General features: G+C 40.1%; 3 pseudogenes; 2 read left to right on the top strand and 1 right to left on the bottom strand.

Annotated features, from left to right (window-relative positions):
* The first annotated feature begins 37,431 nt into the window (after positions 1-37,431).
* LOC124106637 (ADP-ribosylation factor-like protein 5A) lies at positions 37,432-39,161 on the top strand (annotated as a pseudogene).
* A 6,584-nt stretch (positions 39,162-45,745) lies between these two features.
* LOC124106625 (carnosine N-methyltransferase-like) lies at positions 45,746-46,474 on the top strand (annotated as a pseudogene).
* A 20,855-nt stretch (positions 46,475-67,329) lies between these two features.
* On the bottom strand, positions 67,330-69,208 carry LOC124106624 (protein phosphatase 1 regulatory subunit 26-like; annotated as a pseudogene).
* Between the last annotated feature and the right edge of the window lie 2,881 nt (positions 69,209-72,089).

Genomic DNA, 72,089 nt, shown 5'->3' with positions numbered 1-72,089 from the left:
ATTGGTGAGGCCAATTTGGAAAGCAGTATGGAGATTCCTGGGAAAGCTTGGAATGGATCCACCATTTGACCCAGCTATCTCCCTTCTCGGACTATTCCCTGAGGATCTTGAAAGAGCGTACTATAGGGATACTGCCACATCAATGATCATAGCAGCACAATTCACAATAGCTACACTGTGGAACCAACCTAGATGCCCTTCAATAGATGAATGGATAAAAAAAAATGTGGCATCTATACACAATGGAGTATTACGCAGCACTAAAAAATGACAAAATCATAGAATTTGCAGGGAAATGGATGGCATTAGAGCAGATTATGCTAAGCGAAGCTAGCCAATCCTTAAAAAACAAATGCCAAATGTCTTCTTTGATATAAAGAGAGCAACTAAGAACAGAACAGGGAGGAAGAGCATGAGGAAAAGATTAACATTAAACAAAGATGAGTGGGGGGAGAGAAAGGGAGAGAGAAGGGAAAGCATATGGAAATGGTAGGAGACCCTCAATGTTACACAAAATTACATATAAGAGTTTGTGAGGGGAAATGGGGGGGGGGGAAACAAGGGAGAGAATTTAACAACAGCAGATGAGGTAGAGAGCGAAGATGGGAGGGGAGGGGAGGGGGGATAGTAGGGGATAGGAAAAGTAGCAAAATACAACAGTCACTAATATGCCATTATGTAAAAATGTGAGTGTGTAACCGATGTGATTCTTCAATTTGTATTTGGGGTAAAAATGGGAGTTCATAATCCAATTGAGTCAAATGTATGAAAGATGATATATCATGAGCTTTGTAATGTTTTGAACAACCAATTAAAAAAGAGTCCCTATAAAAGAGTTTAGTATAGATAAACTTCCTCTTTTCATGTTGCCCTGTTCTACTTAGCCACTGGCTGTAAAAAATCAGCACTCGTAAGCTAGACACGCCCTTACTAATTTTTCACAAAATATGTGAACAAGGCCTCTGGCCTTGAGCTGGGGCTTCACAGAGATGGCTACATTTCTAAGATAAAGAAGTTACCAACTGGGCTCCATGGTAACAGCTGGCAGGGAGAAAAAAAAGGGAAGAAAAAGCTCTCCCCCTCCCAGGTGTCCTTGAAAACTTAACTTGCCCAGAACAGAGGAAAAAAACAGAAACAAAAACTGCTTTTTATAAACTTCTGCAGACTGTGAACTTCTGAGCCCCTTCCCTTACATGTTGGGTACAAAATTCTGAAACTACCTAAACTTGGGGTTCAGGGGATTAATTGATTACAACAGAAGCAATGCCCTCTGAATCCGGTTGCAACCAAATGGGACTATTTCCCTGTCTTCGGTACTATCTTAGGTGCCTTGCCTTGTCCGTCCCTACAACAGTATAATTCTATATACTTAAACATTGTTTATGTTTTCATAAAATGGTCAACAGATGTAATTAATTATGTAATGGTGCAGATGTTTCCCAGAGTGCTCTATCATGACGCAGGTTCATTTGAAGATCAAATAAGGGGGCATACAACCCGGTTCCGCCGGGAACCTGTATCCCTCACTTTAGCCATCCTATTAGGAATAGGAGTTGCTGCAGGGGTGGACACAAGAACCACTGCCCTGGTCCATGGGACACAACAAATGACCCAATTAGAAGCAGCAATAGACCAAAACTTAAAGATATTAGAAACCTCCATCACAGCTTTGCAGGAATCTTTAACCTCTCTCTCTGAAGTTGTTTTACAGAACAGGTGAGGGTTGGACCTCCTCTTCATGAGAGAAGAAAGCCTTTGTGCTGCATTGAGGGAAAAATGTTGTTTTTATGCAGACCATACTGGAGTTGTAAAAAAAATCTATGAGTAAATTAAAAAGACGCCTTGAAGAGCATCAACGAGAGAGAGAGACCCCAAAAGGGTGGTTTAAGTCTTTGTTCACACAGTCCCCCTGGTTAACTACGCTTTTATCAGCCCTGGCCAGTCCATTAATAATCCTCATATTATTGCTAACTGCAAGACCCTGTTTGCTCAACCGTGTAGTTTCCTTTCTCCAAGCTCAAATTGGACAAGTCAAACTTATGGTAATCAGACAACAATATACCCCACTAGCAGACATAGAATGTGACACCCCCCAATGATCACTTTTATGATTAAAAGTAACCAGAAGAAGAAGTGGGGAATGAAAGGTTAATAATCTTGAGAACTGTTTGCTAATAGTGTTCCCAGAATGTGCTGTCCCCAACTGCCAAACTGCAGAATGTATTCCCTTACCCGGTTGCACACAAACCGCCCACTCGCCCTGACCCATCAATGAACTTCCCTCCCTGCCCTCTCCAAGGAAAATATATAAGCTCTGCTTAAACTGTTCTCGGGGCTCTTTGCTCTATTCAAGTGAGCTCTGAGCCCCAGCATGCTGGACCCCCAATAAACCCCTTGCTGTTGCATGAGACAGTCTCTTGGTGGTCTCTTCCTCCGATGCTTGCCCTACCTTTACACTTTCTCTTCTGTGTTTTGTTTCCTCCTGGTTTAAAATAAACTCCCAAATATAGGCAACTTAAAGAAAATTGTTTCAGTGTTCCCTGGACCGGTCACTGTGTTCTCCTGTAAAAGAGTGGGGAGAAGTTCCTCCTTGAACATGTTTCTAACCTCCAGTCTTCATCTAATTCCCAAGCCCTGGGACTAGGAGGAAAATCTGAATGTGCTTGTATTCAAGAGGCCTAACTATAGAAAGTCAGGGAGACTGTGGCTGCCTCTTGGAGGAATAGGATGACACAGACATCCCTACTGGATACAGTGGCAGAATGTGAACTGGAAAGGAGCTCTTGGGATGCTAGATATATTTCCCATTGCAGAGGTGAAGTGATGGAGGCCAAGAGACAGGAGTGCAGACAAGAGGAAGAATGGAGAGCTTTGACTTTGGCTCTAAAACACCAGAAGCAGGAGCAATTCAAGTTCTCACTTTGACTTTAACTCTGCCTTTCCTTTTTCTAAGGCCACATCATCACCATCAAGGCCATGGTCCACAGAGAAGATATAGAAACTGATGCAGAGGAGGAGGAGGAGGAGAAAAGTACCAGAAATATGTACATAATTGATTTCCTATTTGTTCTCTTATTTATCCTTTCTTGTGTAAAGCCTCTGTAGCTTTTCCATGTTTCATCTTTCCCACATTTATGACTTTTCTAAATGTGCTTTACTCATCCAGATCTTTGAGGTCCTTGTACCTTCAATTTCTGTTAAATTTCTCTGCACTAACATTCTTAAGCTTGCCCTGGTTTTGCCCACAGGTCACACCACTGAATCATGCTGCACAATACTGCATGGCCATGCACTGAGCTTGAGTGTAGGGGGCTTCAGAAATATTGAGTTGTTGCCTGATGCATGAGACATAAACAATCTGGCTCTGTTCTAGCAACCAATGAATACCTGGGTTCTTCTGCTTTTGCTGGCTATGAGCATGAATGAATTTACCCTTCCTTTCCTAGGTCAAGATTACACAATTGGAGAGTAGTTCCCATAACATGAATTGTTTCCAGGGGGCCTCTCCCAGTTTAAAATGTGGGCTCAATGCAGCAAAAGTGATAAAGAAGTTTAGGAAGTGGAAATTTGAGTGTGGAAAAAATGGGAGGGAGAGCAGAGGTAAAAATCCACATATTCTCCACTGCTTCCTTAAGTTTCTTTGTTGCACTTTATGCAATCCATCAGAAGCAATTAGAGCACTGAAGTGGCCCCAGTTGCATGTGACCATGGCCATGCAAGAGGAGGTAAAATTTGTTTAAAATCAGTGCACAGAGCTTTCTGAGGATGGATCTAAAGAGGGTAGGACTGGAAGAGCAGGATCCTTGCTCCACCCTGTGTCATCATATGTGCTGCTCCTCAGGGTCCCAGATGTGTGCTACTCAGCCTTTACTCCTAAATGTCCTTGAGAACCCTTCCCATTGTCTTATGTTCACTCTCTAGGGGAGCAGCTTCAGAAGGTTCTGAAGGTAAATATCCATGGGAATTTGCTCCTGAGGTCATTCATAGACATTCTCTGCCCACAGACAACACCCTCAGCTGAGGGCAGCATATCAGCCTCAGTGCTCCCTGCCCAGAACCCAAGAGAGATCAGGGCCCAAATTCATCTTGCATTTCCTGAGAATAATTGTGGTCCTGGACACTCTCTGTAGCCAGCAATTTTTCCCAAGTGACCTTTTATTAACTTGATTCTGTGTTATAGATGCTGTAAAACAGCTGGGAGAGAAGTAATTTTGGCCATGGAACACAGGAGAGATGATACCTGTAATGAACAGCACCTGCAATTAGCTAGCAAAACTTGGAGTAGGAGCTGTTTTTATGGTTCCAAAGACATAACAGTCTATTATGTATAGAATTTACAGATTTACATGTTCTTTGTTTAATAATTTTAATATTAGTACTTCTTGTTAAATTTTTATATAAAATTATATTTCCTTTGTAAGAGTTGCTTTTTCAACTCATTCTGTAATATAAAACACATTAAAAAGAGGTAGATGTTCCTGAGGTAGATCTCAATGAATTACCCTGGTGTGACCCCCATAACCATCAGTACTCTCCTCCCATACCCCTCAGTTTGCTTTTTAGGTTGTTTTTCAGGTTGGTATTATAACATTCACTAAATTAACGATGTGGGTGAATACATACAATAAAGAAATGAATAATTAAATTACAAGCTAAGTTAAATCCCAGTTAAGTTTCATAATGCTTAATTAATTGATCCATTCATTAGCTAACTAAATCTCAAGTCAAGACACCCAATATAAGAAAGGGCTAGGAAACAATTGGCAATTTTCATTTTTGAAAATTGTGGTTTTACATTTTTATATCCTTTTCTCAAGAAGAATTTTTTGTAATATATCACATACTGCCAGGGTCCTACCCTAGGGGGGTCCAGGGAGTCCTGAAGGATGAGTGGCGTCAGAGAAAAGATGAGACAGGAGTCATTCCATTGGAGCAATCTCCAGAGAGAAAGCTCTAATGCAGCTTTCTCTGGGTCATCTTTTATTACAATTTTTCTCATCATTAGAAATTCAAAATACGTCATTGATTATACAATTTATACAAAAAGACTTTAGCTTTTCATGAGGGATTTCTCAGGTATAATTTGATGGTATGCACAAAATTCTTTTTCTACCAAGGAAAAGTGCCACTGAGGAAAATGCTCACTATACTCATTTGACAATGGTTGTTGTCATATGTGAATGTCATCTTGCATCATTCTCACAGGTAATAGATGTGTAGTTGTAATTTCACCACAAAAGAAATTGTATGAGTCACCTATAATGAATACTGTCATAGTTTCATGCATGAATTTGAATTAAAAGGAACAGAACAACACTTATATCTTAGACAAAGAAGGGTCAGATTACCTCAGCATTATAATTGGGTTGGTCTCCTCCCAAATCCATTGATGCCACTTGCATGATGACTCGATTGCAATCTAGGGAAATATAGTGTCACTGTCAGTACCTTGGTTTGCTGATGAATTACTCCAGGAGCTTCCTTATTGTGGACTTGGGTCTAGAATGTATGGAGATGGGTTTTTTTAACACTCACAGGCTCCATTGCTGCTGGAATATGATTGTTTCTAAATGGCAAATTTGCTGTCAGGAGCATACCAGGAAACAAAAATTTTAAATAGAGAATAAATAGAAGGAACTACAATGAGAAATGAAGTATTCTACTGTTACACTAGTATGTTTCAGCATTCCTTTATAACACTTGACAGATCCATCAGGAAGAAAAGAAAAAGTATACTCCTGAATCAACGATCTCTGTTATGGGTCAAATTACTTCCACCCAAATACATGTTTAACACCAGTACCTCCAAATTTTACCAGGTTAGAAATCAGAGTCATTGTGATCTCAGCAATTAAAAGTATCCCCTTGGAGCAGGGTGGACCCATTCTCCAAATAGGGCATCTGTTCTCATAAGAAGATGGGGCACATTCATGATGGACTAATGCCATGTGATGATGGAAGCAGAAAATAAAATGCTGCAGTTGAAAACCAAGGAGAACTAGGATGGCCACCAAACCAGTAGAAGTTAAAAAATGGGCAGGAAAAACTCTTCCCTAAAGTTTTCAGAAGGGAGCATGGTCCTGCTAACAGGTCAATGTGGGATTTCTAGGGAATAGAGCTATAAGATAGTATAGTTACATTACTTCGACCTAAGAAAGCTGGTACTTAGATATGCCAACCCTAGGAATTTACCAACACCATTATCATTTGCATTGATCTAATTGGCATTTGTACAAATACTTCATACATCTGCGAGAGAATAAAATTTGTTTTCAAGTTCACGTGAGTTATTCATCAAGATAGAGTATATTTTGGCCTTAAACATTCCTTGGTGTCTTGAGATACTGTGCAAATTTGCTGTCAGGAAAAGGGAAGTTGGAAGATTGGAGGAAGGATGCACACACAGCAGTTCTTCACTGGCAGACTTAGAAGACAAGAAGACTGCTTCTCAGTGAGGGGGGAAATAAAAGAACTCACCAAAACTTAATAGTGAATGGAAAAAATCATAGAGGCATATAGAGTCAGAAACTTAAGTAAAAAAATAATGCATTATAAAATGGAAGCAAATTTAAGGTAGAGAGAACCTTTATTTCTTGCAGCTCCACAACCTGTAATGCAAACAGTGTGAATAGTCTTTCCTCTCAGGTGGGCAAAAGAGGGGTTTCACTAAAACTCAATAGTGGACACTCAGGGAGTCTTAGAGAATCCAAAACTTGGGTACATTAAACAAAGCCAAAAAAAAAAAGAAAGAAAGAAAGTACATGGGATCCAAGCTGGTGGTGGCAGAAGCAGCATCAGCTGGTGTGGCTGTATGCTGGACCAGTAGTCAATGATGGGTAAAATCCAATTGCAATGGTACCAACCTAAGACAGGAGGCTGACGCCTTGAGGTCAGCTCATCCGATAACGGGTGCTATTGGACAACCTAAGGCAGGCACGGTCCCTAAGCCACATGTTTGCTGTTTAAACAGAGAGGGGGAGATGTTGAGAGCCACAGCTGAAGGGGCCCCAGCAAACTTCCAGCTGCCAGCAAACTTCCAGCTGCCAGCAAACTTCCAGCTGCCAGCTGATGATTGGCTCACAGCAGCCCCAGCAAACTTCTAGCTGCCAACTGATTGGCTCCTCTGCGGTGATGCTCATTTGGGCTGTTTCCCCGCCCTTTCAGACCAGGGAGCTGCTCATTGGGGGACTTTTTTTGGCTCTGCCCACTTGACCAAGCCCATCAGCCTCAAGAGCAGGAGGAGTGGGGGAGGTTGAGAGGCTTGTGGGAAGCCTGTGGTAGCGGTTGGGCTCTGAAGGTTTTTCCTGAGGAGCTGTGTGGCTTGGCACGTGTGGTTCTAAAAATAATGTTTGTTTCTTTTGACAAGTGGCTCCTGAATTGTGCCCAGCCAGACTGCGGCATTTCCTCCCCCTGTTTATTTATTCACTTTAACAGCACACATGATATTGGCATTAGGAATGGTTCATTTTTCTAAATTTAGAAAAACATTTTTGATAACCAGGTCAATAAAACAAGCAAATATATGAATTGAGTGATAAAACAATATCACAAAATACTTAAATCTAAGGAGAGAAGATTTAGGGTCAGAGATTAAAAAAATCAAGAGAAAAATATATTCAGTAAACGTTAACTGCCCTTTGAAGAAACAGCCTTGAAAATATCACTGACAACATACCTTCCCCACAGCAGTTTAGATTTCCCATGGCCAACCAGGAACTCAAAACCTCACTGCTCTTCTTCAACTCTGATACCAACTCACTCACTAAATCAACTGAGTGGAAATAGAAGGTAAGATATGCAGCCTACATTACCATGGTGACTGGTCAACATGGAACTTTCATTGTGAGCACATGCCACATTCTGTAAAGCTACTGTTCTCTTAATAAGTGTATTTTCATGTCCAAGTGTGTGGTTTCAGTGTGTTTATTGCTTCAAAAACTGAAACCTAGACCCACAAATTAATATTCTCTGTTTATGAAAATATGTTAAATCAGGAAAAAAGATCTTGCTCTTCAAATAATTTCACTGATCTTATAATCATGGGTGAAAGGGAGGCATAGCTATAATTTTGAGAATCAAAATCGATTCAATTTCTGGTTTGCAATGCCAAACCTACAGATGTCTCAATCTTTCTGAATCTCCAGACATTTGTAGATAGAAAAATTTAAAACTTCTTTTTGATTCAGAATGAAAATATACACAAAGCATTGTATTTTAATAATTGGAGAGATTTTCCGGTAGGATTTCAAGATTACATCCCCCTTATTTGAAATTTGAAAAAAAAAATTCTCTATTTAGTAGGTTTTAATCCACTCATTTGAATTAATGTTCCTCTTACATGACTCCTGCTGATGAATCCATTCTTTTGCTTATCGCCTGACCCTGTCATCTCATACCACAAGAAGTCATGCTTGAAGATGCTCATGATGAGGTCTAAACAAACAAGATATGCAATCCCTCCACATTGTAAAAGCTATCTATTGCCGCAGTCTGGCTGGACACAAATAACGGAGCCGCCACGAAGCACTTGTAGGTTCAAACAGCAACTCTTTATTCCCGAACTCTCACCGGCACTCCACACATGCTCCCAGGGAACACCCTCACCCTCCACCGGGCTCAGCATGCATGCTCTCTCTGAACCCCGCAGAACTCAATGGGAACTCCAAAGTAGAGGGCCCCTGAGGCAGCAAGAGCCACCCTATTGCCGGACAGCAAAGGTCTATATACAACTGAATACACAGCTTAACTTAACCATCATCATCTCAATGGCTCGCTGGCATCACCTCTCAACCACTCCCTTCTGGCAAAATGCAATGCATCACCCCAACTGGCTGTGGCCCTCAACAATCTATGCTAAGCCCAAGGCCAACATCATTCTAAGTGAGAAAAACAGAAAGCATTTTTTAAATAATGAAACTCAAGCAAGACAGGGATGTCCTCTTTCATCACTTCTATTCAACATAGTCCTTAATCTCTAGTCAGAGCAATCAGACAGATGAAAGAAATTAAAGGGATATGAATAGGAAAAGAACTCAAATTATCACTATTTGCTTATGACATACTTGTATGTTTAGAAGATCCAAAAAATTCCCCCAGAAAACATCTAGAAATAATACATGAATTCAGCAAATTAGGATATAAAATCATGAACATGAAACAGATGCATTTCTATAAATAAACAATGAATCAATAGCAAGAGAATTTAGGAAAGCCTCCCCATTCACTCTAGCCTCAACACAAAACAAAACACAACAAACAAACAAACAATAGCAACAACAACAACAAAACCCTTAGGAATCAATCTAACAAAACAGGTGAAAGACCTCTACAATGAAAATTAAACAGTACCAAAGAAAGTAATTGAAAAAGATCTTAGAAGATGGAAAGATTTCTCATGCTCTTGGATAGGCAGAATTAATATAGCCAAAATGGTCATACTACCAAAACTTTTACAAAGATTTAATGCAATTCCTATTAAAATCCCAATGACATTCTTTTTTTACTAAAAGTACCAGGCTAAGGCTAATGCTCTCCCACATGGGGTCTTTCCTCTGGGGCCTCTACTGACCCTCTTTCTGGCTTTGGCTTATGCTTTCCCTCAGGGAAATCATTCCCTGGGGGACCTTCAGGACCTTCTTTTTGCTTGGGGATTTTTCTATCTCCCAGGTTGAATCTACTTAGGAGGTTCTCAGGATATTTATCCTGGCCCCAGCAACTCAGGCAACTCTGGTCACACCGACAACTCTGGACATATTGAGGAGCCATTCCCTTCTGGCACCCCACTGGAGCCCACAAGCCTGGTGGATAGATCATTACAGGAGGCACCTGGGGTGCAACTGCTGCCACTGCTCTGGCTGTTGCTCCTGCTGATCCTGATTTCATTATTACAAGGGCTTGTAGAGGTGTTGAGTATGGGAATCCCACTGGGATTGGCACTGGATGGAGCACAGACATTTGCACATGGGGTTGCATTGCCTGGGACCAAGGACTTGGGTGTCCTGGCACACAAACCAAAGGTGCTGGGGTTGGCATCTAGGCCTCCAAATGTGGCATGTACTGTGCTCCAAGCACCAACACCTCTGCCTGCTCCTCTTCTTCCAGGAACCATACCACAGCACCATGCTGTTGGGCTCCCATAACAGGTACAACATTTGGGGGCAATGGATCTGCCAATACTGACCTCTCAGCCTCTACTAGCCTCCCACATAGCACTTTACACCCATCCATCACCCGATGCAAGGCAACCTGAGTGAAGCAAAGCTGAGTGGTAGCATCATCATGCTCCTCACGCAGCCGCTGCAGCTCAGAGGCCCAAGCCCAGCAAGCCACCTCACACTTCTCCACATGATCCTGCAGCTGACAGAACCAATGCCCCTGCTGCTCCCACTGCCTGGCCACCACTGGCACGCCCAAGGCCAGGGCGCTCCAGGTGCACACCCTCTTGAGGTCCTGAGGCACCAGGGAGTCCACCACCACAGTGAGAAGCTGGTCCTCTACCTTGTTCCATGGATGAGAGCAAAAGGCCATGTAGAACTCCTGGCCACCACTGTTCAGGAGAACTTTATTATTAAGGAATCGGACCACCTCCTTGTGGAGAAAGCCACTGGCATGCTCGCCAATTCCACTGCTGTTGCTGCTGCGGCCTTTATTTCTTGATCTCATGAAAGCAAGGTGGATGTCCTCCCCCTGTTTATTTATTCACTTTTCTATTAAAATATTTATTCATTTTAATTTGTTATATATGATGCTGGAATTCATTTCACATTAGATGTAGAGAGCACCATTTTTCAAGTCTCTGGTTGTACACAAAGTTATTTTCACACCATTCATGTCTTTATATATATATATATATATATATATATATATATATATATATATATATACACTTAGGGTAATGATGTCTAACTTATTTCACCATCATTAGTACCCCCATGCCCTCTCCATTCCCCTCCCTTCCCTGTGCTCTATTTAAAGTTCCTCCATTACTCCCATGCCCCTGCTATCATTATGAGTCAGCATCCTCATATCAAAAGAAGCATTTGGCCTTTGGTATTTTGGGATTGGCTTACTTCACTTAGCGTTATATTCTCCTATTCCATCCATTTCTTTGTAAATGCTATTATTTTATTCTCTTTTAGTTCTGAGTAATATTCCATTGTGTATATATACCAAAGTTTCTCTATGTATTCATCTATTGAAGGGCTTCTGGTTTGGTTCCACAATTTAGCTATTGTAAATTGTGCTACTATAAACATTGATGTGTCTTTGTCCCTGTAGTGTGCTGTTTTTCAGTCCTTTATGTCTAAGCCAAGGAGTGGGATAGCATGGTCAAATGGCAGTTATGTTGCAAGTTTCCAAGAAATCTCCATACTGACTTCCAGATTGACTACACCAAAATACAGTCTCACAAGCAATGTATGAGTGTGCCTTTTTCCCCACATCCTGGCCAACTCTTATTGTTGTCTGTAATCTTGATGGCTGCCATTCTGACTGGAGTGAGATGGAATCTTAGAGTACTTTTGATTTGCATTACATCTCTACCAATGAATGACAGTCTTCATAGAACTAGAAAAAGGAACCACACAATTCATTTGGAAAAATAAAAGTCCTAGAATAGCTAAAGCAATCCTCAGCAAGAAGAATGAAGCAGGAAGCATCACAATACCAGACCTTAATCTATACTCTGGAGCATTAGTAACAAAAACAGCATGGTAATGGTACCAAAGGACACATATGGAACAATAATACAAAATATAAGACACAGAGACAAACACACATAGATATGCTTATCTCATAGTAGACAATGGTGCCAAAAATATACATTGGAGAAAACACAGGCTCTTCAATACATGATGCTGGGAAAACTGGAAATCCATATGTAGCAAAATGACATTCAAACTCTATCCCTCACCTACACAAAAATCAACTGAAAGTGGATCACAGACTGATAGTAGAACAGAGACCATGCACCCAATAGAAGAAAAAGTTGGCCCAAATCTTCCTGTCATTGGCTCAGGACCTGACTTCCTGAACAAGATCTCTAAAGTGCAAGAAGTAAAATCAAGAATCAATAGACACTAAAAAACTTCTCAGCAAAGGAAACAAGCAATAACATGATGAGAGATTCTACAGAATTGGAAAGACCTCAGATAGAGCACTAATCTCCAGGATATATGAAGAACTTAAAAACTTGGACACCAAAAAGCCAAATAACGCAACCAATAAATGGGCTAAGGAACTGAACAGACACTTCACTGAAGAAGAAATACAACCAATCAACACACATTGGAAAAAATGTTCATCATCTCTAACAATGAAAGAAATGCAAATCAAAACTACTATAAGATGTCATCTCACTCCAGAATGGCAATGTATCAAAAATACAGGCAATAACAAGTGTCATGAAGGATGTGGAAAAAAGTTACCTTCATATATTTCTGGTGGGACTGCAAATTGGTCCAGCCACTATGTGAAACAGTATGAAGATTCCTCAGAAAACTTGGACTAGAAGCACCCAGATATCCCATTCCTCAGTTTATACCCAATGGACTTAAAATCAGCATACCAGAGTGTTGCAGCCACATCAATGTTTATAGTGGCTCAATTCACAATACCTAAACTATGGAACCAACCTAGATGCCCTTCAGCAGATGAATGGAAAAAGAAAATGTGGTACATATACACTATAGAATATTATTCAGCCTAAAAGAAGAATTAAATATGGCAATTGCAGGTAAATATATGGAACTCGAGAATATCATGCTAAGTGAAATAAGCCAATCCCAAAAATCCAAAAGCTAAAAGGTTTCTCTGATAAGCAGTTGCTGATCCATAATGGGGCTGAGAGGATCAGGGAGAATCAGAAAGGCACTTTGGTTTGTATTGAGGGGACTGAGGGGAGAAGTGGAGCCATGTGGATGGAAGAATAGTAGAATGAGACAAACATTATTACCCTATATACATGTATGATTACACTATTGGAGTGACTCTGCCACATGTACTGCCAGAGGAAGAAGATGTGCTTAATTTGTGTACAATCTGTCAAAATGCACTCTACTGTTAAAAAAAGAAAAGAAAGTAAGAAAAGGGGGGAAAACACAATGTTTATAGGATAAATAATTTATTTGGATTCTCAAGGTTTCCCATGTCGCAATCCATAAACAATTGACTCCATTCCTTCGGTTTTGAGGCAAGGGTGAACATCATGGCAGAAGAGTGTGGTGGAAGAAATCAGTTCAAGACATGGTCAGGGGGAACTGGGGAGTTAAGCTGTTCTGGAACCTATTGTTTGAGCCTCTAGGGAGCATTCTCTGGAGGGCCACTGAAGCAGGTGGCAATGACAGGGCCACTCGCCTCTGTGCACCCCACCTCCCCATGGTTGTGTCTACTGGTGTCCTCCTTGTCCTGCAGGCCTAGCATGGAGCATGAGGTGTTGAAGTATCTGAAAAGAAACCTGCTGGTTGTTGCTTGGATGAAGAAGCTGAGTTGTGAGGGTGATTCTGACAAACACTGGCTTCACCACCTGGAGATTTAGCTCCACAGCATAGGGACCTGGGCCCCATGGGCAGTGCTGCCTCTGCTAACACCAAAGAAGCTGTTGACACAAAGAGCTGAATGATCTGCATAGGAATCAAACCTGTCCTCTGCTTTTGCTTGTACCAGTGCCCAGCATATTCATTGGCATGGCTGTCTCCAGAGCTGATGATTGTGGCCATCTGTCCCAAAGCAACTGACAACAAGGCCAGCTGTGTCAGCTCAACGAGAGTCACAGAGCCTGTAAGAGAGGAGACAAGAGGGTGCCTGAGGATAAAGGTCCCATTCCAATATTCCATCCTGAGGCTCTGCCTGGGCTAAGTCAGGGTATGGGGTGGGTACAGTTGAGGGGTGAAACTAGGAACAGGAGTAAGCATGTCACCTGTGCAGAGCATGATGGGAGCAGGATGGGGATAAATTTCCCAGAGCTCAAACACCTAATGTCCAGAGCATACCTGGTCTCCTTGAATCATCTTATGCTCTCTCAGGATTCTGGAAGCATTTGGTGATTTTGCAAACTTGCTCCTCTCTTGGAGCAGCTGACTTAGGAGTTCTGGGGAGCCTTCTTGAAAGCATAGTGGTTCAAGAGAACACAAATGGGGAGGGTTAGGAAAAGATTAACATTAAACAGAGACATGAGGTGGGAGGGAAAGGTAGAGAAAAGGGAAATTGCATGTAAATGGAAGGAGACCCTCATTGTTATACAAAATTAAATATAAGAGGTTGTGAGGGGAATGGGAAAAAAACAAGGAGAGAAATGAATTACAGTAGATGGGGTAGATAGAGAAGATGGGAGGGGAGGGGAGGGGGATAGTAGAGGATAGGAAAGGTAGTAGAATACAACAGTTACTAATATGGCAGTATGTAAAAATGCAGATGTGTAACCGATGTGATTCTGCAATCTGTATTTGGGGTAAAAATGGGAGTTCATAACCCACTTGAATCTAGTGTATGAAATATGATATGTCAATAGTTTTGTAATGTTTTGAACAACCAATAAAAAAAACAAAAACAAAAACAAATGGGGAGGGTTGAAGCATCAACTTACTCCATATGCTCTGCTTTTGGGGGCATACAATCAGCCTTAGTCTCCAGGGACCCAGATCAGAGGCACTTTCCAGGAATTGACCCATGACCACTCCCCTGACCCTACTGGGCTATCATATGCCCTATGCCCAGCTCAGTAAGGCTGTTGACTTTCCTGGAGCCTTCCCTGGATGAAGCTGGGCAGCTGAGACCACTGATAAAATCTAACTCAGCAGAAGACCAACCTTGTCCTCCTACACTGGGTCACCCAATTAACTTGTGTCCACTGATTGCAATTTTGTTGCAATGTGACACTATTATATTTCATTCATTTGTGAAGTAAGTTAATAAATGGCATTCTATTTATTAAGCAATCTCCTGATTTAGTTGATTCTTCACATTATCTAGTGTAATTTCTTAGGTGGCATTTGTTCCCCTCTTTAAGAGCCTCCTTCCCACAGTAGACTGTCAAAGGGCACTGGGAATTCTTTTTTTTTTTCTTCTCTCATTGCTTCAGTGTTGTACATAATATAGTCCAAGTGCCAGAAACTGTACTTGCCTGAGGAAAGCATTGAGTCCCCATGTTTTTTGTGAATTTTGTCAGCATTGAGGTTGCACAGAGCTGAGCTCTTGAGGAGAGTATTCAGGCATCCCTCTAATTAGAGGGATAATGTCATGAAACCAAAGAAGCCTTATGATCAGAGTATAACCAGAGGCAGATGAGCATCCATGTCACTCTATAGGCTGACAACAATCACTTTGACTAAGCAAGGAAACACATGTGGCCTCAGCAAGGGTATATATGTGGTGAATACAAGCAGTTTTCTGCTTCCCAAAAGTTCATCCCACTGCCTGTAGGGGCACTGCCCCAATCAAACCCTAGGTGGCTCAGGTCCTGTGAGGGTGGCCAGATCTGTGCCTTTGGCTTCTCAGAACCTACCAGCAGAAATACTCCAGATTTAATCAGCTAAAGTGGCCTGTTTGTGATCATTTTGTGTGTGTGCTTGTGATGCTTGATTTATTCATTTTATAAAAAAGTTCTTATGTACAAAACAAGCAGATTTATGTTTCTAAGAGTTAAAAGGACTCTTTGAAAATTAAATAAAAGGATTAAATGGAACTGTTTTTTTTTTCTCATAAGCACTTAAGTGAGTGAATGTGCCACAAGGAAGCTATCACATGCACATTGGGATACTCAAGACCACAGCTTCACCCAGCAGAGATCTGCACTTGAGCACAGAATTGGGTTCCTGTTTATATCCAGGGGTGCAGGAGGTGTACAAGACTCATATCCATGTTAGAATACCAACAACATCCTCTGGCTGCAAAGTAGACTCTGCCTCACAGCTGAACCAGAGTTGCAGAACTTGAGCTGACTGGAGGACATCAGTGCCAGCACAGCCTGGCCCCACAGTGGTCATGGGTACCTTGGTACCACAGGAAAGAATGTGAGGAAACCAATACAGTAATACTTGGCCATGATTCAGGGGACCAGAAACCATGGGCTATTACCAGCATCCTTATGCCCCAGGAGGCAGGCTACAGGAGGCATTGACAGCACTGGCTCTGCCAATGGTCATATTCCTGACTGGGCTGCAGCTCCTGGATGGCAGGTATGGAGATATGCAAGGCTGTCCCAGCACTAAACTCTGGCCAAGTCATCTAGGGACAAACCACCTAATTGCTTTGCTTTTTCACTTGTGTGCTCAAATCAAGAACAGGAGAGTTAAAACAGAAAGCATCCCTTCTAAAAACTGGAACAAGACAGGGATGCCCTCTTTCATCAATTCAATTCAACATAGTTGATAAAACTCGATGAAGAGCAATCAGAGAGATAAAAGAAATTAAAGGGATACACAAAGGAAAAAAACTCAAACTATCACTATTTGTTGATGATATGCTTCTATATGTAGAAGATCCAAAAAATTCCCCCAGAAAACTTTTAGAACTAATAAATGAATACAGCAAAGTAGCAGGACATAAAATCTATACCCATAAATCAAATTCATTTCTCTACAGAAGTGATGAATCCACTGGATAAAATAGTAGGAAAACCACCCATTCACAATAGCCTCAAAAAATTAGTTGGGAATCAATCTATCAAAAGAGGTGAAAGATTATTCAATGAAAATTACAGAATACTAAAGGAAGACATTGAAGAAGATTTTAGTATATGGAAAGATCTCTCATGCTCTTAGATAGGTAGAATATATATATATATATATATATATAGTATTAATATAGTAAAAATGTCCATACAACCAAAACTGTTACACAGATTTAATGCTATTCCTATAAAAATCTCAATGAAATTCTCCAAAGAAATAGAAAAAGCAAACACGAATTCATTTGGAAAAATAAGAGGCCTAGAAAAGATAAACCAATCCTCAGCAACAGAAGTGAAGCAAGAGGCATCACAAGATCAGACCTTAAACTATACTACAGAGCAACAGCAACAAAAACAGCATGGTGTGGTAACAAAAGGGACATGTCGAGCAATGATACAAAATAGAAGATACAGAGACAAAGCCACATAAATATGGTTGTTTCATATTAGACAAAGATGTGAAAAAATACATTGGAGAAAAGATACCCTCTTCAACAAATGGTGTTGGACATACTGGAAATCCATATGTAGCAAAATGAAATTCAACCTCTACCTCTCTGCACAAAAATTCACAAAATCAACGCTGCACAAAAATCAACTCAAAGTGGATCAAAGAGAGTAGATCAGAGACTCTATACCCAGAAGAAGAAAAAATAGGCCCAAATATTTTTAACAATGGTTTGGGACCTAATTTCCTGAATAAGACTCTTAAAGTGCAAAAAGTAAATTCAAGAATCAATAAATGGGATACATTGACACTAAGTAAATTCTTCTCAGCAAAGGAAACAATCAATAACATGAATGGAGAGCCTATAAAATGGAAAGAAATCTTTAGCACATGCACCTCGGATAGAGCACTGATCTTCAGGATATATAAAGAACTCAAGAAACTTAACACCAAAAAAACAAATGACCCAATCAATAAATGGGCTAAGGAAGTGCACAAACACTTCTCAAAAGAAGAGATACAATTGATGAACAAACATATGAAAAAATGTTTATCATCTCTACCAGTTAAAGAAATGCAAATTAAATCTACTCTAAGATTTCATCACACTCCAATAAGAATAGCAATTATGAAGAATACAATCAATAGCAAGTGTTGGTGTGTATGTTGTGAAAATTTTACACTCATACATTGCTAGTGGGACTGAAAATTGGTGCAACCACTATGGAAAGCATTATGGAGATTCCTCAAAAAACTTGGACTGGAACCACCATTTAACCCAGCTATCCCACTCCTGAGTTTATACCCAAAAGACTTAAAATCAGCATGCTACAGTGACACAGCTACATGAATGTTTATAGCAACTCAATTCACAAAAGCTGAAGTATGAAAACAACCTAGAAGCCTTTCAACAGATGAAAGGATAAAGAAAACATTATACACACACACACACACACACACACACAATGGAATATGTACTCATCCATAAAGAAGAATGACATCATGGCGTTTTCAGGTAAATGGATGAAACTAGAGAATATCATGCTAAGTGTAATAATTCAATCCCCCCAAAACAAAAGCTGAATGTTTTCTCTGACAAGGCCATGCTGATCCATAGTGAGGTAGGGAGGATAGGAAAGAATGATGGAACTTTCATTTGTGTAGTGGGGAGGGTGGGGATGGGTGGGTATGTGGTGACGGGAAGAACAGCAGAATGAGACAGACATAATTACCTTATATATGTGTATAATTACACTCTTGGAGTGACTCTGCCACATATACAGCCAGAGGAATAAGAAGTAGTGCTTATTATGTGTACAATGTGTCAAAATGCATACTACTTTTAAAAAACAAAATAACAAAAAAAGATAGTAAAAGAAAAAAAGAACAATTAGAAGAAGAAAAATGTGTTTGGTGCTCATGGTTTCAGTCTATAAATATCTGACTCCATTCCTTTGATCTTGAGGCAAGAGAGAACATCATGGGGGAAGAGTGTGGTGAAAGTGATGAAGAGGATGGTACCAATTCAAAAGCTTCTGCATAACAGAGGAAACAATTAGGAATGTTAAAGAGAACCGACAGAATGTGAGGAAATTTTTACTAGCTACTCTTCTGATGGGATTAAGATATATAATATACAAAAAGCCCCAAAAACTTTATAGCAAAAAAATTAAAAACTCAAATAGTAAATGAGCAAATGAATTAAACACACTCTTCTCAAAAGATGAAGTAGCCAACAAATATAGAAAAAATGTTCAACATCATTAGCAATTAGGGAAATGCAATTCAAAACTACACAGAAATTTTTATCTCACACCAGTCATAATGGCAGTCATCAAGAATACAAATCATTATAAATACTATAGTGGATGTGGAGGAAAAAGATGCACTTTTAAACTGTTCATGAAATGGTGTATCAGTATACTTCTATGCAAATCATTATGGAGGCTCCTCAAAAAACAGGCATGGAACTACCATATGACCTAGCTATACCATTCCTCAGAATATATCCTGAAAACTTAAAGTCATCCTATTCCAGTGATGCATGTGCACCCATATTTATAACACCAAAATTCACATTGGAAAACTATAGAACCAGCCTACATATCCATCAGTGGATGAATGGAGAAAGAAAATGTGATAAATGTACACAATGTATTTTCATTTAGTTATAAAGAAAAAAATAAAATTTTGTCATTTGCAGGAAAATGGATTGAACTAGAGACCATTTGGATTAGTGAAATAAGTCAGAATCAGAAGGTTAAGGGTATTATGTTTTCTCTCATATGCAGAAGCCAGAGAAGACAAAGCAAAGCAGAGGTAGGGGTGAATCTCATGAAAATCAAAGAGAGATCAGAAGAATGGGAACAAGCCAGCAGGCGGGAAGGGATCAGGGAAGGTCAGGGGAGTGCTGTTGACCAAATTATATTGTAATAATAACTACAAACCCCATCTGTATATAAAACAATAATTCACAAGAATAGGATCCTGTAGAATGTTATGTTCTACATATATATGTCAAAATACACTCTACTTTCATATGTATCCAAAAAGAACAAATTAAAAGTAAGTAAATAAATGTGAAAAAAACAATAATGCACCATTAAAAACCTAGAAATGTGGCAAAAATATAACAAGAACTTATGTGGTGGAGGAAACTCATTCAAGGAATCTGGGAAGCTGGTGGGATGGGGGGTGGGAGAGAGAGAGGGGGAGAGGGAGGGAGGGAGAGAGAAAGAGAGAGAGAGAGAGAGAGAGAGAGAGAATAGAGAAATGATAAATCCTTCCAGAGCATTCCCTCATTGATTTACTTGCCCCAACTAAGTCCCATCTGCCAGTAGTCCATTCAGCCATCAATGAATTAATCCAATGATGACATTAGAGCCCTCATGATCTAATTATTGCACAAAAACCCCATCTCTGTACCTTGCTGCATGGGGGATATTGCTTTCAGCACTTGCACCTTTGGGGGAACATGTCAGATACACACCATAACAACATGGTTTATTATTTATTTTAGAAAAAATTTCATGTCAGTTGTAGAGTTCTAAAAGAATAAAAGACTTTTCTTTCATCACTTGATATTTCATCTCTGCTTCTGGCCTGCATAGGTTCTGTTGAGAGATCCGATATTAATTTTATGAAGAATCATCTGAATGTAAGGAGCTCTTTCTCTCTTGATCCTTTCTATACTTTGTTTTTGTACTTGATTCTAATAGTTTTGACAACAAATCTGTAACCCTGGAGATCTTTGATATGACCTGTCTGGATCTCATTGAGCCCCTTGAAAGGAAAGATTAAGATCTTTCCTATCTTTGGGCTCTTAGTTATTAATTCACAGCACATTTCTTCCCCTTTCTTCGCTTCTTGTGAGGCACACATAATGCATCCATTGCTTTGTTTACAGTTTCCCACAGGTTTCTTGCATGCTGTTAATTACTCCATTTCCATCCACTCTACCACAAATGCCACAATTTCATTTTTTTATGCCTGACTAGAACTCATTTGTATTCCACACCACACTTTTGTGATCCATTCTTGATCCATCCGTCTATTGAATGGGTATCTAGGATGAATCCATAATTTAGCTATTTTTAAATGTGCATGTAGAAACACTGAGGTGGCTGTATTGCTATAGAGTGCCAAAAATGTTTCTTGGAAAAGCGAATCTTTTAAACAACTGATGCAGGGAAACTGGATATTTTCATGTAGAAAAATGAAATTAGACCCCTGCCTCTCACTGTGTCTAGATTTGACCTTTTGGGAAAATACCAAGGAGTGGGAGAGCTGGGTCATGTATTGGGTCCATCCCTAGACTTTGGAGGAATCTCCATGCTGCTTTCCTGAGTAGTTGTACTAGTCTGCAGCCCCACCGATAATGTACCAGTGTACCTTTGCCCACAACCTCATCAGCATTTATTGTTGTTTTCATTCTTGATAATTGCATTCTGACTGGAGTGAGATGAAATCTTAGTGCAGTTTTCATTTGCATTTTCCTGATGGATAGAGACGTTGAACATTTTGTCATTTATTTATTGAATATTTATATTTCTTCTTTTGAGAAATTTCTGTTTAGTTCTTCTACCCATTCATTATTGGTTTCTTGGAGTTAAGTTTTTGGAGGTCTTTTTATATTTGGAATATTAATACCCTATCTCATGAATAGCTGGCCAAGGTTTTCTCCATTCCGTCAGCTCCCTCTACACATTCTTTATTGTTTCCTTTGCTGTAGAATGTTTTTAGTTTGATGGCATCTCACTTATTGACTCTTGGTTTTATTGCTTGTGCTTTTTGGGACCTGTTAGGAAGTTGATGTCAGCATCTCTATGATGGCACCTTGACTCTGTCTTTTCATCTAACAGTTGTAAAGTTTCTGGTCCAATTCCTAAGTCTTTCATCCATTTCAATTTGAATTTTGTGCAAGGTAAGAGACAGGAGTCTAATTTCATTTTGCTACATATAGCTAACCACTTCCCAGCATCATTTGTTTAAAATAATGTCTTTTTTTCCAAGATATATGTGTGTATATACATATATATTTTTGTATTTGTGATTTTATTGGCTGTATTGAGAATCAATACACAGACATTTCACTTTGTACACAATTCTTAACACGAGTACCCGAAATCTAAAAAGCCTTATACTGTGATTATTTTTCAGTTATTCCCATGACTTTCCAGCTTTGAATTTGGAGGCAAATTTTTCTTAATATAATATTAAATACTACTATCTTTGAATGCTGATGTTACTTAGGTCCCACAAATTCAAAACTTTCTCTCTCTCTCTCTCTCTCTCTCTCTCTCTCTCTCTCTCTCTCACACACACACACACACACACACACACACACCATACTCAAATTTTCCATCTTTCACAGCACATTAAAAATATTAGGAAAACTAGACTTCTATGACCAAGGTTGTTCAGAGTACATAGATTCTTACAGCAATGATTCAGTAGTGGTCTTCTTTAGAAAACTATTCTAAAAAACACAGGAATAGAATAGAAATAATTCAAAATATTCAAGAAATTAAATTCAATTCTGTGGTTCCAAATTGAGATTTCTTCCTTTTTAAAAATGCTTTTAGAGCTATAAAAAAACTTGTATTTACAAAATAGTTGCTAAAAATATTCCTCTGAATTGTACAAGAAGGGAGATGGGGCCACTGGTAAGAAGTGGTGTATGATTAATCATTCACTTCCTATTTTCTTCTTAAGACCAATGTTTTTATTTTCATTTTTCTCATTCATTCATTCATTCATTCATTCACTTGTTCATTCATTTTGAGTTGTTTTTTAAAAACTGCCCCTTTTATCTATTCAATAGCTTAAGTGATGATTGATTTTTAGATTGGCTAGCCCACATACCCACATTGGTTTTGTCAAACACCTGTACAGATGCTAACTTAAGTTGTTTTTCATATGTGATTAGAATTTAATCAGTCATCACAGAGTAAAGTAGGTTGTCCTCTATGACATCCCTGAGCCTCAAGCAGAGTCAAAGGCTTTTAGAGCAGATAGTGGGATTTTCAAAGTACTGTCCGACTGAATTCAGACTCAAGACTTGGACCTTACCTCTTACTGAATTATCAGGCTGAGCCTGCCCAGCTGATGTAGATCTCACCAGCTACAACAATCACATGAATCAATTCAATTGAATATTTGTCTCTCTCTATGTGTGTCTATGTATGTATATGTATATGATCTAGTATATGATCTATGTATATGATCTAGTACATCTATTCAGGCTTGCACTACTATAATGGTGTTTTGATTATTGTAGACTGCATATATAGTACAGGTTTCATAGGATACAGCTGAACAATTCTTTTTGTATCATCCTGTCCTAAGGTTAAGTATAACTCATTACTTATGTTTCTGGTGATAATGGTGTAAACAGTGCCACTGTGCTGCCAATCATGGAAAAATATCACACAATTATGTGTAGTAGATGATATATGATAATGATAACAATTAAGTATGACATTTTTGGTTTATTTATTATACTATATACTGCTAATCACAGTGTATTCCTTCTAATTATAAAAATGATTGGTGTAATGTTATCTGTTGTGCTATGCTTACAACAGCCTCAGACCTCTCACGTATATCTAGTTTCTTCAGATTTTGAGACTGTTGCATTGCTCCCTGCACCATGAGGGACTCTACCCTCTCTTGATTGCTTCATTTCTCTTCTGTAGGATCCAATCCCATGATGGTTTATTCATGGCTCTAGAAGCAACAGGCTTCAATATATGTTGTAAGTAAATTGTATAAATTTTATAATATTAAAATATATATATGCCATAAACATTCACACAAATTCCATATATCTTTGGTGTATAGCAGGCTGTTCCATCTAGATTTATTTTTAAGTGCATTATATCATGTTTACAGAATGATAAAATTGCCTAATGATGCATCTCTTAGGATATGCTTTCTGTAGTATATATTCATATCTCCCTTCATTTGACCCTCGATATTATATTCTGCATCTTTAGATTCCACCAAACATGCATTGTAAGTATTTTCTAAAAATGCTTCTGAACTAAACATGTTAATGTCTCTGTTTTCTATCTTTATTAATCCCTGCAAATAACATGGAAATACTACACACACAAAAATTGTATCTGTATCTATAATATCTATTTACTTATTTTATCCCATGTCTTCTGTCATCTGTCAATCAATCTATATCTACATCTACCTTATTCTATGTCTGCTATGCCTCCCATTAATTCTATTTCCATGGAGAACCCTGATTAATACAGTGAACCATCTGTAACATTTGAAATAAATTAAAATAAAAAGGTTTTATTTTAATGGTGCTATACATCTTACAGTGTATATATATATAACTGAACAACATCTACCTTCAAGTGATATCATATACTTTATATATAAGTAAGAGCTTCATAACCTATTCTTCATTCCCTCCACTTTTGTGCTATTTGGTTCATAATCTCCATTTAAGACAGTCGAACCCTAATATATATTTTCACTAATTTTTCTTCAGTCAATGATTTTCTTATGGGTGAAATTCTCCAGAATTATCTCTTCTTATCTATGTCATCACAATGTCAGATGTTTTCCCTTTATTTTGTGTAAATGCATTTTTCTACATTATGCCATTTCTTTCTATGAGGGGTTCTCTAGTGTCACTGTAAGTGAAAGACTGTAGGTGAACTTTTTGGGGGAAGGATAACAAAAATTGATGAGAGGGATGCTTTGCCTCTGAAGCAAAACCCCTTTATTTTTTACTTGATTGTTGGTTTCTGCTTTCCACAATTGTGGAACATTTTTATACAATTGTTCTTTACTCTATCTGGTCATGTTCCATCTTCACCCTGCCTTCCTGGCCCCAATCCCATACTTTAGGCTGCAAGAAGCTCTCCCCCAAACCACTGATGTCCTGATAATTGTTTGACTTATCCTCCAGTTTTATATTTAGTAGTTTCTGGGAGAAACAACCATTTGCTTTATGGATTCTTCACTGTTTCTAGTCCCATTTAAACATGTGTTTGTTCCCTTTCTAGGACTTCTCTCTTCCCATAATGAACTAGCTAGCAATGGTATCTGGGACATTCTCTTCTTCCTGTTTTTATGCATCAGAGTTGGACATAATCTTCTTCAAATGTCCAGAAATCATACTTGGCTGAGGAACACATTTCAGTCCTCTTGGTCTCTGTGAAGTTCCTCAGTGACATGGTTGGGTTGAACATGGCTGAGCTGTGGAGAACCAGCAGTCAGGTTTTCTCCAGTGAAGAGGATCCTGTCACTGAGCTGAGGTGAGTTTCATAACCATAATGTGACCTGAAGCAGGTGATAGTCTACTTCACTCTGCAGAGTGTCCTAAATGTGAGTGTATACTCAAGGCAAAGACAAGGCCCTGTGAGTCCCCTGTCTCCATCTAAGCACATGAGCTATATCCCTCAGGGCAGATCTGCATGGAAGTGGGAGGAGAGGCAGGGAGAAGGGTGAAGGCATCTCTGGAAGTGCCCAGGATAGAGGGATTAGTCCTGGCACCACTCCTGGACAATAAGAGAACATGCTCTGGGATTGGGGAGGACATCCAGGCAGCTGTCCTGGGAGAAAGACAGAGGCACTCATGTTCCATCCACTCACATGGATCCTTCCTGGAGGGATCTTGGTGTAGTGACTTGCAGGCTCCTCCAGAAAATTTCCCAGGTAAGGCCTCCACTGTTTTCATGTTCCTGACATTTTGAGTAGGATCATAAGAATGTGGAAATTGCAGCCCAGGCAAGGACTATGACCTGGTGACTGGTTTTGACCAACTGGATATACGTTTTCCTGATATTTCTCTTTTGCTGCTGCAGCCTCTTTCTGACTGCTCCTGATGGTAGCTCTTCCTCTCCCTGCTGGTGGAGGAGCCTAGGAGCAGTATCTCCCACCTTGAGGAGATTCTAAAGACCATATTACAGAAGAGAGTGCATTTATTGTGTCCAGCCTCACTCTATGCAAGCTGTATACACTTTGCCCTACCAAACACAGCACAGAGAAATGGCATCCATGGGGTGCAGTCAGGGGTGTAGCATGCTGTTTATTTGGCCCTGTCCCAGGGTGGAATTTCCATTCCTGATGTTGTGTTTTCTGAGGAAAGGGGGAGAGGGCTTGCTTCTTAGCTTTTCTGAAAAAAAAGAATAAACATGTGGGGTGCTATGTATTAAGTCAAGTTCCTGTGTATTTGCTGCCTCATAGCAATGAGAGCTGCTACAGAGTCAATAGGAGCCCAGGATGTTTCTATATTAAAGCTCAGTATTGTCCTTACATGATAAGTATCATCATCACTAATCATAATTTCCATTATTAATATTTTTATTTCATCACAAACCTCCTAGTTCATGGTAAAGGATTTGTAAGCCAGCCTCAGCTGTTCTTTGATAAAACTGGGCATCTCCTCCTTGTTAAGAACCAAAGAGGCTTGAACCAATGAGGGGAAATCACAATGCACATGGATCCCCTTTCCTTGAATTTTCTCTGAGGCAGGACAAGAGATTCCAAGATTGGGCCCCTCACTATTTCCACAATAAATAAGACATTTTCATTGTTTTGTATCATTTATATTTGAAAAATGTTTGTCTTAATGTTTCATATCAGGTAATGTTGACACTCAGTTGCCCAAGAGAAGAGATCTTTAATGTCATGGAGAGAAGACAGCATGGTACCATGAATTCAGGTCCTAGTTCCTTTAGGGGAAGAATGGGGAGGTGGAAAGTTGAGTGTCAAGCCAGGCCCATGGCTTATATTCCACTCAGCTCACCACTGAATCCTGTTATGCCAGGACAGTCACTGAGAGTCCAATTCAGTCTTCAGGTTTTTGATGATGGTGGGGACTGTGCTCAGGTTAGAGCTGGAGAACCTGTCAGCAGTATGGGTCTGCTCTGCTGTGCTGTGTTATGCTGAGCAGGGTTGGCCTGGATCCTGATGGTTCTCTCTGCATTGTTGCCAATTCCCAGCCTCATGAGCTGGTGAGTGACAGGAGTCTCAAGTTTACCTCTACTAGGGGTAGCTGAGTCTGAGGAGACTTCAAGGCCTCATTCTCAGGTGTTCACCTCAGCAGTATGATTCTAGACTGAGCTCAGAGACAAGAAAGAATCAGTGTGCTTGGGCAGGTGATAGTCTATTTCACTCTGCAGAGTGTCCTAAATATGGATGTGTACTCCAGGCAGAAAGAGAAGCCCAGCAGACACATACCTGGGTATAAGGAAGGGTGGCCTTGAAGCAGGGAGAGAGGGAGGGAAGACTATAGAGTTGAGGAAGCAGTGAGGATGGTGGGAGAGAAGTAGGCTCTGTAAAGGGAGTGAGGGACCTGAGGATGTTGCTGGTGAGAAGCTGGATCAGGAAGGCACAGGTTTTCATCCGTGGCCCAGTCCATGGTACCAAAGTTCTAGGAAGTGCATTTCCATCATTTGAACCCTCTACCCCAAAGCACTGTGGGGCATCCTAACTTGGTCATTTATATCCTGTGGGCATATGTTTTGCAATATTGGTGCAGATCACCCAGCACCTCTCATCCTTGTAACATGGTGATGTGTGTGTATGTTTGTGTGTGTGTGTGTGTGTGTGTGTGTGTGTGTAGAATATCACCTACCCTGGGAATATCACAATGTCCTCCCTCTCTCATGATCACTGTCATCCTCAGTGAATGTGGCTGGTAATGAGGACTGAGGCCACCTGTGTCAGTTTCACTATTGGACCAGGACAGTAGTGTCCAGGAGGATAAGGCAAAAATTGTAACTAGGTTACTCTGCTTCAGGACATTTTTGGAAACCAACTGTCCACACAAGCTGTCTCCACTGTGTTTTCAGTTTTCACATGGCCTAATTGTTTTTATCAGAAAAGGGGTTAGTAACTAAGACTCACTTAATGACCTTTTGTTATTATTCCATAGATGTGACCAAATCCTAAGCAGTTCCTGTTTGTAAATCCTGCAGGAACACATTCAAGTGCAGGCTCCAAAACTTATAATATCTTAAACTGATGTTTCTTTTCTCAGACACTAAAATGACAGTATTTGATGATTACTCTATGTAGTTCTCATACATTTTGTGATGCTTGACACATAATTTCTAGACTCTTAAGGAATTGTCAGTTGAATCATTCTAAGCATTTTGGCCATCTTAATGGAATCAGCTGAGCCTGGAGAGGTCCAGGAACCAAACATACACGTTCTGGAATGTAAAAAAAGGTATGAAAACTTTCATTCACTCTGGCCAGTTCTTTCCCAACAGTGTGGCCACACTGGGAAGCAAAATGGGAACCATGCAGGGAGCAGGGTTCTCTCTCAATTACCCTTCTGCCTTTGCCATGTGACCTTCACTCCTTACAGTAATAGCCTTGTCCAAATCATGTACCAACTTGATAGTTAGAATTGTATCATTCCCTGAGTTGGAGCCATAAAATCAGTCAGAGTTCCCTAAGGACCTGTTGCTGTCTCTGTAGATGATGATCTCAGGACCTGGCCTGGCTTCTGCTGTACCAGTTCATATAAGAGCTTCCAATGTTTTTACTCCCAGAGGTTACCCTGAATGTCTGTCATAGAGCCACTAATACTAAGGATAGCCCAGTCACCTTGTAGGAGGCCACAAACACTTCAAGGAGAGAAATGAAATTGTGGGTATGACAATAAAAAAATCCAATTGCAAGAATCCCCTCCCCAAGTCCTGAATGTGATCCACTGACTCTCTGTGCCATTATGGTGCCGCTCACATCAATCTAGTGGTTCATGAGCCTGGTGAGTGGAAGCAGCCTTTGAATAAAGGAAAAATCTTGCCCCTTTCTCCTGGTTTCTGTAGACCCTCAGGTTTACCCAAGCCAAGGAGCACAGTGTAAGGATTTCAATCTCATAATCCCCATTCTGGAACAGAATCCTGAGCATCCTGCCCATCCCAGATATGGACTTGCTGAGCTGAGGCAGGCCTGACTGGTCTCAGATCCATTGCCATATCTCCTCCTCCAAAACTATGATGCAATTTAATTCTCAATGTAACAGTCACCTTTATGGAACCAATAATGCTTTGAGGGACTCTCTCACATGGCTGTGATGAATGCCAAATCAAAGGGCCTGGAATACTAATTTGGCCCTGGTTTGGTCCCAACTCTTCCTGAGTGTGATGATGCAGAAACAGAAGTCCTCGCCAGGAACTGAATAAGCTATTACCTTAATTATGGACTTCTCAGCGTTCCAAACTTCTTTTTAGAAATGTATTTCAATTGTTTATCAATAACCAGTGAAGATATTTTTGTTTCAGATGCAGGAATGGATTGCAAAAGCCTCTACTTAATGTAAAGTCAGGAACATGTAGAGACTTTGAGGTCAGGCTGACTCCTGGGCAGGTGCTGAAGGACTTTCATACTTTCCATGAACATGCTTGAGATGAGGCCAAATTCAGCAGCATCTTCTACAGAGTGAACAAGATGGGTGTGGGGGGGTGGGGATCGTGGGTTGTTTCCTGCAGAAAGCTACAGGTTGCATCCATAGAACTGAAAAGACTGGAACCCTTTTCCCTCTAAAAATAATCATCATGAATGGCTAGGGCAATGTTTCAATGCAACATGGATCTCTCCCCTTTTTTCCAGATATGAAACAATACTATATCCCAGACCCCACTGCATCAAGGAAAGAACTCAAAGAGAGATCCTGCAACAACATAGCAATAGTACAATTCAGGGTCATCCCCTAATCCTGCTGCCTGCAATTGTAAATAATGACTTATTGGATCTCAGCCATGTCTACACATCTAATTTATCCCTTTAGCTTCATTAATCCCATGAACACATACATGATTGGTCCCTTCACCTTCATCTCCCTTCCCTGTCATTAAATATTCTATGTGGGATTGGAGCATACATATACCCAAGAAAATATCCAAGTAATCTACCATGTCATGAAAATTTGACCATATAATTTTTATTTACTTGGAGTGGCCAGTTAAGTAGGGAGATTTGATGAGACACATGCACTCAGGCAAAAGCACATAAGTCATAAGATTCCAGCCCCATATTATCAGAAATGATTAGGGTGTCATTGATTCAGCATTATGACACATATGCCGCAAAAGGATACTTTATTCTAAAGTATATTCAGATGTAAAAGAAAAAAGAAAACCATGGTCAAGCAGGTTCTGGAAATAGCATATCCACCCTGGAGAGGTGGAATTATCCAAGTATCAGGAACAAGGGAACTTATGCAGGACTTTCAGTAGTAGGTGGCTATGACATCGATGCAGGCAGAGGTTTTGGCTCTGGGATCCAAAAGTCTCTGCCATAGACAGAGAAGAAACATGGGGAAGGAATCTTGTGTTCATGTCAAGCCTCATATGAGAATCCCCAAATTTGGGGATCTACAATGAGAAAATACCATTTTTAATGAAATGAAACTTTTGGAGGGGGTACTGGGAATTTAATTCAGGTGCACATGACCAAAGAACTACTTAGCAAAACAATAAAAAATAAGACTAGACAAAAGTAAATGTGATCCTGTCTGTGGAGTCAGGCACCTGTGTATTTACAGCCACAAATGGCACCCCCCTACTTAACAACAACAAGAGCAGCCATGGGGTCAGTGGGAGCACAGGAGGTGTCTGGCAGGAAAGCTTAGTAGTGTTCCTTCTGTCCTGGTCATCATCATCACCACATTACCATCACTTATATAGCTACAATTTTTATTTCATACCACACTTCATAATCATGGTCATAAATTCCCACATTAGCTGCAAATGCCCTTTTGATAAAACCTGGATCTTCTACTTGGTCAGATCCAGAAATACCTTTTCACTATTGACAACACACCCCTGGCTGAGCCCATTTCCTTGGATTCCTACAGAATAAGGACAGGAAATTCCAAGACCTGAGGCCCTCTTCTGGATACCACAGAAAATCTATATTTAATTAGTAAGACTCTATCCTGGCTTTATGTCATGTATGTCTGAAAGATAAGTTTTGTGAGATCAGCATATGTTAGCACTTCACATTTGGTAACACTGATGCCCACAGAACTTCAGTTGACCCAGCTGTCCTGAATTCTGGTTCTGGGCTCTTGGTGGCACAGCATGACCAGTATGGGAAGGATAATGTTTGAGCCAAGCCAGGACATGGGTCTGGTGTTCCACACAGCTTATTACTGCCCCTAACCATGGTCTGAAGGTCTCCAGGTGGCCTGCTCACGCTGTGAGTGATAGTTTCCAAGGACTGTGTCCAGGTTAGAGCTGGAGAATCTCTGGGAAGTGAGGAGGCTGCTCTGTTCTTCAGGCTTGGCCTGGCTCCTGCTGTTTCTCTCTGCAGTGGTGCCTGCACCTCTCTCTGCTAAATAGGTGGGTGAAAGCTCTACCTGTGTCATCAGAGACTTAAAAGATTCCACAGGCTGAAGGATGATGATTCTATGGAGCTTATTCTTGGTGTTTTGCATCCTGAAACATGCCCAGGGCAAAACTTAGGGTCAGGGCCAGACTTGGGGTTGTGAAGATTGTGCTAAACCTGGTTATAAGGCCTCTGTTGGTTTCCTATGCAGACAGGGGCAAAAGAGACATTCAGATCATTATAAAAATGCCCCAGAGCTCTGTCCTCTGTCATGCTCCAATAAAGGATGAAGTTCTGAGGCCAATGACCTGAACCGAGGTAGGTGCTATTATACATGGTTTCAGGGTAGCCATCCAGCAGCTATTCTAGGGCCACACTGATCCTGAAGAGTGCATAATGTGTTGTGGTCATGGCAATCATTGGGATGAACCACTCATTGCATAAAGAATAGTAAACAAGTTATCCACACACTTTAGATTTTTCTCTTTTAGTACTGCCTGTGTTTCATATTGGTTAGTCATTGTGGAACATAAAGCTCTTTACAAGCATTTCAGTGATTGAATGAATGATATTCATTTCTCAATGTTTAGACTGTGATCTAAGTTTTCATTTGTACAGTAAATTGTTTATTTCCAATGAAAGATGAGGATGGAGCCAGACATCATCAATTTGGTGACAAAGAACCTTTAGCTATGTAGTATATTTGAGCAGGTAAAGTCAGGTACTTAAAGCAAGTGGCATCCACCAAGTACTTAGAGGTTTTCCTCTGTGGCTGGGTGGTTCTGTAGTCTACTTGGAAGTCCTGATATGTTGGTCTAGGGCATAGGAGATGGCCACCAGGGGGCTCATGCCAGTCCCCTGTTAACTACCTGACTATGGAGGAGGCTGACAACCTCTGGGGCTGTTTGCTATGGTGCCCCCAGGCTGGCCTGAAGGAGGGTCAGAGAATCTTCTGGTCATATCTCTGGGCCTAGTCTCCTCTGCAGGGTCTGGGAAGGAGCAGAAGGAGAGGCCTGAGTGTGCAGAGGGGAGGGCTTGGGACAGGAAGCCATGGAGTGGAGATCAATGAGGTGTGGAAAGGAGTGAGGGTGGTGGGAGAAAAGAGGCCCTGCAGAGGGTGAGAGAAGCCTGAACGTGCTTCAGACAAGGAGCTCCTGCAGGGAGAATCACACTCCAGCTCAGGCAGCCATTGATCTGGTTGGGGGAGCCATTCTCCCAGTCTGTACCCAACACCAGCAGTTCCTTGGGGGCTCCCTCACAATGTCATTTCCATCTGAAGGTGGATAAAACCTGCAGAACTGGGATGGCTGACCCAGCCCCTCTCAGCCTTGCTCATGGTTATGTGTCTGTTTCCCTGTGAAAACTTCACCTCCTCCTCCCTGTCTCATGATCTCTGTCATCCCACAGTGTGTGTATGTTGTTGTTGAGGACAGAGGCCACCTGGGTCAGCTTCAATATCCAACCCAGAACACTTGGGTTCAGGAGGATGCAGGAGTAAATACTACTTAAGTAAATCTTTACTTCAGGATATTCTAGAAAAACAGTTGTCCAGAGAAACAGTTGGCTGCACTGAGCTCACAATTTTTATCCAGGCAAGTTGTCTTGTTATTAAAAAATGGACATCATATCTTTTTCCCCCGATATCCTCTCCAACATTTATTGTTGCTTATATTCTCCATGAATTGCCATTATGACTGGTAGGAGATGAAATCTTAGTATAGTTTTGATTTGCATTTCTTTAATTGCTAGAGATGTTCAAGAGATGCCTATGCCCTATACCAACATATTTGAACAATTGTATTTCTTCTTCGGTGAGGTGTCCAGTTCTTTAGCCATTTATTGAATGGGTTATGTGCTTTTGTTTGTTTGTTTGTTTGTTTAGTTTTGTTTTTGTGTTAAGTTTTTTAGTTCATTAGGTGCAACCATTATGGAAAGCAGTATGGAGATTCCTCAGAAAACTTGTAATGGAGCTATCATTTCACCCAGCTTTCTCACTCCTTGGTTTATACCCAAAGGACTTAAAATCAGCATACTTCAGTGCTGCAGCCACATCAATGTTTATAGTAGTCAATTCGAAACAGCTAAACTATGGAATCAACCTAGGTGCCTTTCAACAGATGAATGGATAAAGAAAATATAACATATATACACAATGCAATATTACTCAGTGTTAAATAAGAATGAAATTATGGTATTTGCCTGTAAATGGGTGGCACTTAAGAATATCATGCTAAGCAAAATAGGCCAATCCTTTTTGATAAGATTAATTCTTTCTGTCCAAGAGCAAGATAGATCTTTCTATCTTGTAAGGTCTTCTTTGATTTTTTTCTTTGGGTACTGTATAGATCTTTCACTTCTTTATTTGATTCCCAAGGGTTTTTTTTAGATTATTGTAAATGGGGTAGTATTCCTCATTTCCTTCTCAGAGGATTTGTCACTGATATACAGAAATGCCTTTGATTTATGGGTGTTGATTTTATATCCTGCTACTTTGCTGAATCCATTTACTAGTTCTAGAAGTTTTCTGGTGGAGCTTTCTGGGTCTTCTAGCAAATAGTGCTAAATTAAATTCTTCTTTTCATATACATCACCCTTTAATTTCTTTCATTGGTCTAATTGCTCTGGCCAGTATTTCAAGAACTATGTTGATAGAAGAACAAAGGTCAAATGTTTTCTCTGATAAGAAGATGCTGATCTATTAAGATTGAAGGGTAGAGGAAAGAATGAAGTAACTTTGGATTGGGCAGAGGAGAGTGGAGAGGATGTAGGGCTGGGAAGGATGGTGGAATGAGACAGACATTATTACCTTGTAAACATGAATGATTATGTTACTGGTGTGTCTGTGCACGGGTACATTCAGAGGAATGAGAAGTTGTGCTCCATTTGTGTACAAAGTGTCAAAATATATTCTCCTGTCATGTAAAACTAATTGGAACCAACTTTTAAAAATACCTTTAATAGCATTGAAAGACTAGCCATAGATTAGGTCTGAATCCCAAGATCATTCACACATTCTGGTTTCTTGATCTCTTTCATGGACTTGTCTTTGCATTATTTGGTGTCATTTTTCCCTCCTCCTAGGGGAGTACACCATGAAATGAGTACATTCCTATCCCAGAATTTATCTCCACAAGGACAAACATGTACTTACTTTTATGCTACACAAAGTTAAGTTTTGATCAGATTTAGGAGAAATGCGAGCATTGCTTCTTGGGTGTAGGAATATGGTGGTCCTTGCTCTCACCTAACTCCCATGGGCACACTTCTTAATTGTATGAGCTATTGGACAATCTTTTCTCAGACACTGAGAACTGCTTTGGTCAGGTCAGCATGTGTCATGCTGTCCATGCCATCCTACAGGGCTCACAATCTTTTGTCTTCTCTGCCAAGGCCAACCTGTCAAAGGAGGTCCTTTTCCTGAAATACTCTGTGCAAATGGAGGGAAGAGAGTGTGGGTGTGTAATGTAGAAACCAGGTTCTCTAGAGACACTGTCCATCCAGAACACTGTGTACTATTTGCTACAGGGTTATGGATGGAAATGATATGACTTTCAATTTAAAATCCAAAATAAATTCTTTTTTTTTTCCTTTTTCTTTTGGTACTACAGTTTGAACCCAGGGCTGCTTCACCCCTGAGCAACACATGCATCCCTTATTTTATATTTCATTTAGAAATATGGTCTTTATAAGTTGCTTAGGGCCTCCCTAAGTTACTGAGGCTGGCTTTAAACTTGCAATTCTACCTCAGCCTCCTGGGTCATTGGGGTTATAGGCATGCACCACCTCACCTGGATTTAACAAGTCCTTTGGGATATCCCAATTTCCAGTGTGTATCTTCACTCTTCTTCTGTAGCTTGGGTTTAGTGGGAAACCAGCTGAGTGAGTCATGAGCCAAGGTCATACCTGTGCCTCAGTGGATGGTAAACAGAATAACGCTGGGCAGGTGTTTACTGACCCACATGCCCTTCTGTATCACCATGAGTCACTGCCAGCTGTTCCCACTGCCATGTGCTATGGCACAGAAGTAGTCTCTTCTGTGGCCTTGGTCCTGCTGGTGGTCAGGGTGGCTGGGTTTTCCATGTTGGAACCTGAAATCAGACCAAGGATAGTGTATGCCATTTGCTATCATCATAATTGACAAGGAAAGAAGCCTGCCTGGCTTCTGCTGGTACTAATATCCATACTTATGCCCAAATTTGCCTTTAAAGCAGTGTTACTTCTGTCTTACTGATGGCCAGACACTGAGGATGGCTGAGTCAGGTCAGATGAAGCCAAGGCGACTCCACAGAGAGAAAAGGAGAGGTGGGATTAACATTGAGGAAGTCTTCCAATGAATTTCCTGCCTGCCTAGTCAAGACTCACTTCAAGAATGCTCTGGGCTTTCAGGGAGCCCCCTCCCATTAGGGTCAATCCAGTGTCCCATGGGCTGACTGGAGGGTGGTGTCATTGAGCATGTGAGCAGCAGCTCCTCTCTCCTGGCAGCTACAGTCCCTCAGACTCACAGCAAGTGTTGGGCTGAAATCCTGAGCATCTCGCCCCCCACCCCCACAGGCAGGGTCAGGCTGAGCTGAGATCCAGCTCCAGGTATGTCCCATTGCCCTGGGCTCCATGGGTGGGTCCCTTGAGGAAGAACTTGTGCAGTAAGAGAGAAGCCCAAGAAGGAGAGGGGTGCAGACTATGGTGGAGGTTCCCCTGAGTCTGCATCCTGAGGCCTAGTCTGGGCTGGCTTCTCCAAGTCCTCTCTTATTCCAATCTAAGAGATTGATGCCCATTATGCAAATTATCCTTAGCTTCAGGCTGCTGCTGGAGGAGATTTTGGTGTGCAAAGCAGCACTTACCCACAAGGGATAGAGTGAGAAGGAACAGCTCTTCAGACTCACCCTCAGCCCCTAGGATGCTTCTTCATGGTGTGGTCCCCTAGCTTCTGTTGACAAATGCTACCCAGACTGTGATTTCTTAGATGGACTCTGTACTCAAAAGGGCCTTGAGGTCATTGGAATCACCAGGAGGTTGAAGCTCATGCAGGTGAGAGGACAACTGCATCACCCAGGGGCTCTTTGTTCCAGTGCAACAGGCTCTTATAAGAAATATTCATGATAGTAATTTGTATAACAGTATTCTGAAACAGAGGTCATATAAATGTGTATTACCATCTGAAGAAAGGTAGATACCTTTTTATGAAGAATACTTCTGAGTAGTTATCCTAGGGTCTGATCTTCAGAGAACAGTGGGTGAGATCAGCATCTTTTTGTCTAGGAGAAAGGCAACCAGCATGTTTTTTTTTCCTTTGATATTTTTCTATCTTTTTTCCCTTTCCCCCCCTGCAATTTATCTCTTCTTCCCTCTTCTTTACTATGTAATGTAATAGTAATTTTGCAATCTTTACTAATTAATTCATCAACAAATTCCAGATCATTACTATAATTTTATACTTGGGGTTAGAGGAACTGTGAAGAACAGTTTCAACTAGTTTTTGTTTCTCCTAAGGTTGATTAGTACATGGTTTGTTCTGAAGTGATTGTATAAACAGGGTTCAGTGTTTATATCACTCTCTCAAGTGGTGCTGATGCTGAGAAGAGGACACACATTGAGTGTAGTAAGCATAAACAACTGGATATTCACCCCAAATGGTTCTCTTAAGAGCAAGCAGCTCATTAAATAGTCCCTTGTATAAAAGTAAAAGCAATAATCATCCTAGCAGATGGATAGACTTATAAGTGAAAAAGTAAAGGAACAAGCAATCTCCAAATAGCCCACAACACTGATCAACAACTGATCCCATTGACATCACAGTTGAGGAAATGATGGAGAAAGAATTTAGAAAGTTCATAGTTAAAATGTTCAGTGAACTAAAAGATTTAAGAAATGAACTAGAGATAAAATACAGGAAGTAAATGATCATTTCAATAAAAAGAGAGATTCTTAAAAAGAAGCAAATGGAAATTCTGGAAATGAAAGACTCAATAAATCATTTTTGAAGGCAGAATGTCAGGCTTTGAAGACAAAGTATATACTATTGAACATAGAGTCAAAAATAAAGAAAAGATGTTAAGTAACCCTGACCATAATATTAAAGAAATCTGGGATAACATTAAGAGACTAAATCTAAGAATCATTGGTGTTTCCAAAATACAAACTAAAGGAGTGCACAATCTTTCCAATGAAATGCTCAGAAAATTTCCGAAACCTTAGAAACAAGGAAAAATCCAGATTGCAGTCACCTAAGAGGAGCTAGGGGAGGACCAGAGCCCATGAAACTCGTGGCAGACAAAGTGGTGGCAATGTCCAGGAGCAGGTGGCAGCAGTGATGGGGCCTTGCTCAGAGCAGAGTGCCCTGGGTGTTAGCCTGCCCTTGGTTCCCTGGAAGAGGACCAGTGACCAGTGTGAGAATGTCAACAGCAGCAGAAGTGGATGCTCAAATGCTTCTCTCTATTTTTTAGTCTGAGCCAGGGGAGGCCAAGCCATGTGGCCCAGGTAGCTGGAGGGGGTCCACTGCACAAGAATGGGAATTCTCTTCACCAGGATATGGAGGCTGTTCACTAATCAGGGTAACAAAATTATCACTGTAGGGTTGGACAATGTGGGGGAAAACTACCATCTTTAATAACTTTCTTTCTTTCTTTTTTGAGTTCAAAATTATAGGTTCTACTTAAAAATTTTCAAGAAGAAAATTATAGTACATTTAAAAAGGTACTTAACTCTCACAATATTAATGTAAACCATAGATTCTTGAAATATTTGAGGACATCATAGAAAATATGCTGTTGCTGAAAAAAGGATGTTAGTTTTTCAATATTTTTATAATTTCTTTAGGTTTGCTCCATGTCAAGGGAAAGTATTTTTTATGTGTGATTAAAGATGTGGAAGGCAAATATCTAATCAATTTCCTTCAGATAAATATTTTTAGATTATATAATAAATATGGAAGACTAGTGACAGTTTTCAATCCTCATTCTCTATTGTCTGAGCTTCCATTTCATTTCTTCTCTTTTTGGCTGTGGTGCCAAAATATGGTTAAAGGAAAAGGTTAGCTTTATAATGGTCACACTGCATAAGAATTATAATAGTCACTTGGTCACATTGCAAAAGAAGACCACAGAAGCCATAAGTGTGATTTAACAATATATGACACATTTTAACTCAAAAAGAGTAGAAAAATGAAACAAGAATCGGTAGAACTCAAGTAAGTGTTTGCCATTTTTTTTTAATTTAACATTCAAAATTTGCTCAAATACCATCTTTTCAGTGTGGTATTCAGTGACTTCTTGATTTTTAATTGCTAATTTCATCTATTTCCTGGGGAAGTATCTGGTAGACAAACCGAAAAAAATGAAAAAAAAAGCAGACTTTTAAAAATAATAAAAATCGTGGAAAGGAAGTATTTACATTCACATGAAGGGGGAAAGCATACTTTAATAGTGATATCCCACCTTCAATAGTTTTCTATTAATAAAAATGTACATACATCCTTTACAATAGGAAGTAAGGTAAAAGAGATAGTGATTAATGATGTACATTTCCTAATGTGGGATATTGGTGGCCAAGAATCTCTTTGTTCTTCCTGGAATACTTATACTAACAAGAACTTTGTAATAGTAGTTTTGGACAGTACAGACAGAGATTTCTGTAACTAAAGAAGAACAATACAAACTATTAGTGCATGAGGACCTAAGAAAAACTGTATTACTCCCATGCTCCAATGCTTCCCCTCCCTACTCCACTATGAGTCAGTCTCCTTATATCAGAGAAAATATTTGGCATTTTTTTTTGTGAGGGGGATTGGCTAACTTCGCTTAGCATGGGAAGAACTGATAAATTCTAGATAGACCAGAGGGGTGGGAGGGAAAGGGATGGGGCAGGGGATTAGTAAGGATAGTGGAATGTGATAGAAATCAACATCCAAAGTACATGTATGAAGATACGAATTGATGTCAACATACTTTATATACAACCAGAGATATGATAAATTGTGCTGTATACATGTAATAAGAAATGTAATTCATTCTGCTGTCATTTATTTATTTATTTATTTAAAAAATCAATTAGAAAAAAAATGGATTACTGATTTTTGCTAATAGACAAGAATGTATGACTTTAGCAGAAATATGCCAATTTTTGAAGCTAACTTCTTTTAAAGATCATCAGTGGTCTATCCAGTCATGCTGTGCTCTTACTGGTGAGGGATTATGCTAAGGACTTGAATGGAAGATGTCACAATTTAGGATCAGATGACATTTATTGAACTCTTCTCATAGACTTTGTATAAACAAAGTACTGGACTTTACCTGAAAGCTGCAAAAATTCATGGTTTAGATATATTTGTAATAAAATGGTTTATTTTTTATATAAGAAAAATCAAGACCACATATTTGAAAACAAGATGAAGTCTTACCCTACAATGTGTTTTCTCATTGGTTCCTTCCAAATTACTCTATAAAGCTGTAATCAACATTTTTCACAATGAATCCTCCCAAGACAATGTGTAGCCTGTGGTAAGTACAAAGGGAGAGGAAGAGGTTTTGAAATTTAAGAGCTTTGATTGAATGTTGCCCTCCACATCTTTAATCACACATAAAAAAATACTTTCCTTTGATTGCATGTTGTTCTCTCTTGTTCCACTAAGTCAAAATACAAATCAGCACAGATACTGTTTCCAATATTCAAAAATATCATGTTATTTATGAAACAATGTATTTTGCTTAAGATTGTGTATGTATGATGTAAATACCTTACGTTTTAAGTTAATGGCTTTATGTTCTAAAGAACAGTAAACAACACAAAAATTAGTAATTATCCTAATGCAATAAGTACTGGCATTGGTGGGTTGCTTTTGTTTTTATTTTGGTATCAGGGATTGAACTCAGGGACCCTTGACCAGTGAGCTACATCCCTGCCCTATTTTCTATATTTAGAAGCAGGGTCACACTGAGTTGCTTAGTGCCTCACTGTTGCTGAGGCTGGCTTTGAACTCAGATTCTCCTGTCTTAGGCTCCCTAGCCTCTGGAATTACAGGCGTGTGCCCTGGTGCTCAGCTCTGGCATTGGTGTTAAATGTCATTTTATAATTTATAATTTTCTTTATGCTATCTGTATTCTACTAACCACCCCCACCTCAGATTAAATCATTGAGCTGCTCTCAAAAAACAAAAACAAAAAACATCAGGAAAAAGCTTGACATTATATACCCATTTTGTTGATGAAAAACACACATGGAAAGCTGTAATCTAACTGAACATACTATCTGCAAGTTCTTGGCTTTCGCAGGGCAGAATTGCACAGTGAGCCTTTAACAGATTATTCCTTATATTGGTCTAAATTAATGAATATATTGTTAATCCATTTATCAGTCCATAAAAAATTGTAACTAAAGCTATCAAGTGATATTTTACCGCAGTCCGGCTGCAGCAAAATAACGGGGGTGGGGGTGGGGGGGGTGACGAATAACTTGTGTAGATTGATACAGCAGGAGTAGGAGCCATTTATTGTAGGACAACAGAGGTATTTATACATTCCACATAGCTTATCTAATTAACATAAACTCAATACAGCAGTCAACCAATAAGGAATCTCCACACTTAATGGCTCGCTGGCATTACTTCACAAATCACTCCCTCTGGCAAAATGCCAGGTGCCATCCAGACTTGTTTACAGACTCTAACATTTTCCAGGTGCCATCCTGACTTGTTTACAGACTCTAACAATATTTTAATTAAAACTGTTGTGTGAAACATGTCTACCCTGAGAGGTAGCATTCTATAAACATTATTAAATAATTTAGCTGCCGTCTTTTTAAGTATTAAATTGTATATGTCAAGTAGTTAAAATGAAATTGAGAGTTCAACTAAGGTATAAAAATTTTCCAAGCAATATTTTCAACTTTTTAATTTGCATATTTTATATTTTATATTTCTTATTTTACAAGTTGGAATACTACGTTTGAGTCTTTTTGTTTCTGTAAGTTTTCTTATGTCCTCTTTCACCATGTAAATGCATTTTTTAACAATTAATAATGCAATATTTTTAGTGCTCTTGGTTTATAATTTATTGAAATTTGATATACTATTTGTACTGAGACATAATTTGACCCAAAGTACTTTTTGTTTGCTTAGGTGTTTTTTTTTTCCAAAGTTTGAAAATACAAGGTATTTTTAAATGTAAACAGAATTATTCTATATTAACTACATACTCTTGTGTACTCTATTTGTGTAACTTTTACGCCCTGAAAATCTGAATAGTCATCCAAACTGGAACATTTTAGAATATTCAAGAAAATTAATAATTAATTTTAATATCAATGCTTTAAATTTCATGAAGATTTTGGTAAGAATAATAATATATACTACAAGTATTGTCAAAACATTAAAACTTTCTTCTATAAAACGTAAAATATGAGGCTGGGCTTGTAGCTCACTGTTCAAGAACTTGCCTAGCATGTATAAAGCACTGGGTTTGAGTCACAGAACCACCTCTAAGTAATAATAAAAAAGGTCCATTGACAACTAAATATATATAGATTAATTAATTAACTTATATAATTAATATATTTTTATATAATTAATATGTATATAAATATAATATATAATTATTTATAAATGTTCTATTTATAAATTCTTATAAATATAATAGTTATATAATTAATATATAATATATATTAAAATATATAATAATTTATATATATATATATATAAAATCATCTAATTCCAAGTAAGTTGGGATACATCAGTGTTAACTTTGGATGTTTTGTGTTTTATATTTATGTTATGATGTTTAAAATGTACATATAACATTTAATATTTGTCAAAAAATATTAAATATAACATTTAATAGTTTGTTTTTAAAAGTAAGTCCTAAGTTACGAAGTTTTATATGTATCCATACTTTTGAAATTATTTGTCATATATTGAAAATTCCATTCAACCTCCTTCCAAATACTGGAAACAAAGCTATAAAGCTCCATAGTGGACAAGATCCTCTCAAAGACATATTTTGTTTTAAATATTTATTTTTTATTTATGGGTGGACACAATATCTTCATTCTATTTTCATGTGGTGCTAAGGATTGAACCCAGTGCCTCATGCATGCTTGGAGAGCTTTTTACCTCTTAGCCATGACACCAGCCCTCAAAGACACATTTTTTTAATGAGGCATTGAACCCAGAGGGGCTTTACCACTGAGTCACATCACCAAGCTCTTTTTTAAAAATTTTTTTAGTTGTTGATTAAACTTATTTACTTATATGTGGTGCTGAGAATTGAACCCAGAGCCTCAACACATGCTAGGCAAGCACTCTAACAACTGAACAATGACCCAGCCCTCCCCAAGCTTTTAAATTGATTGATTATTTTTTTTCTTTTGAGACAGGGTCTTCCTAATTTGGTAATGTCCTCATTAAGTTGCTGAGGCTGGCTTTGATTTCGCAATCCTCCTTTCCCAGCATCCTGCGCTGCTGGAATTACAAACATGCACCACTGTAATGGCTCCAAGACACATCTTAATTTAAATGCCTAATGTACAGAATAACAATAGAATTTTAAAATGATAACAGAAAAAATGCAGGTTACGTTTAGAGGTAAGTTAATTTGGATTTCAATTGATTTATTGACCCAGACCTTAAAAGATAGCAGGGGTTGGAATTATATATAACAAATCCAGAAGGAAAATAGGTGCCAAGCAAGATTACAACACTGGAAAAACTATCTTTCAGAACTGATGTTAAAAGAGAACATTTCATGATAAGCAGAAACTAAAAGTATTCAAACCACTAAGCCTGCACTCAGTGAAATAGTTTAGTGTAAAAGAAATAAAACAAAGTATTATAGGAATGAATTGCAATAGAAGAATAGTAAGTTAAAGGAGAATCAAATCTGAATTAACCATTAGAAATAAATCCAAATGACAGAAAATAAATTTTTCTCTCTGCAGCAACACTGAATGTAAATGTTGTAAACTCACCAAACAAAAGACATAGAAAGGCAGATTAGATTAAAAAATTAGGCCCAATAAAATGTTGTCCAACAGAGATTCATCTTACAAAGACATTCACACACTGAAGGATAAGGGATAGAAAAACATACACCATGGAAATTAAAACAGCAAGCATGTGTAACTACTCAAATATCAAAAACCTAGACTGCAAGTCAAAATTAATCAGAAAAAAACAAATGTCACTTCAAACTAACTAAAGGAATCAACCAACAAGATATGATGATAACAAATATTCACACCCTTCAATGTGGGACACCTGTATATAACACAATCCCTTCTCAATACAATGAATCAAGTAGACCACACTACAGCAATACTGAGCAATTTCAACATACCTCTGTCCATTAGGTAGGTCATTCAGGCATAAACTAAGAAAAGACTCTTCAGAAAAAAATATTATTAATCAAACGGAACTTACTGACACCTAAAGAATATTTTATCCATCAAAAAATGAATTTACTTTCTTCTCAATGCCACAAGGAACTCTCTCTAAAATAGACCAGATTTTAGGGTATGAATCAATTCTAAAAAATACAAAAAAATGGAGATAATTCCTTGAATTCTGTAAGGTCATTATGGATTAAAACTATAAATCAACAAGGCAAGGCAAAACACAACCATTTCAACACCAGGAGATTAAATAATTCACTTTTGAGTGAATAATGAACCACAGAATAAATCAGGGAAGAAATTATTGGAAACAAATGCTGAGAAACAAAATCAAAATCTCTGAGACAGCATGAAGGTGCTTCTAAGAGGAAATGTTATAGAATTGAGTTCCCATATTAAAAGACTGAATGATTCCAAATAAATAAGGTGGTGCTACACGTCAAGATCCTAGAGGGAAAAAAAATCAAACAAACAAATTGTAAAATCTGGAGAGGTCAGAAAATAATTAAGATCAAAGCCAGAATTAATGAAAGTGTAAAACTACAAAAGATCGAAGAGATTTTTGATCCTTTAAAAGATAAAAAGATTGATAAACTCTTAGTCAAATTAACCAAAAGAAGGAGAAAGAAGAGTCATATCAACAAAATTATAGATGAAAAAGATATCACCACAGACAATTCTGAAATTCAGAGGATAATTAGAAACTGTTGTGAAAGCTTATATCAATAAATTAGAAAATCTAGAATATATTGTCAAATGATGAGACACATATGACTGACCCAAATGAATCAAGAGTATCTAGAAAATTTCAACAGACCAAGATGAAGCAATATAAATGAATCAGCAATTAAAGCCTTCTAACAAAGAAAACCTAGGACCAGCTGGATTCTCAGATGAGTTTTGTGAGACTTTTAAAAAACAACTAATGCCATTTCTCCTCAAAATTTTCCATGAAATAGAAAAGGAAGGAACACTGTCAAATTCACTCTATAAGCCAGTGTCACCCTGAGACCAAAACCAGACAAAGATATATCAGACCAATATTCATGATGAAAATTGACGTGAAAATCCAAAATAACAAACTGACATGCCACATTTAAAAATCACATTAGAAAGATAGTACAACATGATCAAGTGTGTTTTATTCCAGGAATGTAAGGGTGGTTCAACATATGCAAATCAATAAATGACATTCACCACATGAATTATGTGATTATTAAGTACAAGAATCATGTGATTATCCCAAGTGAGGCAAGGAAACTATTCAAAAAAATTCAGCACCCATTCATGTCGAAAACACTGGAGAAACCCTAGTGTTTAAAACACTAGGGATGGAAGGAAGTTATTACAATGATGTAAAGGCTATATATAACAAATTCAAGGCCTACATCATACTTAGGGAGAAAAACTGAAAACATTTCCTCTAAAATTAATAACAAGACAAGGGTATCCACTTTCACTGCTACTATACGCTATAGTCCTTGAAACTCTCACCAGAACAATCCGCAAAAGAAGAAATTAAAGGGATACAAAGAGGAAAATAAGTCAAATTATCTCTGTTCGCTGTTGAAAAAATCCTATATTTAGAAGTCCCCAAAAAACTCCACCAGAAGTCTTCTAAAGTTGATAAACAAATTCAACAAAGTAGCAGGATAAAAGGTCAACATACATACATTAATTGCTTTCCTCTTCTCCAGTAAAGCATCTGAAGAGAAAGAAATCAGGAAAAGTATCTCATTCACAATGGCCTCATGAATACTTGGGAATAGAAGCTGGGGTTAGTAGCTCAGTGGTGGAGTGCTAACCTAGCATGCATGAGGCACTGGGTTTGATCCTCAGCACCACATACAAATAAATAAATTACATTCATTTACTACAAAATATATTTTAAAAAATACTTGGGAATAAATCTTATCCCAGCTAGCCAATCAACTTATACTGCACACCTGCCAATTTACACATATCTTTGATGCCCAGGTACAGGCAGTGTCAGAGAATATCTGATTTGGTAAGACATTGGCATCAAACTTCATATACTACAAATATAACACTCAGTATTAGCTTGACAAATTGCAAGAATTTTTTTGTCTTACATTCATGCAAATTTGTTAATTATATAATGAAAATATATATTTAAGCACTTTATTATTAATCCATATACTTGAAAGCAACTTCTATCACTCTTTGAAGGCCTGACAAGTTCAGTATCTGAAAACTTGTCAGAGCCCAGTGTGTTTGGAACCCTGAGGCTGGTGGGGGCGGGGCAGGCAGTCTGTTGAGGGAATGTCTGCGACGAGCGCCATCTGGAGGAAACCAGCCGCCACGGTGCTTTCAGTAGCTAGGAGAACAAGGCTGAGATGCCTAGGGCCAAGCAGGCAATCCAGCAACACTGGTGCCTCCCATTAACCCCCTCTCAGCTTCACAAGGGCTGCAGGACAGGCATGGGTGTCCTCCGTGAGAATAAAAAAACTGCAAGTGAAGTTCTCTGCCTGGCTTTTTAGCTAATCATTAAAGAAATTTTGAGTTTTTCTAAAAGACAGATGGGATCTTACTAAAGAACTTATTCTGGTACCTGTTGCTGGACTAGAAAAACTGGACTGGGAATTAGCTGTGCTAGGTGATGCTTATCAAGGATAGGAATTCAGTGGGTTTTGTTGTTGTTGTTGTTGTTGTTTTAGGCTCTTTTATCCCAATCTTGTTCTGAACAGATGTTCTAAAATTAATAAACATACATTTTATTTCTGGATCTATCTGTTTAGCAATAATGGGAGATCAGCAGATCAGATACCACCCATTTTTTCCCTGATATTGACCCCCATAGTCTTCCTCCTGGTTCTAAATTTTGTTTGACAGCAGGAGATTTTCAGGAGGTTTATTCATAATTCAGTAGGTGGCACTATATTGCCACCTGTTTCTGCATAGGCACAGCTCACAATGTGATTGACTATATTGATACAATATGGAAAACATTCAAGCCAGGTGAATTTTGATAAATCTTGGTCCTTTGCTGTATCACTTTGAAAATTTGGCAAAGAATTTTCCATAGAATTGACCTATGAGGATATAAACAATGTTGTTCTACAATATAGATTCCAGGTACAGGTAGACAAAGAATCCATATTGTCAACATAGTCTGTGAAGGATCTCTCTATGGTGAAACACTACTATGAATGTGTCTTATTTGTGTTCCATAAGCCACAATAATGGTTTTAAGTTATATCACCCAGAAAAGTTTAATAAGAACAAATGCTGAGATGAACAACTCAAAATCAACTATCAGTGATGACAGAACATAACCTCAAATCAGTGGTGCCCTCTTATTCCTAATAATATTTGGAAATAGTGTCTATTCATTTTAAAATACCTATTCTTTTGTTCATAAATAGAGTATGCAATGCAGATTTCCATTGCACAAGTAAAAATGGAGGAAATAACCTTCACATATACTTTTTCAATGAAGCCCACAATTGTCTTTCATTGGGAAAAAAATATCCAGTGTCTTCATGAAGTTGTCTGTCATTGTTAATGACTGATTGTATTGAAGTTCATAATAATCTCATTTCTATTTTTATATGCACTTCATATGCTATTTTTGGAAGTCTAAGGTTCTGTTTCATTCAATGTGTGAAACTGGCATTTTGTTTGCTTTCTTCCTGAACAATCTACATATAAAATATGTATTTATTCATTTTTCTTCCAAATTAGTTGACTATATTTTTTTGGTTCAGCTGAATTAAGAAAAGAATCAGCTATTTCATTTTTATGAAATGTTAAACTTAATCAGTAAAATATAATTGGGTAATTAAGTCTTTTATGCACATTAAGTGGGACACTTTATGAAAGCATACTCATCATGGATCACTTTGAAATGTATGGGATATCAACATTCTAAGCAAGACACAAAAGTCTTTTTAAAAGTAGCGCTACAAGAGTAGAAAATAAACATCTGTCCATTTGAAATGTATGATTTCAAACTAGAAATGAATACAGTTTGTCAGGGTGATGTTTACAATAATATATATATATATATATATATATATATATATATATATATATATATATTGTTGTTGTTGTTTTTGGATTACCAGGATTATGAAAGGAAACACTTTTTAGTTAATCATATACTAGTAAAAACTGTCATAGTGTTATGAATGCTTGAAAATCTTGACTATGAAATTCAGGGATAAATTATCACCTGTGGTGTGTCCTTAAGTTGAAGGCATTCATGTAATTTCATATTAACCCAATTTTGTTCCTTGATAGATTGGAGCTTAAACATTACATATCCTGCCATAAATTACTACCTCTAGCAGATCTTTATTAGGGGAGTTTTCCTTTCTCTCTCTCTTTCTTCCTTTCTTTCTTCTTTTTTCATTTTAATGTTTGTTATTCTGTTTTCAATCTCTTGAAGAGCAAAGATGAATAATGTTTTAACCTTTTCTTGGAGAAAAGAAAGAACTTTTATTGAATGTTTTCACAGATGATTATGATTGCTTTAAATTATCTCTTTGGCAGTTTGGATTACAGGGACTTCATATACTGATAAACATAAGTGTCATGGTTTTGATTAGACCTGAGGATGGATTTGGCATACAGTGAGGGAGCACTTTTTTCTTTATTCCTGGTATGTAGGGTAGGATTCCATTGAGCTAATTTGACTTGTCAAGTTTGAGAAACCTGAAACCTGAGGTTTCTCAAAACAAACTAAAACTATGATGTTTTTGTGTCCCTCAGTACTTGGCAGGCATGTATTTGGTAGGAATTCTCATCATTTATATGAAAAAATTTGAAATTAACTGCAAAATGGAAAAAAACAAAATTATTTTAAGAAAAAAAAATTAAGGAGCATAAATATTTAAAAACATCCATTGAACAGCAAAGAATGCATACTGTTTTGAATAATTTTAAAAATGTATTTATTCACTCACTTCAGTTTTCACAACTTGTATCAAAACAGAAGATCTTTTTTCTCACAAAGGCAAAAACAGATCAAAACTGATGGATCATTTTTGTTACCTAATTTTTTTTACTATCAGATTTTATCCTTTAATAATGTTACCTACTTTTCCAAATTATAGAATATATTTTATTTAACTCCAAAGTTAGATAGTTTATTTGTTATAATTTCTCCCTCATGAGTGTTGATTTTAAGTGTTCTATAAATATTTGCATCACTTTTTTATTGTAGCTTTTTCCGTTAAGATATTAAAAACTCAAAAATGTGGTGTTAATCCTTAATATTAGAGTCATTGGAAGATTTATTTAATTCTGTAATTCTTAAGTTTAGTCCTAGCTGCTAAACTATGTAAACCTTAATATTTTTTATCTTAAGTTAGCTCTAACCACAAACGAATAGTTTTCAAAAGGATCAGGTGTTGATTTAGGGGTAGCAGGACCATCCTGTCCTGGTATTTTCTAGGCCGGGGCATAAGCAAAAAAAGACAACCTGACCAAAAGGAAAATTAGGGCAGACATCTGTTCAGTGTTCATGATCCCTGGATTCTATGGGTGGTGATTCTCCACCCCTTGACCCAAGCCAGTAGGTCAAAGGACATAACTTATTAAGGCTGTGTTAACCATGTTTATACTTACTGCATAGGTAAGTTCCTCCTCCAAGAATCTGGATGTCATAGCAGCATCAAATCTAGTGAGACAACTAGAAAAGATACACACTCATTATAGAGTGGAAAATTCAAAGAAGTTGGCTGTAGTTCTGCTTCTACACATCCTGGGGATGGCTCTAGAACTAGGACCAGATCCCTGCAACATAAAGCCATCTACTCAGGACATAGAGACCCTCTTCTAGCCTATGCGTATAATAAAACCATCACTGCCCTTGTGTGCATCTGAGTGTTTGCATATATGTATATGTGTGCATATTTATAATGTGTGTGCCCAGTTGTGCCTCCCATCCTGGCCTCATGCCCTCCCCAATCCCAGATGACCTATACAAAACCTGCTACAACAAGACCAATACCTACCTTTAGCATAGCTGGGTAATTTTCTTAGTTTGAAAGAAATGTCTTCAGTTATCCTGGCAATAGAGTCTCCTTGGGCCTCAGCTATATCTACTGTGAAATTGGAAGACTTGTATGGCTTTCTAATGTTTTTCAAATTAAATGATATAATAACAGAAAGGGTCTCATTAATTGAAAAAAGGCTCAGCCTGGACCTCAGTGAGTGAGACGGTTCTTGGAGTCATGTCCTTCCTATGGAGAAATGTGAAAAATTAGATCAACAAACAATTGTTTTCTGTGTGGTGGGAGAACACTTCCCCCAGAGAGAAGAGAAGGAAGTCCCCAGTTTGAAGAAAGTACACACTGAGTTGATGGGGAAGTTCTCCACTATGCACTGCAAATGTGGGCGATGGAGTAAAATACTTATAGCAGACTTGGTAATGAGGAGGAGGAAGAAAATGGTGATGGTGATGGTGATATACACATGGTTGTACTGCTGTGCCAGAGCATCAGGGGTTCTGATGACATTGCTGCTACTGCTATTGGAGCAGAGGCAAGCATCAGTCTTGATTCCTACATAAAATGTGAAGGCAGTAAATGCCCCAAAATGTGTCACAAAAATTTCTGTGACCCTGGACACTTTACAGAAGAGCTAAATTTTATTCAATAGGCTTCACTTTCTAACAAAACACAAGGCCGAGATGTCTCTTTTTATACTAAGACTCAGTTACAGGAACTACACCAGTGTCCCTCCATGCATAGGACAAAAGCTTCCTCTCTGTGCTGTGCAGGACAGGGTGCAGCTGGCTCAGTGAGGCAGCAATCCTGTCCACATTATTGCAGGTGACAGAGGCTTTTGGTGTCATCCAGAGGGAATGACAAGCTCTTGATTTCCTCCATCAATCGATAGCAGCAGAGGTACTACTCCAGGTCAGAGGATATAGCTACCCAGGAGAGAAAGAGAGGAGACCAGCATGTGGGTTCAGAACAGGAGATTAAGGGTCAGGCACTGAACTGGAAGTCAGGACAGTCCATCCTATGCCCTGGGCTACTGTAACCGGGTCTGAGGGCCAAATCTCTATGTCTCTCCAGGACATTTAAAGAAGCTCAGGACATAGAATAAGACTTACCTATTGCAGGTGCTAGAGGAACCAGGACTCAGGTATCAGCCTAAGTAGATTTTGTAGGGTGAGAATCACTCAGGAGACAAAGCTGTGGTGAAGATACCTTAGAAGAGATCTCTGGAAGGTGGGTGTATAAATATCCCTTCATCAAACTTGCTTTTACTTAAGCAAGTTCAGGCCTATGATCATACCTGAGGCCCTAAGGCAAGTGAGATTGTAGAGCACTCTGCAGAGTCTCCTCAAGGAGGCTGTGCATGCTCCATCCAGGGGAGGGGGCCCAAGTATCCCCTCCCCAACCTGTTATTGAACATGATCAAAGAGCCTTAAGGGATGATGTGAGTGGACATGGGAGAAGAGGCCAGGGATGAGTGGGAAGGCATCTCTGCAAGTTCTTAGTATGAAAGGGTAATACCTGGAACATTATCATTATCCTCCTCATTGTCACATCTGCTACAACTATTTTAATCCACCACCCACATTTGCAGTGCATTGCGGAGGACTTCCGCATTAACTCAGTGTGTCCTTTCTTCAAACTAGGGACTTCCTTCTCTTCTCTCTGGGAGAAGTTTTCTCCCACCACACACACACACACACACAAAACAACTGATCATTGATCCCATTTTCCACATTTCTCCAGAGGAAGGACAAGACTCCAAGAATCGCCTCAATCACTGAGATTCAGGCTGAGCCTTTTTCAATTAATGAGATGCTTTCTGTTATTATATCATTTAATTTGGAAAAAAGTGAGAATGTGGGCTCCTAGGGCCTGTGACCTTCCTCCACTATGACTGCAGGGATTCCTGCATAATCCTAGGGCACCACTGCTCATGATCCATAAGTTTTTCCAGGTATTACCCTTCCGTCCTAAGAACTTGCAGAGATGCCTTCCCATTCATCCTTGACCTCTCCTTCCAGGTCCAGTCACATCATCCCTTAAGGTTCTTTGATCATGATCTAGGTGACAACAAATGTCTCTGTCATCTGCATCTGTTTTTGTAGGGCTGAAAATCACTCAGGAGACAAAGCTGAGGTGCAGGTACCCTAGAAGGGAGGTCAGTGTGGGAGTGTTGGGCTCCTAGGGCCTGTGTCCTTCCTCCGCTATGACTGCATGCATTCCCTACCTAGTCCTAGGGCACCATTGATCATGATCCATAAGTTATTCCAGGTATTACCCTTCTATCCTAAGAACTTGCAGAGATGCCCTCCCACTCATCCTTGGCCTCTCCTCCCATGTCCACTCACATCATCCCTTAAGGCTCTTTGATCATGTTCAGTAACAGGATGGCAAGGGAACACTTGGGTGTTGAAAGCCACAGCCGAAGCGACCCCATCAAACTTCCAGCTGATTGGCTCACTCATTGGGCTGTTTCCCCACCCTTTCAGACCATAAAGCTGCTCATTGGGGGACTCTTTTGGCTCTGCCCACGCGACCCAGCCAATCGGCCTCAAGAGTGGTAAGGGTTCCGGTTGAGGTGCTCTCTGGAAGTGCTGGAGGCAGCGGTTGGGCTCTCTGGAATTCCTGGAGAGCTCATGTGGTGCAGCGTGGGTGCTAAAAATAAAGTTCATTCCAGCTTGACAAGTGGCTCATGAATTGTTCCAAGCCAGACTGCGGCATTTGGTGGACTGTACGGGGAACGACTGAGGGTAAGTGTTAAGGTAAACTACGCATCCCTGAGGGCAGGGAAAGAGGAATGGGTTGGCATTTTAAGATTCTTCTTTCGTTTTGTTTTGCTTTTGTTTTAAGTTGCCTGTCCCTGGAGATAGGTGAGACAGAAGAAAAAACGCTCACATCTGAGGAAAAACTATTTGCAACTGAGGAACAGATAGGGAGAAAGGACAGATGGACATTTCAGGAGGATAGATCAAGTAAAAGAGGAGGCCTCTAGAGATAGTCAGAAAGGGGAAGAAAGTTTAGAGCAGAAAAAGCCATCAGGGGAGAAGTTACAACAGGAGGCTGCTACTAACACCTTTCTATCACTAGAGGGTGTAAGATTACAACCAACAGCTCAACCTATGGAGACAACATATGCTGGGAGGCCCCCAACCCCTGTAGTTGATAGATGGGATCCTGAGACAGGACCTCAAAGATTAGCATGCCCTGTATTTGAGCAGGCAGGAGGGCAGCGAATTCACCATGCTTTAGATTTCAAAACAGTGAAGCAGCTAAAAGAGGTTGTAACAACCTATGGTCCTCAAGCACACTTCACTGTAAGCATGGTCAAATCCATTACCAATTTGAACATGACACCAGCAGATTGGACTAGTATGTGTAAAGCTATGCTAAATGGAGGACAATACCTGTTATGGAAGGTTGCCAATGAGGAATTTTGCATGGAGATAGCTAGGCAAAATGCAGCAGGTGGTTATCCTCAGAGAAATCTAGATAGGTTGTTAGGAAAGGGACCTTATGAGGGTCAGCAGCAACAAATTGCATATGATCTTGCCATATACTCACAAATTGCTACAGATGCAGTTAGGGCATGGAAGACTTTACAAGGACATGGATATTAACAAGGTCAGTTATCTAGAGGTAATACAAGGAGCTAATGAACCTTACGCTGAATTTATAGATAGGCTTATTCAAACAGCTACTAGAGTTTTGGGGGATACAGAACAAGCAATACCATTAATGAAACAGCTAGCCTATGAACAAGCAAACAGATGGTGCAAGGAAGCCATTAGACCATGGAAACATGGAGATTTAAACACATATATTAAATTATATAGAGACATTAATGAACAAGGGAAAGTCTTGGCAGCTGCAGTACAACAGGTTTTAAATGCCAGGCCAAAAACATGCTACAATTGTGAACAAACAGGACATTTTAAAAGGAATTGCCCCATAGGAGGAGGATTTAACAAAACTAGGTATCAAAGGGGTAGAATACCGGGTATTTGCCCTCGATGTTGTAGAGGGAGACATTGGGCTAATGAATGCCATTCTCAAACCACCATAGAGGGTACTCCATTATCAAAAAATGGACAAGGACCAGGTGCTTACCCATGATATTGTGGAGAAAGGCATCGGGATCCATTGCCAAAAAATGGACAAGGGTGCACAGTGCTCTGGGGCCTACGACCACAAATATACAGGGCACTGGAGGAACCCAACAACACCATCAGGGTAGTGCCCAGGACACATTATCCATTAGATCCCTCATTAGACAAACAAGAGGGAGCACAGGATTGGACATCTGTGCCTCCACCAGAGCAGTACTAACTCCAGAGATGGGAGTTCAATTCATTCCCACAGGGGTAAAAGGGCCTCTTCCCCAAGGAACAGTAGGCTTATTATTGGGACACAGTTCTTCTACTCTAAAAGGACTTATGATAAGTCCTGGGGTAATTGATCCCGATTATGAAGGTGAAATAAAAATAATAGCCAGTTCTCCAAAGGGTATATCAGTAATTTCACCAAGAGATAGAATAGCACAGTTATTAATAATACCCAACCTACATGATAAATTTTCCAGTCGTACTGTAGAAAGAAGTTCCAGGGGATTAGGCCCCATAGGTGTAGATTGGTCTATGCTTTCTTTAAATTTAGATTCTCACCCCATGCTAAAACTAAATATTCAAGACATGAATTTAATGGGCTACTGGATACAGGTGCAGACTTTAGCATCATCTCTTGTCATGAATGGCCGAAACATTGGCCATTACAACAAGCCATTCAAACACTTCGAGGCCTACGAGTGGCGACTAATCCCCATAGAAGTGAGATGGTATTAGATTGGAAGGATCCTGAAGGATGTAAGGGAACTATACAGCCATATGTATTGGATCATCTTCCTATAAATTTATGGGGATGAGATGTCCTAGATCAATTAGGACTAACATTAACAAATAACATCAATCCAAATGCATCCACTATTATGACTAGACAAGGCTTTAGGAAAGGAAAAGGATTGGAAGAAAAAGGACAAAGTCTAGTGGCACCAATACAAATAGATCAAGAAATAGATATTCATGGATTCGGTTTTCAGGAGGGGTCACTGAGACAATAAAAATTACTTGGAAATCAGAAAGACCAGTATGGGTTCCTCAGTGGCCCCTGACTAAAGAAAAGATACAAGCAGCTCATGATCTGGTCAAACAACAATTAGTGGAGGGACATATACAACCTTCTGTATCTCCCCATAATACTCCCATTTTTGTCATCAAAAAGTAATCTGGTAAATGGAGATTATTGCAAGAATTAAGAGCCATTAATAATGAAATGGTTATTATGGGACCTGCTCAATCGGGGATTCCCCAATTGTCTGCTTTGCCAAAAACCTGGTCTGTTTTAGTTATAGATATTAAAGATTGTTTTTTTTTCAATTCCAATTCATCCTGAGGATAGTCCACGTTTTGCATTTACTATCCCTGCACTGAATCATGAAGGTCCTGATCAGACATACGAATGGAAAGTACTCCCTCAAGGGATGGCTAACAGCCCAACTATGTGTCAAATTTATGTTAACAAAGTAATCCAGCCACTTAGAAATCAAAATCCTGACCTACAAATATTTCACTATATGGATGATGTATTATTAGCACACAAAGATAAAAACACATTGCTAGAATGTTATGCCACACTTACAAACTTTTTAAAAATTATAATCTAGAGATAGAAATAGATAAAGTACAATTAAATTTTCCAATTAATTATTTAGGAGTTCTATTATCCTCAACCATGGTTGGTCCACCAACAATTCAAATACGAGTAGATCAACTCAAATCACTTAACGAATTTCAAAAGTTATTAGGAGACATAAATTGGATAAGGCCTTATCTAGGCATACCAACAGGAGAGTTGGGACCTTTATTTGATATCCTAAAAGGTCCATCAGATCCAAATTCACCCCGCATGTTAATGCCTGAAGCAAGAAAGACATTAAAAATCATTGAAACATATATGGAAAATATGCATTTGGATAGAATTGATATAAGTTTGCCTTTATTATTTATTGTACTACCAACAAAAAATATTCCTACAGGAGTATTTTGGCAAGAAGGTCCACTATTATGGATACATTTATCTTATTCTCCTAACACTATTCTAATTAGGTATCCTGAGGCTGTAGGACAATTAATACTCAAAGCAGCAAAGGGAGTGTTTGGAATTTCTCCCAATAAAATTATTACTCCATATACTATGGATCAAATTGATGAGTTAGCTAATGAGTTAAATAGTTGGGCAATAATCATGTGCAAATCTAATGTTTCATTTGATAACCACTTACCATCTAATCCTTTGTTGTCTTTTTGGTCATTGCATCCTGTAATTTTTCCAAAAATGACAAGAAAAACACCTATCATGAATGCTCCAAATATATTCACTAATGGGTCAAATAATGGTACAGCAGCAATAGTTACCCCTGATCAAAGTTTTACATTTTTAGTACCCAAACAATCAGCTCAAAAGGTAGAGCTTAATGCAGTATTACAAGCTTTTGTGATGTTTAAAGATTCTGTATTTAATTTATTTTCTGATAGTCAGTATATAGTTAATGCTATAGTATCCCTTGAAGATGCTGATAGGATTTCCCCTTCCTCTACTTTGTTCTCTTTTTTCCACTATATAAAGTCTAATCTGGGACAGAAAAGATCCATTCTTTATAGGACATATCAGGGAACAAATATGATTGCCTGGAGCCCTTAGTTTGGGCAATGATTTAGCAGATAAAACTACACATGACATACATATTTTCTCTACACTAGAAGAAGCTACAAATTTTCATAAAAGGTTCCATATCAATGCTAATACTTTACAAAAGCATGTTAAAATAACTAAGGAACAATCTAGACAAATAATAAAACAATGTCAAAATTGTGTGACCTTTTTTACCACAAGTTAATCTTGGAGTCAATCCTAGAGGACTGAAACCTAATGATATTTGGCAGATGGATATCACACACTTGCCAGAATTTGGAAAATTAAAATATTTGCATGTTACAGTTGATACTTCTTCTGGATTTTTGATGGGCTCCCTTCATACTGGAGAAAAAACTAAAGATATTATAGCTCATTGCTTACAAAATTTTGCCACTGTGGGCGTTCCAAAACAGTAAAAAACAGATAATGCCCTGGTTATACTTCTACCTCTTTTAAACAATTTTACTCATCATTTGGCATTACTCATATAACAGGAATCCCATACAATCCACAGGGACAAGGCATAGTTGAAAGAGCTCATCAAACTATTAAAATGTACTTATTAAAACAAAAAGAGGGAATTGGGAAGGGGTATATATTCCCCAAAGATAAACTTAAAATAACTCTTTTTACTCTAAACTTTTTAAATTTGGATTCATCAGGGCTTAGTGCTGTGGAAAGGCATATGATTCCAAAAAATGTACATAAGCCCAAGGTACTTTGGGAGGATATTCTAACAGGACAATGGAAAGGTCCTGACCCAGTGATTGTCTGGATCACGGGTCTGTTTGTGTGTTTCCACAGGGAGAACAGCAGCCGATTTGGATTCCAGAGAGACTAACTAAAGCGTTTTCTACAGACCAAAAAGAAGATGATTTGGCTCAAATCCATAACAGCTGATATCCAGAACTCCAATTTGGCTATCCTTACATATGTGACAGTGGTTCTCTCACACCTGGAGGCTAATGAAACCAGGATGTTTTTTTCAATATCTATTTTATTATTGCCCTTTCCCAAATCATGAAGTTCTATTTTGTTTTTTGAGCTCATACAGACATAGGTTAATGTTTTGCTGATAAGTTCTATTTTTTGGCTATGGAGTTTTTAAACATTGCAATGGAGATTTCACCTGTAAAAAGTTACAAGGCCTTTACTACTATGTTATGTGTTGTATGTATTATTTTTGCACACTTGTGTTTTGTTTTGTATGTGCGTATGTCCATATATCATATATGACGAGCACTCATGAAAAAATGGATCCAAATATTTTTTTTTCTTATTCACATGATTTAAATTGTTTAATTTAAATTGGGTAAACAGCTGTTGAGGATTGTTTTAATATGTGAACAAAAAAGGAGTTAACAGATCTGTTTGTTTACTTTCACCTTTCCTTTTCATTATATTTAATAATTCTGTTCAGTATAATGTAAATTGTTTAGAAAATTGCTTTCTTTTAGTGCCTGCTGGAATGTTACATAATTTTTTCTTTAGCCATCATTGCCATAATTCCTATCTTCATCCCAGTGCTGGTGAAGACAAAGATAAAACTACAGCTTCTGCAATAGCTATCCCAACAAACTGTATAAACTGATGCATCAATGAATAATGTAACTCAACAAGTGATGCTCAATCAAAAAGTCAATTTGCTTTGGGAGGAAATGGACATATTAATGGATTCCTCTGCTTTGAACTGCTTGCAAAACTTGCCTAGACTACGTATCATTTGTATGCATTGTGAACTATCTGTTGGTGCAGCGACTTGTGGTAGTGCCGGGGTATTTTTGCTGATGATGTCATTGGTGGTACAATTATTCCAAAAGGAGCCATCAATTGGCTTGATGTCATGGCATTTTGTATCCTCCTCCCTTCTGCTTGTGATGGTCGTTCAGCTAAAATTTGGAGGCCAACAGAGGTGAGGCAAAGAACCTCACCCCCACACACACACTGGTACAAAGGCCTATCCACAGGTGTGGCTGTATGCTGGACTGGTAGTCAATGACAGGTAAGATCAAATTGCAATGGTATCAACCTAAGACAGGAGGCTGACACCTTGAGGTCAGCTCATCTGATGACGGGTAAGGAACATATGTACTATTGGACAACCTAAGTCAGGCACAGTCCCTAAGCCACATGTTTGTTGTTTCATTAAACAGAGAGGGGGAGATGTTGAGAGCCACAGCCCAAGCGGCCCCAGCAAACTTCCAGCTGATTGGCTCACTGTGGCCCCAGCAAACTTCCAGCTGACTGGCTCCTCTGCGGTGACGCTCATTGGGCTGTTTCCCCACCCTTTCAGACCACGGAGCTGCTCATTGGGGGACTCTTTTAGCTCTGCTCACGAGACCCAGCCAATCGGCCTCAAGAGCGGGAAGGGTTCCGGTTGAAGTGCTTGCCGGAAGTGCCGGAGGTGGCGGTTGGGCTCTCGGGGAATTCATGGAGAGCTCATGTGGTGTGGCGTGGGTGCTAAAAATAAAGTTCATTCCTGCTTGACAAGTGGCTCATGAATTGTGCCCAGCCAGACTGCGGCACTTGGGCCCCTTCCCTGGGTGGAACATGCACAGCCTCCTTGAGGAGACTCTGCAGAGTGCTCTACAATCTCACTTGCCTCAGGGCCTCAGGTATGATCATGGGCCTGAACTTATTTAAGTGAAAGTATCCTCTTTGCTGAAGGGATCTATATCCACCCACCTTCCAGAGATCATCCATGTACAACTGTGAGCCCACAACCTTCAAGGAGACCACAGGGATTTTAGGTTTTTTTCTCAAGCATCTCTGGCTTATGGAACTAGTAACAAAATTATATAAATTATTTTGCAAAAAGAAAAAGTAAGAATAAATTCTTAATAGCAGTTCCTAATTTATTGTGGAAAGGGGGTGTCATAGAAGAGAGAGAATATCATGTTGAATGACACTGCAATGTATGATAAGTCCACACATTCAGGTGGTTCTTTATCAAACAAAATGTCATGTATGAAATGATTTAGCAATAATTCTAATGACATTCTAATTAAATGACCAGGATGGGAGCAAACTTCATCTGAAGTCCCAGAGAGGAGAAGGAGGTGGAAGGCTTGGATCAGTGGTCCACCTTTTGCTGTCATGTGTCCTGAATGATCTCAGAGGGTTTGCAGTTCAGCCCTTGGCCAGGATCCTGGAAGGTCAATAGCCATGCTTAACTAGGCTCAGGACATACCAAAGCCTAAAGAAAATAGAAAGATGGTCACAGGTCAAACTCTGGAAGGTTACTGTGGTGAGGGGCCTTTGGGTCCAAGGCTAAGTTTCTGCTGAGGAGGGGGGAAGAAGTTGGGGTTCTATCCCTACACTTTATTCTCCTGTACTATCTCATTTTTGGTTAGAATGTTAACCAATAACCCTCAATGGAAAAAAATATTCAAAAAAACAAAATACTTACTGTCCAAAAGGACCTGTGAAAGACCTATATGAGAACAGCTGTATTATAGGTTTCAAAACATAGAGCTTGGGACATCAATATTATTGCCTGGACCCCTCTCTGTTCACCTTCTCATTCTTTGTGTAAGTGAACTGCCTGTGTCTTATCCCTAGATACAGCCTTCAAAGTACCCTGAGCTGGGTCTTATTCAAACATTATGCTCAACCTAGACACAGTCTAATTGGGGCTACTCAGAATGGATCCTTCATCTTGAGGCCATCTCTCCTATCCTCTCTTGCAGGATCTTTGACCTCCTAAGAGCTCCTACAGATGTTCTCAGTTTCAGTGCCTCTGGAATTGACAGCCATAATCCCCTGCTCTGGTGATGCACTGTCCAAAGAATACACCCACTCGAACTAGCATATGCCATGTCAGATCCCTGCTCAAATGACATGAAAAGTGAGCAGCCCTCACATGTCCCTGAGAGATACTTTGGCACCAGCTAGGAGACAAAAGCCACCCTGTCTGTCAATGCAGCACATGTCAAAGATGGAGCTGTTACGTTTAGTCATGGGTCAGCAAAGGTACTCACCTCACACTGACACACACAGGTGAGAAATGAGACCCAAACTCCTTCCCTGTCATCTGTCACTTTTTGCCAGCACCAGAAGGAAGGAGATAAAACCATAAGCAAGATGGGCTCAGCTCACTCAGATCAGAGGAAAGACTGACCTCTCCTCACAGCTTTCTAGCCAGGCTCTGCAGGGGTGGTGGGGATGGGGGGAAGGATTCATGCCTGGCAGCACCAGCCTGATCTTCTGCTTTCCAGCCCAAAATTTGAGAAGTGGGGTTATGGCCAAAATGGAAGTATAATCAGAGTGATTCTTGTGTGTTACAGTCATGGTCCCTAGATTTCTGTAAGATATGACTGTCCACTCCTTGGTCCATTTCAGTAGATAAGAGACATAAAATATTTGTAAAGCATTGCTGATCATGTGTTTAGTTCTTGGAAAGCTGTGGAAATCCTTCCAGCACTAGGTTCTCACAAACAGCATTGACAAAGACAGAAGGCTAGAGAAGTTAAGACACTCATCACAGAGTGTGGACATCAGTTGTATTTAGTTCCTGTTGTTATTGAGGACCAGGGTCAGATATCTGCCACATAAAACCCATTAAGCAGAAGGGTGGGATGTTCAGATGGACATTTCTTTGATCAGTACACAGACTATGGCCATCCCTGAAACTGTGTGTATCTGATTGTGTGTATGTATCCAACATTCCCCATAATTAAGTCATTTAAAAAACTCCTCTCTGATTCCAGTATTAATCTTTTCACAGATGGAGAAACTGTGGCTCGGAGAGCTGGAGGAACCTCCCTGCATTCAGAACTTAAATGGGGCTGACAGCAGAAGCACATATCTGGTCTTCAAACCCCAGAGTCCCTGTTCTTCTCAATTATCCTGTGCCTTCTCATTATGCTTTCAAGTCCAGGATGCCAGTCTCTTCTCATAGTTCTAGAGGTTCTTGTTCGTAACATGCCATGGAAGGAGTAGAAGAAATATCCCCTTCCCTATCTAATGGAGCAAAGTACACTTGGATAAAGGAAGAAAGGTTTCTGACAAGAGGGTCCAGAAGGCCTGAGCGAGGAGAGGAGATGGGTGGGGAGACAGGGCATGGATGGCCAGAAAGGACAGCTCTGAGGTGAGTCTCCTGAAAGGATACTTGATAGACTTTCTTTCTTTGGGAGACTTAAAAAATATCTCTCTCTCTCTCTCTCTCTCTCTCTCTCTCTCTCTCTCTCTCTCTCTCTCTCTCTCTCTCTCTCTCCCTCCCTCCCTCCCTCTCTCATCTTTGTACTTTGATAGAGAGAAACATACAATTGATGTCCGGGGAGGGTAAACCACAGGGACAAAGGCAAAGGAGAAGTGAAGCCAAAACCTCTGTGCCTTTCCTCTTCCTCCTCAGGGACTTGGAGTTACAGCCCCACATCCCTCTCCAGAACCCGGATACCCATGATTTTTCTCCTTGAAAATCCCCTTATTATGCAACTCTGCTCCCAGGACATTCCTAAGGAGAAGAAACTTGGGGCATAATTGAGGTCATTTTGGCAACACATTGTTATGGTTCTTCAATATCAGTCAGTGGGAACAAGGCTGTGAGAGAGAAGAGCTACCCAGGGAAAAATATGCTCTGGGTGAAATGGATGGGCTGAGATGATCATGTGTCCCAGAGGCCCATTAGGCCTTGGGATCCATCTGGATTTCTGTTTGTTGAAGGAACACTGATGGAGGTTTCCATGGGTGGAAATGAATGTTGGCTGCTGTGAGTATGGCAGTACCTGGTCACCACGGAGTGCAGCAGGATCCTGTCTAAACTGAGGATTGCCAACCAAGAAGGGAAAAATAACTCAAAGCAAAGACAGATTATATTTAGGTTCAGAACAGATTTGCATAACAGGAAATAGAGTTTCAGTTAGAAACCTAGCAAGTGTTCCATCAAGGTAAAGGCAGACTGAGGTATTAAAGAAAAAACAGGGATGAACAGGTGAAGTAACTTGTTTTTAACTTCAATAGATCATTGCATTAACCAAGTTGTTTTGGAATAATTTGGATTGGTTATGAGGTCTGTCCATACATTAAGCTACACATGCTTGTTTGTTAGGGGGATATCACCAGGGGGATTATCAGCAAGCTCTTAAACTCTTAAGAAAGCATTGGCACAAGTCTTGGGAATAGAATCTGTTACAGTTGGTAGTCTTATGAGCACATATTTTTTCCAAAAAATATTTTTTATCCAGACATTCAATCATGGGTCTTTGTCTATAAACAAAAGGACAGCCTGTCAAACTCTGACCTCTAAGTCTTACACAGTCTTTCTCTCTCTTGACCAGAGTGCAATCATTTTAAATTTTCCAGGATCCAGCAGGAAAGAGATGGCCCTCAAAAGAGACAGGACATGTGACTCGACCCCAGGGGTGATTACAGAGTAATGTCCAGAAGGCAAGGGTGTATATTTCAGCAAGGTTGTGGGCAGGACCACAGGGAGCATAGTTTGGCCTCTCCTGCTGTTATAGATTCTAGAATACTATTCCCTCATACTGGGAACCATATCCTAATACATATAATTAGTCAACACACATTGTTCTCCAAGTTTTTTCCCATGACATTTTTTGTGTATGTCTGTGTTTGAGTATGTTAGTGTACACACATCCTCATGTGCATTATGAGGAGTTACCAAAGAGGAAGAACTCAACTCATGATGAGTGGGGATCCCCCAAAATATTGCTGAAATGAATTGAAGGAAACACCACTTAAGGCATAGATATTTGTTTAGGAAAGTGAAAAATAACATGCAAAGGAGGATAAGGGCCATCTGAAGAGTAAACAACACTTTTGGGGGTTCTTAAACTCTTCTTATAAAGGAAACTTAAAGAGAGGTAGGCATGGGAAGGGATGTGGGGACAACATCCTCTGTTGATCCCATCACAATTTATGGTGTAGGGAAATTCTCAGGATCATTAGGCTAATGTGGTCTCTGATATATGAATAGTAGATAACATTGTAAAGTCCCATATATTGAAGCTTCCTGGAAAAGTACCTTATATCTTAGATTTTTTAATCTCCCTTTACTGCAGCTATTCTAAAAAAGGATGTACTTATGGGTGAAATAACAGTGCATAGGGAAATTTTCAAAAGTGGGTGCATTTTCATTAACTTTAAAATTGTGAGTGAAGATTTGAAGATTTATTAGGAATTTGAGAGTGGCAGCCCTGGGGGAACCATCTTGGTAAGTGGCAGGCCTAGGAGACAGAACTGGCTTGGGATTGAATTGATGAAGAGCAGCTCAAGCCTTTCAATCAATATTATATTTCCTTGGCTTTCCTTTAGTTTCCTTTCTACCAATCATTTATTCATAGTTTATCCATGTGTAGGTAGGTGTTTTTAATGACAATGACATTGTACTGCTACCAAGATCTATGCAATCAGCACAATCTGACATCCTACTTATGCCAAATCTTGGTCTTCCTCAGAAACATGGTTTTAGAAAGACCAGCATTGAAACCTAATCAACTGATGAGATATCAATACTTGGCTTCACAGGAGGGTCAGCATTCCTCCAATGAGAAAATTAGACTTCATTTCAGCATGTGGCTTTTCATCCAAAAGTAAGAGCCCAAGCCTTGTAGATGCCATAAGGATTGTTCTACGTGGCCTACAAGATGGCTAACTTTACACACAGGCAGTATCCCTGAGTGAAGTTTTATTAACAGGGTGAAGATAAAGACAATGGGCACATCAATTCCCAGCTATACAAGGAAATCCAGAGATGTCACAGAGGAAATACACCAGAGTCCAAGGGTGAATGGGGAAACATGGAGCACTCTCCAGAAAATGGGCACCCTATGTATACCAAGTGATAAGATGGTGGGCATGGTGCAGAAACCTCCTATTTTGCTGGTATTTCCCATCAGAGACCAATGACCTCACTCTCAAAAGCCCTGGATCTCAAGAAAAAAGATTTAGAATTTAAAGCTAACTAAAAAAAGCTGTTGAGGAAGTCTGTTGCTTTCTGGCTGCTGCTGTGGCTACCCTGAATATAGAGGGCTCAATAGTGAATGGTTAAATAGCTCCCATCTCCTGCCAACATTGCAGCTTAAGAAGCAAGGAGGGCACAGTGGCAGAAGCAGCAGCAGGTGAGTTTGGTGGCAGGGTGTTAATCATTGGAAATACCATAAGGCAAAATGGAAATCTGAGCTGCAGTGAGGAAAGATTCAGAGTGTTTCAGGCTTGTGAGTTCCTCCTCTGGGAGAGCTGGAAGATGGGCTTGAGAAAGGGATAGTCTTTTCTCATCTCTAACACAACCTGGAACAGGTAATGGGGCACCTTCTCTTCTTTTCCCTGAGAACTTGATATCCAGAGAATGGGGAGATTTTATGAGCCTATGATAGTAGTACCTAGGAAAGAGATATCCTCATATGACCTGAGTTGGCCCATCTCTGGAATTCCAGAAGGAAGGGCATCTATTCCCATTGAAACCTAGGAACATGGAAGGAGCTTCTGATAAATGACAGCAGGCCAAGTCCTGCCTCTCCAGTGGGAAGGATGTGCTCAATTCAGGTGTGACCCAATGTAACTCAAAGCACAGGCTCAGCTGTGATGGCCATGGATTCCTGTGACCCTTGTGTTATCACTCCACCAAAAATATCATTTCCAGGGTTTGAACAAAGCTGCCACATTGTCTGCACTTTCTTCCACAGTGCCTTGGTTAATGATTTTAGGAGTTAAATTGTAGGATACTTACCAAAGGACAAATTGTCAGGGGGCAAATTTTTAAAAAGAGACACAGAAATTTCTTCTAGCTCCACTGTCTGCATTCCTACTGATATCTCATAGGAATGAGGACATGCATAAGAGAAAATCATGCTTTGCTCAAAAAAGTGGTGAAAAAATCACACTTGGGTTATAGTAGCTACAAATTCCTTATCCAACTAATGAGAAATTAAGTCAGGTGGACTATTTGTATGGGAAAATTCCTGACTCCTAAATAATCCTTCAAGTTTTCCTTCAGGTTAAATGCCGCTGTCCGGCTGCAGCAAAATAAAATAACCTGGGGGTGACGAGCAACTTGTGTACATTGATACAGAAGGAGTGGGAGCCCTTTATTGTAGGACAGGAGGGGTATATATATATACATTCCACACAGCTTATCTAATTAGCATAAACTAGATACAGCAGTCAACCAATAAGAAATCTCCACACTTAATGGCTCGCTGGCGCCACCTCACAAACCACTCCCCCTGGCAAAATGCCAGGCGCCATCCCGATTTGTTTACAGACTCTAACAATTCCCCGTTTTGTTTAATTTAAATAACGACCATAGTGGTTTTTACATAAACACCATAAATAATCTGCTACAAGCACAAGGGGAGGATACAAAATGCTACAATACCAAGCCAATTCATGGCTCCAAGTAAGAAGCCCTTGGAAAAATTATACCAGCAATGACACCTTTAGCAAAGATACCAGTTACAATTTGTTGTAGATTACAGTTTGTTGTCTCAGTCCAGGTAAAGCAGTGTCTCAATAGATTAACTCACAGTCCAGGTAAATCACAGTCCATGTAAGTTCTGCAGGCAGCTAGCTTAAATCACAGTCCATGTAAGTTCTGCAGGCAGCTAGCTTGATCCGAAATCTTGTCCGTTTCTCAGCCGAAGTCTTCTCCGGTTTTCAGCAACACTGGAAATTCTTCTACTTTCATCTTCACTGGCACTGGGACGGAGGTAGGAACGCTGGATGGCTAAAGAAAATCCTGTAGTATTCCAGCAGGCACTAAGAAAACAACCTTCTGAACAATTTTGTACATTATCTCAAGGTTTTTTACATTTGAAAAAAGGCTTAATAGTGCTCATTACTCATTAGCTTCCAGGTGTGGGAGAACCATTGTAGTTACTGGCCTTGGAAATGATCAAACTTCAGGGACGCAGGCCTGTCTTCCACCTGCAGCATCCCGGGCAGCCCCAGGAGAGTCCGGGGAGTGTTCTGAACTCAAACTGCCACTGGGCACAGGGAGCAAGAGCCCACGAGACTGTGCCTCCAGGTCAGGTCAGGATTTGGGCTCTCGCAGTGGCGTTCTGCTCCCTGGATGGGGGGCGAGGAAGAGCCGGCTGCCGCCACTTGGAAAGTCCTTGCTGCGCCATGACCAGCTCGCGCACATGGCAGCCAGGCCAATTCACTTCACGCACGCTCCAGTAACGAAAAGTATTCAGTAATAGCCTTTTGCTGCAACTTTTTTCCTGATAATCCTTCTTCTTCTGAACTTTCTTTTTCTTTCTGACTAGAGCTCCTGGGCTCTTATCAACACATGCCCTAACTATTCTTGGTTCCACTGGGGTGCCTTCTTCCCTTATCAATTTACCTAACACCCCTTCCATATTTTCATCACAAAGACAATACAATACACTGAGACAAAACAAGACACAAACATACTGCATCAATCTTTTCCATCTTCTTAAAATGGCCATTTTTCCTCTCGCCCTATCTGCCTAGGGACGAGCAGATTTGCTCCCGTCCTATCTAGGGATGGGCAGCTTTTTTTTGGTCACTTACCCCTGAGTGTCCCAGGGCTCCCCGTATGGGCCACCATCGACTTGTTTACAGACTCTAACAGTTAAAGATCACAAACAGTTTGGGCAACAACTGTGTCTCAGGGGCTGAACCTGACCTTCTTCCTGCAGGCTGTCCAGGGATCCCTTCCCTTCTTCTTGGGCTCCTGCTTTAATCTTACCAGGTCCTTGATGGTTGTGTCTAGGTCCTGGTCACTGTCCAACAAGCTCCCCCTGTCCTCAGAGCTGTCCCCTCTACCCAGAGGTCTTGACAAATGCAAATGTCACTGAGCATCAAAAGTCTCCAGAGGACAGGCTGGCTCCTGGCCTGGCACTCCTTTCCTGGAGACTCTACTTTTTCCTGGTTGGATGGGTCTTGCCCAATGCATCCAGGCTGAGTATGCCCTGAATACAATCGCCATACTGGGCACTTTCTTCTCCCTTGTTTTCTTGGGTGTGGACAACCTCACAGCACGAGTACCACCTCTTCATTTCCTTTTGCAGCTCTGTGGTAAGTCTGGGGTTTCAGAGAAAGGGACCTTGGGAACACCAGTCTGATTGCTGGGGCCCAGTTGGGGGAGTAGGCCTGGGTTGGGATGTGAGAGCTTTTGGCTCTGGCCAGCAGGCTTCCTGACTTCGGAACCAAAAACATCCAGATATCCTGCTCTATGATGTCATAACTGTCCACAGAGCTGCTGCCCCCTTAGAGTGGGAAGGCACATTGGGGGAGCAGAAGAGTGGGCTCATAAATGCAGGCCCATTGCTGCCCTCCACAAGTGGTCTTGGAAATATCCCGGATTGCTTCAGTGCACATCAGCTCAGCACATGTGTCTGCCCAGCCAAGGCCCCTTCCATAGGCTCCATCCTGGTGGTGGTGCTTGATGGAGGTGCAGCAGCTGTGGCATCCTTTGGTGGCTTGGAGTGGTGGTAAGAGTCCAAGGCCTTTGGGCTGAGGTCTGTGCCCCTGGGGACTGCTGGGTTCCTCTTGCTGGGTGTTCTCCTGGGGGCTTCAGGAAAGGCAATTTTCAGTGAGCTGCCCAGGCTGCTGGCAACTTTCAGCCCCTTCTTGCTGAGCTGGGATCTTGGTGGCAGATCCCTGCTGGCTCCTTCCTGGTCTTCTCCAACTGACCCAACTGGATGACCTCCTGGATGCCATCATTGATGCTGGAGTCAGAGACCTTGTGCTAGGGGGCCAGGGTCCTGGAGCTGATGCCCCTCCCTCCAGCTCCACAGATCCTCTTGTCTGTGCCACTTCTCTGTGCTGCCTGGGGCTTGGGTGCAGCAGGCCTTGTGCTGCCCAGGTTCTCAGGCTCTGTGGTAACCTTAGGCCTGAGGCTGCTGGGCACTGTGCTCACCTTTGCTGACCTGGAAGGTCTGTGGAATACAGACTCCTTCCAGGCTCCATCAGACTGTGGCGGGGCAACACCCTGACAGGGGGCTCCTGGGTGGATTTCAGGGTGGATTGAGCAGAAGTTTCAAGTCTGTTTTATTATCCATGGACCTGTCACACTTTTGGTTTTCATTTTATCTTTTCTCATTCAGAAACTCATCTATTTCTGCCCAGATGCTCTGATCAAAGGAGTCCTCGCTGCTCACCCTGACTGGGGAGGCCAAGCCCTGTTTCCCACAGGCCTCCATGGGGCTGCCAGGAACATTGCCTGACACCAGGGTAAGTTTAGGGGGACACAAGGCGGGCAGGGTGTCACTATGTGGAGGATCTGTTTTGCATCTGCTGTCCCCACCTGCAGCCCTGCCAGGCTGGGCTCCATTGGGTATGGGCTGTTGTTCTAAGGAGAGCAAGAACCAGAATCATTGTACATAGCCCTGTACATATGGATACTAACATGATGCTTTTATTTAACAGATGTGTCCTGGTAAATATGATTTTTGTGGTTTTTTTGTAAATTAAAGTGCTGTAAAAAATATTTTTAGAAAATGTTGTCTTTTGATTTTGAAAGGTGTTTCTAACTGAAGCTTTCTGTGGTTCACTCAGGAGCCATTGATGAGCCCAGAGTTTGGTCTTTTCCTTCACAGTGAGGGTCACCCTGGCTGGAACTCTGGCCAGTTGCTGGTTCAGATGTTCAAGCCTAAGGAGGCAGTGGCCACCTTCTGGGAAGCACTAAAATGACTTAGTGTCTGTCAGAAGCTCCCAGAACAATGCTTTTAATAAAGGACACACTGGTCCCTAGCAGCCAGAGAAGTTCCTCCAAAAATTGTAATCACAGCCTTGGATTAGTAAAATGTTTCTAAGCACAGTGGCCAGGAAGCAAACTGACAAGCCAGTGTGTGCCTCATGAGATGTCACAGAGATAGTGGCTCACTCTGCAGCCCAGTCCCCTTGTGTCCAGTCTCCTGCAGTCACTAGGTGATTTTAACATCTACATAAACCTCTTTTTTTAGGACAGCTCCTGTTCTCCTCTTTTGATCATGGTTCTAAGAGATCTTAATGCATGTACATTTTAACTGTCCTTTTCTTGATGTGTGCACACAAGTGAATAAGTACAGCAATTAGGTGGTTTGTTCCACAGACAACTTGGCCAGAGCTCAGTGCTGGGGACAAGCCTTGCATACCTCCATATCTGCCATCCAGGAGCTGCAGCCCAGTCAGGGGTCTGACCGTTGACAGAGCCAGTACTGTCAATGCTTCCTGCAGCCCACCTCCTGGGACAGAAGGGTGCTGGTTGTAGGCCATGGCCTCTGGTTCCCTGAGTCAAGGCCAGATGTTGCTGCCTTGGTTTTCTTACCTTCCGCCCTGTGGTACTAAGTTATCCATAGTCACTTTGGGAACAGGGTGTGCTGGCCACAGGGTGTCCTCCAGTCACCCCATGTTCTGCAACTCTGATTCAGCTGTGAGGCAGAGTCTACCTTGTAGCCAGAGGATGTTGTTGGTATTCTAATTGGATGTGAGTCTTGTTCACCTTCTGCACCCCTGGGTATAAACAGAAACCCAATTCTGTGCCCAAGTGCAGACCCCGCCCACAGTGAGCATCAGCTGGGTGAAGTTGTGGTCCCGAGTATCCCAATGTGCCTGTGATAGTTTCCTTGTGGTGCATTCACTCACTTAAGTGCTTATGAGAAAAACAGTTCCATGTAATCCATGTTCTTTTATTTAATTTTTTGAAGAGTACTTTTAACTCTTGGAAACAAAAATCTGCTTTTTTCCATAAGCACTTTTTTTAATGAATAAATTAAGCATCACACACACACACACACACACACACACACACACACACATACACACAAAGGATCACAAACAGGCCATTTTAATTGATTAAAATCTAGAGTATTTCTGCTATAGATTTCTAAGCAGCCAAAGGGCACATATCTTTCCACCTCCCAGGCCCTGAGCCACCCAGAGTTTACTTGGGGCAGTGCCCCCACAGGCAGTAGGATGACCTGGCTGAGTATTCAATATATATATTGAACATCAGGTGTTTGAGTTCTGGGACATCAGGTGTTTGAGCTCTGGGAAATTTCCAACTTAGCCTGGCTCCCCATCCTGCTCCCATCTTTCTCTGCACAGATGACATGGTCAGTCCTGTCCCTAGTCTCAACTTTTGCAGGACCCTCAACTGAATCCACTCCATATCCTGTCTTAGTCCAGGCAGAGCCTCAGGATGGAATGTTGGAATGGGTCCTTTATCCTCAAGCACCCTCTTGTCTCCTCTCTTACAGGCCCTGTGGCTGTTTTTGAGCTGACACAGCTGGCCTTGGTGTCATTTGATATGGGACAGATGGCCACCATAGTCAGCTCTGGAGACAGCGTTGCCAATGAATATGCTGGGCACTGGTACCAGCAGAAGCAGAAGCCAAGTCTGAATCCTATGTGGATCATCCAGCTCTTGGTGTCCACAGCTTCTTTGGTGTTAGCAGAGGCAGCACTACATGGGGCCACCTACATGGGGCCCAGGTCCCTATGTTGTAGAGAATATTCTCCTGGTGGTGGCTCCAGTGTTTATCAGCCTTGCCTTCAGAGTTCAGGAGGGTCAGGTACTCCAACACCTCCTGCTCTATGCTAGGCCTGCAGAACAAGGAGGACACCAGTAGACACAACCATGGGGAGGTGGGGTACACAGAGGCGAGTGGCCCTGTCACTGTCATCTATACCAGTGGCCCTCCAGAGAATGCCCCCTAGAGGCTCACACAACATATTCCAGAACAGCTTAAGTCCCCAGTTCTCCCTGATCATGTCTTGAACTGATTTCTTCCACCACACTCTTCTGCCATGATGTTCACACTTGCCTCAAGACCTAAGGAATGGAGTCAATTGTTTATGGATTGCGACGTGGGAAACCTTGAGAATCCAAATAAATTTTTTATCCTCTAAATGTTGTGTTTTTTCCTTTTTCTTTCTTTCTTTTCTTTTTTTAATAGTAGAATGCATTTTGACATATTGTACACAAATTGAGCACAACTTCTTCCTTGGGTGGTACATGTGGCAGAGTCACTCCAGTAGTGTAATCCTACATGTATATAGGGTAATAATGTTTATCTCATTCTACTGTCCTTCCCATCCCAACAGTCCCACTTCTCCCCTCAGTCCCCTCAACACAAATCAAAGTGCCTTTCTGATTCTGCCTGATCCTCCCAGCCCCATTATGGATCAGCAACTGCTTATCAAAGAAAACTTTTAACTTTTGGAGTATGGGGATTGGCTTATTTCACTTAGCATGATATTCTCTAGTTCCATCTATTTACCTGCAATTGCCAAAATTTCATTCTTCTTTTAGGCTGAATAATATTCTATAGTGTGTATGTACCACATTTTCTTTTTCCATTCATCTGTTGAAGGCCATTAATGTTGGTTCCATAGTTTAGCTATTGTGAATTGAGCCACTATAAGCATTGGTGTGGCTGCAACACTCTGGTATACTGATTTTTAAGTCCATTGGGTATAAACTGAGGAGTGGAATAGCTAGGTGCTTCTAGTCCAAGTTTTCTGAGGTATCTTCATAGTGCTTCACATAGTGGCTGAACCAATTTGCAGTCCCACTGGCAGTATATGAAGGTAACTTTTTTCCACATCCCTCGTGACACTTGTTATTGCCTGTATTTTTGATACATTGCCATTCTGGAGTGAAATAACATCGTATCTTAGTTTGGATTTGCATTTCTTTCATTGTTAGAGATGATGAAAATTTTTCCCAATGTGTGTTGATTGGTTGTATTTCTTCTTCGGTGAAGTGTCTATTCAGTTCCTTAGCCCATTTATTGATTGTGTTATTTGGCTTTTTGGTGTTCAGGTTTTTAACTTCTTCATATATCCTAGAGATTAGTGCTCTATCTGAGGTCTGTGTGATAAAGAATTTTTTCCATTCTGTAGAATCTCTCATAATGTTATTGCTTGTTTCCTTTGCTGAGAAGAAGTTTTTTAGTGTCTGTCCATCCCATTATTGATTCTTGATTTTACTTCTTGTCCTTTAGAAGTCTTGTTCAGGAAGTCAGGTCCTCAGGCAATAGAGGAAGATTTGGGCCAACTTTTTCTTCTATTGGGTGCATAGTTTCTGTTCTACTGTCAGTCTTTGATCCACTTTCAGTTGATTTTTGTGCAGGTGAGAGATAGAAGTTAAATG

The sequence above is a fragment of the Marmota monax genome, unplaced genomic scaffold, assembly GCF_021218885.2.
Source record: "Marmota monax isolate L192 unplaced genomic scaffold, Marmota_monax_Labrador192_F-V1.1 WCK01_AAM20220418_F8-fsc00416, whole genome shotgun sequence".
Lineage (NCBI taxonomy): Eukaryota > Metazoa > Chordata > Mammalia > Rodentia > Sciuridae > Marmota > Marmota monax.
This window is presented reverse-complemented; position numbering and strand designations above follow the sequence as displayed.